The sequence below is a fragment of the Salmo trutta genome, unplaced genomic scaffold, assembly GCF_901001165.1.
Source record: "Salmo trutta unplaced genomic scaffold, fSalTru1.1, whole genome shotgun sequence".
NCBI classification, from domain to species: domain Eukaryota; kingdom Metazoa; phylum Chordata; class Actinopteri; order Salmoniformes; family Salmonidae; genus Salmo; species Salmo trutta.
In genome coordinates this window covers 16,185,210-16,257,298 of record NW_021822911.1, presented here as the reverse complement: position 1 = coordinate 16,257,298, position 72,089 = coordinate 16,185,210, and the positions used below count along the sequence as shown (strand labels likewise).

The 72,089-nt window shown below is 40.4% G+C and overlaps 2 protein-coding genes across 2 annotated transcripts; one reads left to right on the top strand and one right to left on the bottom strand.

Moving 5' to 3' along the window:
- The first annotated feature begins 17,209 nt into the window (after nt 1-17,209).
- On the top strand, nt 17,210-54,445 carry LOC115186517 (zinc finger protein 436-like). Its single transcript, XM_029746136.1, has 2 exons — nt 17,210-17,775; nt 53,910-54,445. Exons 1-2 carry the CDS (start codon nt 17,346-17,348, stop codon nt 54,443-54,445), a joined length of 966 nt encoding a protein of 321 aa, XP_029601996.1. The 5' UTR covers nt 17,210-17,345.
- On the bottom strand, nt 35,512-36,243 carry LOC115186733 (zinc finger protein 135-like; the record flags this gene model as incomplete). The annotated part of the gene is made up of 2 exons (XM_029746256.1): nt 35,512-35,874; nt 35,959-36,243. Coding segments are annotated over 2 exons (648 nt in total), but the record flags the coding sequence as incomplete, so codon positions are not given.
- Nucleotides 54,446-72,089: the final 17,644 nt, after the last annotated feature.

The window sequence follows — 72,089 nt, the reverse complement described above, 5'->3', positions numbered from 1 at the left end:
AACTCTTCTTTCAACAGCAACAACAGTTATTCAGCCTCCTCGGTAGCTTGCTAGACAAAATAGCCGAACCGATAAAGCTCTTTAGACGCTTTAGTATATATTAGCCACTGTGTTTTAAACCCACTTTTGTCGTCTAGTTAGTTATCAGATTTAATTTCATATTTACGGTGTTGTTGTTATTATTCAGCTAGTGGGCTGGTTAAGTTAGCATTAGCCTAGCTAGCTAACATTCCCGACCATGAGTTCACTAATCTACTCTCCTCCTGCTAAAGAAGAGGTCTGCTGGACGGAGAAAGAGGGTCTCGTCAAAGACGAGGAGGAGGATGTTACAATACAAAAACAAGTAGAGGGTGAGGCTGTTACAGTGAAAGAAGAAGAGAAAGACGTTTCAGTTAAACAAGAGGAAGACGCGTTCAGAGTGAAGGAGGAGGAAGATGTTACAGTAAAAGAAGAGGAGGAAGAGAAAGAGGAGGAGGGGGAGATGACTGTTACATCGAAGAAGGAAGAAGAGGAGGTAACTGGATATCTGGGTCCGGTTTTCCAAACGCATCTTAAGGCGTCCAATGGTTCTAACGGTGAACTTTGCCGTAAGATGGGTTTGAGAAACCGTTCCCTGATTAACACTAGTAAGTACTGCCTTAAAAAACAGAGGCACAAACTCTGCAGTTGTTGAACTGATGTGTGGTGTTAAAGGGGAAATCTGCAATTGCTACATTCATATTGTGACTTTTAAATTATTTATTTATAACCATTGATTGTTGAAGAATATAACACATGCCTCATGAGCTTAGTTCAACTGTTGTACCCCATCAGAACCACAAATAAGCTTTTTTTACTCCAATGTTTAGAAACAATGTAAACCAACACTGTATAGCCTCAACATGGTTAAAACTATAATGTTGATATCATGGATGGTCAGTCCTTGCATTTATAGGTCTGTCTATGCATTTGAATATAGTTACATTTCTCCAGACCCATCCGTCATCTTATTACCAAAACAGTGTTTTAACTGCAGATTGGTTGATTTATTGTTTTTTTTAAACAGCAACAAAATGGCTGCCCAGAGACTTGGCGTAACTGTTATAAGGTGTTGGCTTGACAGTTGCTGGACCCAGGTTTGAGTCCAGCTCAGGTTTGAGTCCAGCTCAGGTTTGAGTCCAGCTCAGGTTTGAGTCCAGCTCAGGTTTGAGTCCAACCCCTTGAATTCACTACGCTATGAATACAAGGACTGGCCATCCATGATGTCATAATGATAGTTTAACCAGGTTTCTAGGCTATATAGTATATTCTAGAATTCATCCCTGATGTCATAATGATTGTTTAACCAGGTTTCTAGGCGGGGGGATATATATATATATATATATATGTATGTATGTATGTATGTATATATATATGTATATATATATATATATATATATATATATATATATATATATATATATATATTCTATAACTGCCAGTGAAGGTTTCCGGGCCATTAATCAGGAATTAACCATTAATCACGTTATTAGAGCTGTTGATAAAAATTGGCTGAATATTACACAATGACTTTTCATGCCATTACATTAAATTCATAGAGAAAGCTATTGTAGAAACCGTAACTCAACACCTAGCGACCTCGTCAAGAAGTTCAGACATCTTGGTGTAACAGTTATAAGGTGTTGGCTTGACAGTCACTGGACCCAGATTTGAGTTCAGCTCAGGGCAACCCCCTGAATTCACTGCACTATGAATACAAAGACTGGCCATCCATGATGTCATAATGATAGTTTAACCAGGTTTCTAGGCTATATAGTATATTCTAGAATTCATCCATGATGTCATAATGATAGTTTAACCAGGTTTCTAGCATATATAGTATATTCTAGAATTCATCCATGATGTCATAATGATAGTTTAACCAGGTTTCTAGGCTATATAGTATATTCTAGAATTCATCTATGATGTCATAATGATAGTTTAACCAGGTTTCTAGGCTAGATAGTGTATTCTAGAATTCATCCATGATGTCATAATGATTAGTTTAACCAGGTTTCTAGGCTATATAGTATATTCTAGAATTCATCCATGATGTCATAATGATAGTTTAACCAGATTTCTAGGATATATAGTATATTCTATAACTGCCAGTGTAGATTTCCTGTGGAGGCACATTGTTAGAGCTGTTGATAAGTCATTGTATAATATTCAGCCAATTTTTTTTTTCATGCCATTACATTAAAGGCAAGACATACCTAGATTCAATTACATTCATGAATTGGTTTGAAACCTTCGTTTTAAACCCTTCTCAAAGTTGGTGCCTTGACGGATTTGTAAAAAACGATTTGTCATAAAACACTTTTTTATTTATTTAAATGTAACCTTTATTTAACTAGGCAAGTCAGTTTTAAGAACAAATTCTTATTTACAATGACTGCCTACCCCGGACAACGCTGGGCCAATTGTGCGCCGCCCTATGGGACTCCCAATCACGGCCGGTTGTGATACAGCCTGGATTTGAACCAGGGCGCCTCAAGCATGCAGTGTCTTAGACCGCTGCGCCACTCGGGAGCCCCAAAATCATGTTCTAGTGCTGTCCCCAACTAAAATAAATCTTGGTCAACCAAGAGTCATCTGTTCTTTCTACCAATCGCCCCATGTGTTTTAATAAAATCAACTATATGTACGTAACTTTTTTGATTAAATAATTAAGACACACAAGTTACTTGAGGGAGCCAGTCATCAATATAACCTGACCAGAAGAAGAAAAAACTCTAACCGACTGCCGTTTTGCTCCTGACGTTTTCAGTAATAGACTACACCAGCGGTCATCAAACTTTTTCCAGTTGCAGTGCCAATGTATCTTAACCATTTCTAACGATCTGTGTGCCAGTTATGATTTTCATATGCACATTTTTGTGGAAGAGTTTCATTTAATTTATAATATAGTATCTCAAAATCATTGTCTGATTAACCTATATTCTATCTAAATGAAAGTTATACAAATCTACAAGTAACTATTATTGCCAACTATGTAAAAATAGCCTACATAAAGCCAACAAATAAAAACATTGCAGCCTGCAGGTAGAAAATATCCTGATAAAAATAAATATCCTAGAAATCACCTATAAATCAGATCAGAGTTTCCCGCTCAAGTGAGTTCGGGACAGACACAGCTGTCGGCTATTTGTGCAAAGGATAAGAAGTAATCAGGTATTTTGACATTTCTACTGGATCAGAGAATTACATTTTTCCCTTTCATGCCGAGTGGAAATATTTTACGAAAATACTTTGAGGAACTATTGTCGTACGCAATTGATTTTGATTAGACTTTGTTTACTTGCTGTTTGAGGTGAAGAAAAAAATAAATTGAGAAGCTCCACAGCTCATTAGTGGTGGTGCATTAAGACAATCAGAAATACTATCAGACATCCCCAAATGGGCACATTTATAGACCTACATTTGCACACAGGCCAGGTAGACTAGTCCTACTTCTATATGTGTAACCAGGTAGACTAGTCCTACTTCTATATGTGTAACCAGGTAGACTAGTCCTACTTCTATATGTGTAACCAGGTAGACTAGTCCTACTTCTATATGTGTAACCAGGTAGACTAGTCCTACTTCTATATGTGTAACCAGGTAGACTAGTCCTACTTCTATATGTGTAACCAGGTAGACTAGTCCTACTTCTATATGTGTAACCAGGTAGACTAGTCCTACTTCTATATGTGTAATCAGGTAGACTAGTCCTACTTCTATATGGGTAACCAGGTAGACTAGTCCTACTTCTATATGGGTAACCAGGTAGACTAGTCCTACTTCTATTTGGGTAACCAGGTAGACTAGTCCTAGTTCTATATGGGTAACCAGGTAGAGTAGTCCTACTTCTATATGTGTAACCAGGTAGACTAGTCCTACTTCTATATGTGTAACCAGGTAGACTAGTCCTACTTCTATATGGGTAACCAGGTAGACTAGTCCTACTTCTATATGTGTAACCAGGTAGACTAGTCCTACTTCTATATGTGTAACCAGGTAGACTAGTCCTACTTCTATATGTGTAACCAGGTAGACTAGTCCTACTTCTATATGGGTAATCAGGTAGACTAGTCCTACTTCTATATGCGTAACCAGGTAGACTAGTCCTACTTCTATATGTGTAACCAGGTAGACTAGTCCTACTTCTATATGTGTAACCAGGTAGACTAGTCCTACTTCTATATGTGTAACCAGGTAGACTAGTCCTACTTCTATATGGGTAACCAGGTAGACTAGTCCTACTTCTATATGGGTAACCAGGTAGACTAATCCTACTTCTATATGGGTAACCAGGTAGACTAGTCCTACTTCTATATGGGTAACCAGGTAGACTAGTCCTACTTCTATATGTGTAATCAGGTAGACTAGTCCTACTTCTATATGTGTAACCAGGTAGACTAGTCCTACTTCTATATGTGTAACCAGGTAGACTAGTCCTACTTCTATATGTGTAACCAGGTAGACTAGTCCTACTTCTATATGCGTATACAGGTGTGCGTCTTTACTCAACATTGACAGGAGTGTTTCAAACAAAAGACAATTAATAAATTGACAACAATCTTGCGGGGTCAGGTCTGGGTGGTCTGCCAGGGGCCGTTTCATTTAGGGGCCGTTTGGGTCAGTTGGGGAAGGATTGTATTTTCCCATAGTATGTTGTACCGAAGTTGACCGACTGAAAGGGAGTGTAACTTTATGACTATAATTACTGTTCCCTGAAGGAGGGAAACGAGGTACAACACCTTCCTGGGTCGGTGAAGAGCGGTATTACATTTAAGGAATAAATCCAAGCCTCACTCTCATCACCTGTGGAAGGCGGGGCTTCCAGCGAGGCGTGGATTTGATAGTATGTTGTACCTAGTTTCCCTCCTGTTTCATATATTGCTGTTCACTGAACCCTATGATCACTTGGCTACATAGCTGATGCCTGCTGGACTGTTCATTAATCACGGTACTCCATTTTGTTTGTTTTGGTTATCTGTCGGCCCCAGCCTCGAATTCAGGCCCTGTGTGTATTTAACTGACCCTCTCTGCCCATTCATCGACATTTTACCAGTTGTTGTTGTCTTAGCTGATGAACTGTTGTTGTCTTACCCGTTGTTGTCTTTGCTAGCTATCCCAATCAACACCTGTGATTGCTTTATGCCTCGCTTTATGTCTCTCTAATGTCAATATGCCTTGTATACTGTTGTTTAGGGTAGTTATCATTGTTTTATTTTACTGCAGAGCCCCTAGTCCCACTCAGCATGCCTCAGAGAACTCTTTTGTCCCACCTCCCACACATGCGGTGACCTCACCTAGCATAACTGGTGCCTCCGGAGATGGAACCTCTCTTATCGTCACTCAATGCCTAGGCTTACCTCCACTGTACCCGCACCCTACCATACCCCTGTCTGTACCTTATGCCTTGAATCTATCCTACCACGCCCAGAAATCTGCTCCTTTTATTCTCTGTTCCCAACGCACTATACGACCAGTTCTGATAGCCTTTAGCCGTAGCCTTATCCTACTCCTCCTCTGTTCCTCTGGTGATGTAGAGGTTAACCCAGGCCCTGCAGCCCCCTGCACCGCTCCCATTCCCCAGGTTCTTATAGCCTTTAGCTGTACCCTTATCCTACTCCTCCTCTGGTGATGTAGAGGTTAACCCAGGCCCTGCACCACTCCCATTCCCCAGGTTCTGATAGCCTTTAGCCGTACCCTCATCCTACTCCTCTGTTCCTCGGGTGATGTAGAGGTTAACCCAGGCCCTGTGTGATGTCCTGGCCGTGTCTGAATCCTGGCTTAGGAAGGCAATAATATATTGGTCATATATTTTGATACATTGAATGTTGATATTGTGAACCTATGTTATATATTTGTACCTCATGTTTAATGAAGTGATGTCACTAAGTACTTCCCCAATATATACAGTGCAGTCGGAAAGTATTCAGACCCCTTCACTTTTTCTACATTTTGTTACGTTACAGCCTTATTCTAAAATGGATTAAATCATTTTTTCCCTCATCAATCTACACACAATACCCCATAAGACATCACAATACCCCATAAGACATCACGTTGCCCCATAATGACATCACAATACCCTATAATGACATCACAATACCCCATAATGACAAAGCAAAAACAGGTAAATAAATGAAACATTTTGATTTTCTTTCAAAAACAAGGACATTTCTAAGTGACCCCAAACTTTTTGTATAGACCTAGGCTGTTCATTATATACATCTACATGATGTATTGTTACACAATGTAGGAGCAGTATAGACTTAGTCTGTTCATTATATACATCTACATGATGTATTGTTACACCATGTAGGAGCAGTATAGACCTAGTCTGTTCATTATATACATCTACATGATGTATTGTTACACCATGTAGGAGCAGTATAGACCTAGTCTGTTCATTATATACATCTACATGATGTATTGTTACACCATGTAGCAGCAGTATAGACCTAGTCTGTTCATTATATACATCTACATGATGTATTGTTACACCATGTAGGAGCAGTATAGACCTAGTCTGTTCATTATATACATCTACATGATGTATTGTTACACCATGTAGGAGCAGTATATACCTAGTCTGTTCATTATATACATCTACATGATGTATTGTTACACCATGTAGGAGCAGTATAGACCTAGTCTGTTCATTATATACATCTACATGATGTATTGTTACAAACTAACAGGTATAAATGATGGGTTATGAATTAACAGGTATAAATGATGGGTTATGAATTAACAGGTATAAATGATGGGATATGAATTAACAGATATAAATGATGGGTTATGAACTAACATGTATAAATGATGGGATATGAACTAACAGGTATAAATGATGGGTTATGAACTAACAGGTATAAATGATGGGTTATGAACTAACAGGTATAAATGATGGGTTATGAATTAACAGGTATAAATGATGGGTTATAAATGATGGGTTATGAATTAACAGGTATAAATGATGGGTTATGAAGTAACAGGTATAAATGATGGGTTATGAATTAACAGGTATAAATGATGGGTTATGAACTAACAGGTATAAATGATGGGTTATGAACTAACAGGTATAAATGATGGGTTATGAATTAACAGGTATAAATGATGGGTTATGAATTAACAGGTATAAATGATGGATTATGAATTAACAGGTATAAATGATGGGTTATGAATTAACAGGTATAAATGATGGGTTATAAATGATGGGTTATGAACTAACAGGTATAAATGATGGGTTATGAACTAACAGGTATAAATGATGGGTTATGAACTAACAGGTATAAACGATGGGTTATGAACTAACAGGTATAAATGATGGGTTATGAATTAACAGGTATAAAAGATGGGTTATGAATTAACAGGTATAAATGATGGGTTATGAATTAACAGGTATAAATTATGGGTTATAAATGATGGGTTATGAACTAACAGGTATAAATGATGGGTTATGAATTAACAGGTATAAATGATGGGTTATGAATTAACAGGTATAAATGATGGGTTATGAACTAACAGGTATAAATGATGGGTTATGAATTAACAGGTATAAATGATGGGTTATGAACTAACAGGTATAAATGATGGGATATGAATTAACAGGTATAAATGATGGGTTATGAATTAACACATCCCCTCCAGGCATTAAAATACATTCAGGACTTCTTATAGTGAGCATAACATGACAATATATGACATCTAAGTAGCTGAATATGATTATGGACTAACAGTTTGAAGGTCACAACTCATGTTAATCTGGTTAAACAGTGGGAGACTAGTTGATTAAGGAATGGGGATATTTTTACAATTAAGAAATAATATGTCATGTTTTACTCGTACCTCAGCCAGCATTGTGAATGGTTAGGAAATAATATGTCATGTTTTACTCGTACCTCAGCCAGCATTGTGAATGGTTAGGAAATAATATGTCATGTTTTACTCGTACCTCAGCCGGCATTGTGAATGGTTAGGAAATAATATGTCATGTTTTACCAGTACCTCAGCCAGCATTGTGAATGGTTAGGAAATAATATGTCATGTTTTACTCGTACCTCAGCCAGCATTGTGAATGGTTAGGAAATAATATGTCATGTTTTACTCGTACCTCAGCCAGCATTGTGAATGGTTAGGAAATAATATGTCATGTTTTACTCGTACCTCAGCCAGCATTGTGAATGGTGTCTGATGCAGTGACATACTAGACCATGGCAGTAAATCTAATACTTAGGTGTTTTTAGTCAGGCATGAAAGGTGGTTCTGTGGTTATAAGTTACTGACCTTGGAATAAATTTCTGGCCATGCTGGCAGGGTCTGAATCAAACCCAATGTCCACCTGGTACACTGACAGGGTCTGAATCAAACCCAATGTCCACCTGGTACACTGACAGGGTCTGAATCAAACCCAATGTCCAGCTGATACACTGACAGGGTCTGAATCAAACCCAATGTCCACCTGGTACACTGACAGGGTCTGAATCAAACCTAATGTCCTCCTGGTACACTGACAGGGTCTGAATCAAACCCAATGTCCACCTGGTACACTGGCAGGGTCTGAATCAAACCCAATGTCCACCTGGTACACTGACAGGGTCTGAATCAACCCAATGTCCACCTGGCACACTGGCAGGGTCTGAATCAAACCGAATGTCCACCTGGCACACTGGCAGGGTCTGAATCAAACCGAATGTCCACCTGGCACACTGGCAGGGCCATTTACAACATTAACAATGTCTACACTGTATTACTGATCAATTTGATGTTATTTTAATGGACAAAAAATGTGATTTTCTTTCAAAAACAAGGACATTTCTAAGTGACCCCAAACTTTTGTACAGTAGTGTACATCTACATGATGTATTGTTACACCATGTAGGAGCAGTATAGACCTAGTCTGTTCATTATATACATCTACATGATGTATTGTTACACCATGTAGGAGCAGTATACACCTAGTCTGTTCATTATATACATCTACATGATGTATTGTTACACCATGTAGGAGCAGTATAGACCTAGTCTGTTCATTATATACATCTACATGATGTATTGTTACACCATGTAGGAGCAGTATAGACCTAGTCTGTTCATTATATACATCTACATGATGTATTGTTACACCATGTAGGAGCAGTATAGACCTAGTCTGTTCATTATATACATCTACATGATGTATTGTTAAACCATGTAGGAGCAGTATAGACCTAGTCTGTTCATTATATACATCTACATGATGTATTGTTACACCATGTAGGAGCAGTATAGACCTAGTCTGTTCATTATATACATCTACATGATGTATTGTTACACCATGTAGGAGCAGTATAGACCTAGTCTGTTCATTATATACATCTACATGATGTATTGTTACATAGATATAGATCTACAGTAGATGGCTACTTATTTATATGTTGTTTGACTGAATGAAACTGCCTTAAATGAAGTAAACATGTTTTATTCGCACTAATCAATCACCACATTCCTGTCTTTGTATGTCTCAATTGTATTATTTAATTAAATCCATGTAAAATAATCTTAGTCTGAAAATAAAATGTGATCCTCAACTGCGTTTACCTCCAGTCAGCAGACGGCGATGTGCGTCTTTCAGGCGATGCTGCAGCGTGACGTATAATCTAGTGGACGGTTCTTCATAAACAGCTCGTCAACCACCTCGGTAGCTTGCTAGCCAACATAGCCGAAAGATTCAAGCTATTTATACGCTTTCGGTCTATATTAGCTACTGTGTTTTAGACACACTTCTGTCGTATCTACTTGTTAACCTATTTAATTTAATATTACGTTATTTTTTATTAGTCAGCTATAGTAGCGGGCTGGTTAAGTTAGCATTAGCCTAGTCGCTAATGATAGCTAGCTAGCTAACATCCCCGAACATGAGCTCCCTAAACTACTCCCCTCCTGTTAAAGAAGAGGAGGTCTGCTGGACGGAGAAAGAAGCTCTGGGGCTGAATATTGTCGTGAAAGAGGAGAAGGAAGAGGAGGATGTTACAGTAAAACAAGAAGTAGAGGGTGAGGCTGTTACAGTGAAAGAAGAAGAGAAAGACGTTTCAGTTAAACAAGAGGAAGAAGAGGATGATGCTGTGTTTGGAGTGAAGAAGGAAGGAGAGATTACTGTCACATTGAAAGATGAAGAGGAGGAGACAGGAGATCTGAGTAACACCAGTAAGTACCACCTTCAATTAGTTTTTAACTTTGGATATTCGGAGTTGGCTCGTCAATACCTCTTCAACGGAGGGCCCTGGGATGATGACTGATATGTCTAGAATCAGACGACGTAGAGAACAAGCTACCCCTTGTTTTCTCCGTTCCGATTCCAAAAAGTGACTTAACATATATATTTGAGGAGGGTCTATCTGCTGACCGCAGACTGGGGGGCACGGCATGTAGTGATTTTAATGTAGTGATGTTTTACTACACACCGTGACCCCCAATAGAGCCATGTGAGAGTTGGGTTGGCTACACCAAAGATTATGGATATACTGACAAGATGTCTCTCTGTCCTAACAAGGGGAGTCGTTGTCCACAAAGCTGCACTGTGGGTTGTCTATCTCCCGCCTATCCTGTCTTTGGATTGGTGGATACATGTTATTATTGTAATCTATTATTTATATTCTATGAGGGTTGTTGACGTCAACCTCCTGTATTCAATGGAGAGAGATGCTAAGCTACTAGCATGAATATGCATAGCGATCTGGAGACAAATCCTATAGTGTTTTATCAAAGTTGGCGGTATGTCACGTGTCCACATAACTACTTAATCATTACGAAACTTCTGTTGGATCAAGTAAACCTCACGTAGCAAATAAGCCATTCATTTTGTTGTTGACCAAATTCAACACTTTCCACATTGGGTTGATAATTGTTTCCACTTGGATACAACCTACTGTAACCTACTGGCATGACCTAGAGAGATACAACCTACTGTAACCTACTGGCATAAACTAGAGAGATACAACCTACTGTAACCTACTGACATGACCTAGAGAGACACAACCAACTGTAGCCTACTGGCATGACCTAGAGAGTTACAACCTACTGTAACCTACTGGCATGTCCTAGAGAGTTACAACCTACTGTAGCCTACTGGCATGACCTAGAGAGTTACAACCTACTGACCTACTGGCATGACCTAGAGAGATACAAACTACTGTAGCCTACTGGCATGACCTAGAGAGATACAACCTACTGTAACCTACTGGCATGACCTAGAGAGATACAACCTACTGTAACCTACTGGCATGACCTAGAGAGTTACAACCTACTGTAACCTACTGGCATGACCTAGAGAGATACAACCTACTGTAACCTACTGGCATGACCTAGAGAGATACAACCTACTGTAACCTACTGGCATGACCTAGAGAGATACAACCTACTGTAACCAACTGGCATGACCTAGAGAGATGTAACCTACTGGCATGACCTAGAGAGTTACAACTTACTGTAACCTACTGGCATGACCTAGAGAGATACAACCTACTGTAACCTACTGGCATGACCTAGAGAGATACAACCTACTGTAACCTACTGGCATGACCTAGAGAGATACAACCTACTGTAGCCTACTGGCATGACCTAGAGAGATACAACCTACTGTAACCTACTGGCATGACCTAGAGAGATACAACCTACTGTAGCCTACTGGCATGACCTAGAGAGTTACAACCTACTGTAGTCTACTGGCATGACCTAGAGAGTTACAACCTACTGTAGTCTACTGGCATGACTTAGAGAGTTACAACCTACTGGCATGACCTAGAGAGATGTAACCTACTGGCATGACCTAGAGAGATACAACCTACTGTAACCTACTGGCATGACCTAGAGAGATACAACCTACTGTAGTCTACTGGCATGACCTAGAGAGATACAACCTACTGTAACCTACTGGCATGACCTAGAGTTACAACCTACTGTAACCTACTGGCATGACCTAGAAAGTTACAGCCTACTGTAGTCTACTGGCATGACCTAGAGAGTTACAACCTACTGTAACCTACTGGCATGACCTAGAGAGATACAACCTACTGTAGCCTACTGGCATGACCTAGAGAGTTACAGCCTACTGTAGCCTACTGGCATGACCTAGAGAGTTACAACCTACTGTAACCTACTGGCATGACCTAGAGAGTTACAGCCTACTGTAGCCTACTGGCATGACCTAGAGAGATACAACCTACTGTAGCCTACTGACATGACCTAGAGAGTTATAACCTACTGTAACCCTACTGGCATGACCTAGAGAGATACAACCTACTGTAACCTACTGGCATGACCTAGAGAGATACAACCTACTGGCATGACCTAGAGAGTTACAACCTACTGTAACCTACTGGCATGACCTAGAGACACAACCTACTGTAGCCTACTGGCATGACCTAGAGAGATACAACCTACTGGCATGACCTAGAGAGTTACAACCTACTGTAGTCTACTCGCATGACCTAGAGAGATACAACCTACTGGCATGACCTATAGAGATACAACCTACTGTAACCTACTGGCATGACCTAGAGAGATACAACCTACTTTAACCTACTGGCATGACCTGGAGAGATACAACCTTCTGTAACCTACTGGCATGACCTAGAGATACAACCTTCTGTAACCTACTGGCATGACCTAGAGAGATACAACCTACTGTAACCTACTGGCATGACCTAGAGAGATACAACCTACTATAACCTACTGGCATGACCTAGAGAGATACAACCTACTGTAACCTACTGGCATGACCTAGAGAGATACAACCTACTGGCATGACCTAGAGAGGTACAACCTACTGGCATGACCTAGAGAGTTACAACCTACTGTAACCTACTGGCATGACCTAGAGAGATACAACCTACTGTAACCTACTGGCATGACCTAGAGAGATACAACCTACTGTAACCTACTGGCATGACCTAGAGAGATAAAACCTACTGGCATGACCTAGAGAGTTACAACCTACTGTAGTGTACTGGCATGACCTAGAGAGATACAACCTACTGGCATGACCTAGAGAGATACAACCTACTGTAACCTACTGGCATGACCTAGAGAGATACAACCTACTTTAACCTACTGGCATGACCTGGAGAGATACAACCTTCTGTAACCTACTGGCATGACCTAGAGAGATACAACCTACTGTAACCTACTGGCATGACCTAGAGAGATACAACCTACTGTAACCTACTGGCATGACCTAGAGAGATACAACCTACTGTAACCTACTGGCATGACCTAGAGAGTTACAACCTACTGGCATGACCTAGAGCGGTACAACCTACTGGCATGACCTAGAGAGTTACAACCTACTGTAACCTACTGGCATGACCTAGAGAGATACAACCTACTGTAACCTACTGGCATGACCTAGAGAGATACAACCTACTGGCATGACCTAGAGAGTTACAACCTACTGTAACCTACTGGCATGACCTAGAGACACAACCTACTTTAGCCTACTGGCATGACCTAGAGAGTTACAACCTACTGTAGCCTACTGGCATGACCTAGAGAGATACAACCTACTGGCATGACCTAGAGAGTTACAACCTACTGTAACCTACTGACATGACCTAGAGAGATACAACCTACTGTAACCTACTGGCATGTCCTAGAGAGTTACAACCTACTGTAACCTACTGGCATGACCTAGAGAGTTACAACCTACTGTTACCTACTGGCATGACCTAGAGAGATACAACCTACTGTATTCTTTCTACCAATTGATTGGTTGAAATTTTATGACGTGTATTTGTTCATATAGATACACCCCGTGTGTTTAATAAAATCAACTGTATGTGCAGAACTTGAACTGAACTGATACTTCAAGCGTTTGATTAAATAATTAACACACACAAATGACTTGAGGAAGCCAGAGGTCAATATAACCAGAAGAAAATAACCAATTCCCCACCTGCTGCTGGGCATCGTTTATTCTGACATTATGCTCCTGAAGTTTCCGGTAAAATCAGCAAACTTTTTCCATTTCCGTTTGAAGTGCCAATTTATCTTACCATTTCTACCAATCTGCGTGCCAGTTATGAACGAGTTACAACACCTGTTTGGCTCCGCCACTTCCTGGGTTGGTGAAGTGAGGTATTAAATTTAAGGATTAAATCATTTAAGGAATATATCCGAGTCTCACGCTCATCACCTGTGGAAGGCGGGGCTTCCAGCGAGGTGTGGATTTAATAGTATGTTGTACCTAGTTTCCCTCCTTCAGGGAACAGTAGTTATAGTCATAACGTGTGGATTTAATAGTATGTTGTACCTAGTTTCCCTCCTTCAGGGAACAGTAGTTATAGTCATAACGTTAAGCTTGTCATATGATGAACTTTAACTTAAATACTGGATCTTGCTGTCGGACAGTTTTTTTGTATTCAGATCTCTGAAATGCTCTCTAACTACGTAACATTTAGTGTCTCCTTATGTTACGCTGGGAAAACAGTTTTCATGGGCACAGAAATCCTAAATCATTTCAGTTTACTAAATCCAATGGTTCTAACCGAGAGTCACCTTAACTTTATTGACACCCAAATGGATACTGTCATTAATGCAGTTCTTAAATAATTACACATAATTCTTAATACTGTAGCTGTTTAGTTACAGTCACATGTTCAACTATCATCAGCTGATCCAGGAAATCATTTTCTGCTTGCCAGTCAAATGTAGTTCTTCATTCATTACTCTGGTAAAGACAGTTATGCTGTTCTCCATGTTGGATCCAACATTCCTAACAAATTGATGTTCATAATGTTATTGTCTACTTGATTTACAGTGGGGTCTCGTTAGTCCGTTTGAAAACGGAGATACTTAGTTCATAATGTGTAGAGAACTGTTCCTTGGTGGATAGGCTATTGTACAACACACAGAGCTATTTTCCTTTATTCAGGACATTTAGAATGACAACACATTACAGAGTAGCCTAGTGGGATTATTCACAAAATTATCTGGTGATCAGGTTATGAATTGTCATGACAAAGACATTTTAGTCTCCTTGTTTCACCTAAAATATGAAATGATTTATAGTCCTAGGTCTATGTTGTTGTTAGGTGAAGTTATGGGTCCTACAGTATGTCTATGTTGTTGTTAGGTGAAGTTATGTGTCCTACAGTAGGTCTATGTTGTTGTTAGGTGAAGTTATGGGTCCTACAGTAGGTCTATGTTGTTGTTAGGTGAAGTTATGGGTCCTACAGTAGGTCTATGTTGTTGTTAGGTGAAGTTATGGGTCCTACAGTAGGTCTATGTTATTGTTAGGTGAGATTATAGACCACATACACTTAGTGGACAAAATCTCATTGTCAGGCTGATGGAAAACTAGCCAATGATCATTTTACTGGTTGAAGTCGTTTTTAAATATAAAGTAGTACATTTTCGACAATAACACAAACATTATATTAAATCAGGACATTCAAACGAGCCTTACAGTTATAATCAAAAGTAATGTGAAATGCAGTCATAAGTAACCTGTAAATGGAGGCTATATTTGCTGTCAGCCTATGAGAACTCCCCTGAATTTTCCCCCACGGTGGTGAATTAGTGAATAGACACAGAGCTTAATGTGAGTTTCCTTGAGTAGCACTCCTGATCTAGTGCTGTAATATTCAGAATACATTGTGAAAACTAATCTTTGCTCACCATTTTTTAAATATATATTTTTTTTTTCACCCCTTTTTTCTCCCCAATTGGTACTTACAGTCTTGTCTCATCGCTGCAACTCCCATACGGACTCTGGAGAGGCGAAGGTCGAGAGCCATGCGTCCTCCGAAACACAACCCAACCTAGCCGCGCTGCTTCTTGACACAATGCCCATCCAACCCGGAAACCAACAGCACCAATGTGTCGGAGGAAACACCGTAAACCTGGTGACTTGGTCAGTGTGCACTGCGCCCGCCCCGCCACATGAGTCGCTAGTGCGCGATGAGACAAGGATATCCCTGCCGGCCAAACCCTCCCCTAACCCGGACGACGGTGGGCCAATTGTGCGTCGCCCCATGGGCCTCCCGGTCGCGGCCGGCTGCAACAGAGCTTGGACTCGAACCCAGAATCTCTAATGGCACAGCTTAGGCCACTTGCTCACCATTTTTGCTCCAGGCAGATATACTACATCCATAACTAGTGGTTTCTGCATTAGCAGGGAGGTGTTTCTGCAATCAAATTGTGTGTGCATCGCCCTTGTCGCAATTTTAGCAAACACAGAAAGGTGCCTATATTTGAGAACAAAAGTCGCCTGGCACACTGCTTAGGAGTTCAACACCTTTTACTTATTTCTAGTTACTACTAATGTGAAAACAAGACTAAATATGACTATTGTTGCTCACTTGACTGTCTTAAGACAATTGTCAAGTAATTTTAACATTCATTACAGACGTCAATTGTTGTACAGTATCATGGCTACGCTGTTGGCATCACCTTTTTCAGTGGATTTCTGCTGTTGTGAGCCTTTAACTATCTGTCTGACTTGTTCACACAGGAGAGAGACGTGACTATCATGGATCCTCTGGGGAGCCTCAACATCATGATGCTGAAGAGGCAGAGAAGAGTCTGTCCAGATTCTATCACCTCAAGAAACACCAGCAGAGACCCACAGGGAAGAAATCTATCTGCTGCTCTGACTGTGGAAAACATTGCAAATCTTCATCAGAACTTAAAATACACCAGCGAGTACACACAAGAGAGAAATCTCACCACTGTTTTGATTTTGGGAAGAGTTACTTAAGATTAAAAGCACTAAAAGTACACCTGAGAATTCACACTGGAGAGAAACCTTATAGCTGTGATCAATGTGGGAGGAGTTTTACTACATCTTTCTCTCTGACTCTACACCAGAGAATACACACAGGAGAGAAATCTCACCACTGTTTTGATTGTGGGAAGAGTTACTTAAGTTTAACAGCACTAAAAGTACACCTGAGAATTCACACTGGAGAGAAACCGTACAGCTGTACTCAATGTGGGAAGAGTTTTACTCAGTCAAGCAACCTGTTATCACACCAGAGAACACACACAGGAGAGAAACCTTATAGCTGTGATCAATGTGGGAAGACTTATATTTCATCTTGCCATCTGACTAGACACCAGCGAGTACACACAGGAGAGAAACCTTTAGCTGTAATCAATGTGGGAAGAGTTTTACTCGGCCAGACAGCCTGATATTACACCAGAGAACACACACAGGAGAGAAACAATATAGCTGTGATCAATGTGGGAAGAGTTTTGCTGCATCTGGCTTTCTGACTCTACACCAGAAAACACACACAGGAGAGAAATCTTTCCACTGTTCAGATTGTGGAAAAATATTCTCAACTTTACAGAATATGAAGAAGCACCAGAAAACACACACAGGAGAGAAACCTTATAGCTGTAATCAATGTGGGAAGAGTTTTACTCGGTCAGACGGCCTGATATTACACCAGAGAACACACACAGGAGAGAAACCGTACAGCTGTACTCAATGTGGGAAGAGTTTTACTCAGTCAAGCAACCTGTTATCACACCAGAGAACACACACAGGAGAGAAACCTTATAGCTGTAACCAATGTGGGAATAGTTTTTCTACATCTAGCTATCTCACTAAACACCAGACAACTCATACAGGAGAGAAACCATATAGCTGTACTCAATGTGTGAAGAGTTTTTCTACGTCTAGCTATCTCACTATACACCAGAGAACACACACAGGAGAGAAACCATATAGCTGTAGTCAATGTGGGACAAGATTTTCTTGGCTAACCAGCCTAGTATCACATCAGAGAACACACACAGGAGAGAAATCTCCTAGCTGTGATCAATGTGGGAAGAGAGACTCTGATAAAAGATCTCTGATTAAACATCAGAAAATACATGAAGGAGTTGTTTCATGATATCAATGAATTAATGTCACAATGTAGAATGTTTTAATATTGTAGTAGGAGTATTTTAATGATGTCACAATGTAGAACCCTAAACGTTTGTCCCCTGTTCTATTGATTTCAACATGATATGGATATTAGCTTCAGGGGGAAAATCCAGGCTCTGAAATGGAAGAGTTACTATTTATGAGATTTAACAAAAAGTGACTAACAAAAAAAGAGTTTAGATACACTTACCACGTTGGTGACGCACTTGAATCAAAATGCAACACTTCAAAATGTAGCTAGCTGTGTTCTACAAGTTGTTCTCTAACCAGTGATGTACACATTATTCCCAGATTCCGTGTGCTTTTTGAGCTGTTCGTTTTAACAGGACGTGCAACTTCATCTCCCTCCTGTCACACAAATGATTTTAGCATGATATCGATGAAGAAGTGTTGCATTCCTTTGTTTAGCGACCCGTTCCTTTGTCCCTACATTTAAATGCATCACTCCAAAATGTAGCTGACTGTCTTCTGCAGGTTGTCCTCTAACCAGTGAGGTGAAATATATCTCCCATTTCCATGTGTTTTTGTTTAGTTGTTAGTTTCAACATCCCGTACAACCTGATTTCCCCCCTAATCGATATCAGTGATTTATTGCTACTTGTCAAAACAACAGCGTTTTTGGTGCTTGTGCAGTTTATAAGGTGCTTGTTTTAAAAAATACAAGTAATATGATTATTGTGGCAGATGTTTGTGTATATAGCACATGTTATGTTTAGGTTTTCAATATATCCCAAACTGTTTCTGCATATTGGTTATTGATTAGGACACGTTAAAACTGTGTTTTGACATTGGGGATATCCCATCTAGCAACATGTCATTGAAAAGACGTTGAAAATATGACTATGCAACCAAATATTTCATATTTACATTTCATGATCAGATTTAGTAATCGATTTATTGATGATATTTATTCATGCAACCAACTGACAATTTTTTGGGTACAATTATATTGACATTGTTGCCCTGCTTTTAGAATATCTGGGTTCATTCTCAGATTTCCCAAAACAAATGTACTAGAGCATGACATTGGGAACTGGGCCCCAATCCAACAACATATCTAGTGAACCCTGAAATGAGAGAGAAGCTCTGCCGTGAGGTGGAAAGTTACTACGGATATTGCAGGAGTTTCCTCTTGAAACCAGACATGTCTGTGGTGAGGACAACTTGGTTGCTGATTGTCTCAAGGGTGGGCAGTTAAAAAGTTTTGTGTTTAGCCAGTGCGTTGCCATGGATCACAATTTATTATGACTGCATGTTTTTCCGTATTGGAGATGAGTTTTGTTTGGGCTCGTTCCAAGGGGACGAGAGTTCTAGAAGCTAGTGAGTTTTAGGAAGAGGAGAGTTCTAGAAGCTAGTGGGATTTAGGAAGAGGAGAGTTCTAGAAGCTAGTGGGATTTAGGAAGACGAGTGTTCTAGAAGCTAGTGAATTTTAGGAAGACGAGTGTTCTAGAAGCTAGTGAGTTTTAGGAAGACGAGAGTTCTAGAAGCTAGTGGGGGAAAAAAATGTTTCTTGTTTTTAATTGTTGACAGCCAGTAGACGCCATGTTTATATTGGTAAAGGTGAAGCATTGTAAATGATTATAATGTGAAATGGAAGTTGTTTTCTGTTGATGGTGAGCAAACTTTTAAGGTGTTAGTCTTTTTGGTTTTTCCATCTTATGTTTTGAGGTTGGACTTTAGCAGTACAGCTCGTTAGCACGTCTAGCTCGTTAGCACGTCTAGCTCGTTAGCACGTCTAGCTCGTTAGCACGTCTAGCTCGTTAGCAGGTAGGACGCACTGATTGGTGTCACCTCGTTAGTCAGTATGTGTTACACCTGTGCTGGCTTGTCCATCTCGTTAGTGGGAAGGTGTTTCACCTGAGCTGGTCCAGGTTCTATTTAAGAGTGTCTGGCCCAGTGCTCCAGTTGTCTTGATACATGTGGAGAGTCAACACCTTTAGTTGCTCCACTTCCTGTCTTTAAGTTTGGTGTGGGTTTTTCTTTTGTTTTCCTCTTCTTGGGCAGATTTAGTGGGTCTCATGGTGGGTGTCTTTTAGGTCCCAGTTGTTGTTACTGGTCAACTTCCAGTGGACACTGAGAGCAAAACTGCAAGATTATGTTATAATACTTTTATTGCATCAAATGGTTGTCTATGCAACAGAATAGAGGGTTCTTAGAACTATTGTGTCTGTGTGTTCTACTGAGGATGGGCCTCTGGGAGAAAACACTGACAGGAGATTTACAATGTCTTTTGGGTGATAAAACGTAAAGAGACCGCATTCCAGAGCATGAGTTAATGTTTCTGTTCTATATGGTACCAGGGAGAGATGACCCCAGGGCCAGACCCTGGTCTCTACACAAAGAGTACTGTTTTTACAGCAGATACTTATAATTCTCAGCAGACAGTATCTTCCATACAAATCTTAACCTTGTGACCCGTTCTATACATCTGTTGTTCGTCATGTAGGTTGAAAGGGGTGTATCTTGGCTTTAAAAGACCTTTGTACTTTTGTCCCGTGGCTCCACCAGACATTATCGTAGAGCACTCAATTGATTCACTTTATATGTGTACGTTGTATTGACCTGCTCCCTTATTCTTAAACTAAATCTTTATTTACTTATAACTGACTTGTGTGATAAGTTTGTCTCAATTGATATTAAAGAAATTTACCACCACATCTGGCGATGGGGATGTGACTTCACTTGGTGACTGCTCCTGGTGACCTGGGTAAATGGTGCACGAGGGAGAGTCCTTGAAAAAGCAAATTAAATGGTTCTTGTGACTACCTGAGAATTTCTTACGTTTTCTATGGATTCTGTGAATATATGAAAATATGATGTATTGTATGTGTGTATAATGATTACTAGAGATTTGATGAAGTAATACTGGGAATATAATTAGATACAATTTAAACAACCCATATGTAGACTAACATAGGTTTTGAGTTGGTATCTTTAATTGATAATTTGATAAAGATGAGGTTTAAGCATTGTTAAACAGTCTACAAAGTCTGGGCAGTTTTCTCAGAAACTGATGGGAGTGTGTCCACTTTAGGGTAAGTTACCCTAACGATGTAACTATAAAACGCTTATTGGACTTTCTCCATCCGGCTACTACATTTGAAATAAAAACTGCCCTTAAGGCCTGTGGGGGGGGGGGGGGGGTTCTTCCCAGTATGAGAGGAGTTGCTGGATTTATTGAATAAACCTTTTTCCATAAAGTTAGAGTGAACCAAGGTGGCTGACTAGCTGTTGATGTTGAAGAAGCGTCTCGTCCACTAGATTATACATCACAGTGGCAGAATCACCTGAAAGACGCACATCGCCATCTGCTGACTGGAGTTGGTATCGCAGTTGAGAAAATACTTTAAAACGCTCAAAAGCGACTGCCCCTAAAAACCAACGACTCCCTTTGAAAACGGGCGATGTGGCATCAGAAACATATATTATAGTGTTAAAATGTACTACAAAGTGTAGCTAAATAGAATATCTTTGGTCATACCCACTCAGCACGTGACGTCCAAGGACGTCGAATTATGGTCGATATCAGGTCTGTCTGTTGTGGCCGCTATTTCGCCCTAAAATAGTTATCCCAAAATGGGCTGTGTATAACTATGTAAATGTCTCTCGGACAAGGTGACTTTTATCAATATACACTCTAAAAAGTAAAGGTTCCTGGAGTATCCTTTAGGGGTTCTTCAAATTGAAACTGTGGGGGAACCCCTAAAAGTTATTTGAAGAACATTTTGTGGGAACCCCTATAAGTTCTTTGAAGAACCTTTTGTGGGAACCCCTATATGTTCTCCAAAGAACACCTTATCATGGTTCCTCAAAGAACCTTTTGGGGTTCATTTTTTAACTCCCTGTCCACCCTCCCTCCTTATAAAAAAAATATTTTAATAACAATATTGACAATATTGATTTAAATAATTCATTGTTTATTTTTAGTGGCACCACAAATGTGAATTAATATTTACAAAACCATTTACCAAACAAAACACATTACAAAATTGCAACATTTCTGCAGACATGTCAGACCATAATAAATAATACCTTTACTTAGTATAGTGCTTTTCATGACATTTAAAGTATATAAATAATAATGATGTACAATAAAAACAACATTAAAAATGAATCATAGGAAAACTAACAATATTGTAGACTTGATGCTAAATACAGATTTTTCAGCTTTAGTTTGTATATCATATCCACTTAGTTATGTTAGGAAGTTTTTCATCTTTATGACCGGCCCTGGTAACTTCACCCCACTTCTCTGATCCCCAGAACACAGTAACTTAACAACATAAGTGTTTTTCTGACATTTTGGGGAAATTTTACAGAAAATAAAAATCCAGTCGTAGCAGAGCCCCAAGTCCCACGGGGACGTCCTCGAGGGCCTGGATGTTCTCCCCATCAAAGGCCAGCAGGAATTCACTCTCATGGTGAAATGGATTTCCACCGATGTGCAGTAAAGGAGTGAAGAGCGGTGAAATCTGTGTCAACAAAAGTAAGAAAAGATTAATACACATACAATTAACAAAGAACAAAACAAATGTTCAGCTGTAGTTTTATATAAGTATGCACACCTATGTTTATGAAGAAACAGATTAATTGTGCAGAGGCATACCTTGTCACGGACATAAAGGCCACTCGGGTCCTCATTGAAGAGGTAGGGCAAGAGCAGAATCGCTGCTGTCGTCTCCAGTCCTAGTAAAGTAAAGCAATGATCTTACTACACTTGCTAATTTCATTACAAAATACATTAGAGAAAGGGAAGGAATAAGAGCAAATCCCTCTTCTGTATTGTCCTTCAGGGACTGTCAAAATAGCAGGATGATGTCCTCACCCCTGCCTCGCCTCTCTACCTCTGATAGTCCTTGGATTATCTTTTTGTCTATATCCATTCCATGGACTTGATTCATTTCTGAGAAGATCTGAAAAGATCATTTGTATGCTAATAGATTTCAGTTTGTATTGACTGCTATGTAGGTTAAATGTACACTTCAAATGCAGCTGTCCTACAACATATCTGTACATTCTTCTTGATCCCAATTGCATTGTGTCCATGTTCTGTCCTATAAGAATTTCAAAGGAAGAGAAAATGTGTCAAAGAACAGTCTTACAAGCATTAAAACATATATATATATATATATATATATATTAAATAAATATTGAAAGATAAATGGCATCGACATACAATGCAATGTAAAATAGAAGAACATATTGGAGAAAGCACTAGCCAATACAGTACTGCCATACAGTAACAGTACTCTCATACAGGCCTAATATCACATTTCAAGATATCTTTGTACACAAATTGTTCAATATTTTATCAGGCTGACTTGAAAGATTATACGCAACATTTTGCAATACTGTGTTTGGATTCTGAAGGGGATTTATACAAAAGAGGTAGTCTAGACACTGTATTAATACCATTATGCATTTGAATCCCATCTACAGCTACCATCTAAGATATTATTTCCCTCCACAAGGGGGCGGACATGTAACGTTTCCAAAATGGTATAGTATTGTACATGTAACGTTTCCAAAATGGGATAGAATTGTACATGTAACGTTTCCAAAATGGGATAGTATTGTCCATGTAACGTTTCCAAAATGGGATAGTATTGTACATGTAACGTTTCCAAAATGGGATAGTATTGTACATGTAACGTTTCCAAAATGGGGTAGTATTGTACATGTAACGTTTCCAAAATGGGATAGTATTGTACATGTAACGTTTCCAAAATGGGATAGTATTGTCCATGTAACGTTTCCAAAATGGGATAGTATTGTACATGTAACGTTTCCAAAATGGGATAGTATTGTACATGTAACGTTTCCAAAATGGGGTAGTATTGTACATGTAACGTTTCCTAAATGGGATAGTATTGTACATGTAACGTTTCCAAAATGGGATAGAATTGTCCATGTAACGTTGTGAGTTAATAGTATTGCATGCTGTAGCAGGCTATATAAAGAGGAAGACCTCCATTGACGATTCAGTTCGTTGTAACATCTCGTCTGGACAGGTCACCGTCCTTAGTTAGTTAGTTAGTTAGTTAACGAAGCTAACTAACTAACTAACGTTAGCTAGTTCATTATCACAAAAGCGAGAACTGCTCTAGATTGGAAACTTACGTTAATGAGTGTAAAGCCATGTTGGCTTTATGGAAACGATATACAATATATGGGAAAGAATATAGTTGAGGAAATAATCCAAACCTAGTTGTGCCTAGTTAGGACATAACGTTAGCTAGCTAGCTAACGGTACTGTACTGTAGCTCATACAACGCCGACGGTCAAACCCGGCTTTCTAATATTTACGTTCATTAACTATAGTAACGTTATGGAAGATATTCACAGAAAACCATCATTGTCTTCGTTATTCATTATTAGTATGTTATATTATTATAATAAATGACTTCGAGACATATTCAGAGCCAAACATCAACCCAACTTAACCCTTTTAACTGTTGTCGCATCCAAACTTGTCACCATCGTTTTCAGTTGTAATTGCGAAGTTCCCGGAAGAAGTCCAGCAACAACAGAGGTTCCTCGATGAACCCACCTTCTAACAAGTTCTTTGAAGAAACTTTTGGGGCTGTTTTTCATTGACCAAGAACCCTACGGTTCTTAGGGGATCTCAGAACAACTCCAGTTGAACCCTTCATTTTTAGAGTGTAGTCGGCTCTATTTACTCTCAGATTCAAACATGATGATTAGTATCAACGATTAGGTCAGCTGCTGCTGCTCCAATACAGTATGAGGTGAGACGGTGAACTGATGTTGAACTGGGCAGTCAGCTGCTGCTGCTCCAATACAGTATGAGGTGAGACGGTGAACTGATGTTGAACTGGGCAGTCAGCTGCTGTTGCTCCAATACAGTATGAGGTGAGACGGTGAACTGATGTTGAACCGAGCAGTCAGCTGCTGCTGCATGTTTTAAACCTGTACTTATTCTAAACCTGTAATTATTTTAAACCTGGACACCATTTTAGAAGTATTGAAAGATGTAAATGTATGAGTTTCATTATCCTAGGAACTAATCATGAGATAGAAATGTGAAAATATTCCTGCAGGTTAAAATATTGTTGAAAAACAACTAATTGATTAGTTATGTTTGAGAATAGCATTGTGTGACAGGCTGACTTGAAAGATTATACTCAACATTTTGCTGCGTGGCAATATGTGTTTGGATTCTGAAGGGAATTTATACAAAAGAGGTAGTCTAGACACTGTATTAATACCATTATGCATTTGAATCCCATCTACAGCTACCATCTAAGATATTAATTTCCCTCCACAAGGGGGCAGACATGTAACGTTTCCAAAATGGGATAATATTGTCCATGTAACGTTTCCAAAATGGGATAGTATTGTACATGTAACGTTTCCAAAATGGGATAGTATTGTCCATGTAACGTTTCCAAAATGGGATAGTATTGTACATGTAACGTTACCAAAATGGGGTAGTATTGTACATGTAACGTTTCCAAAATGGGATAATATTGTACATGTAACGTTTCCAAAATGGGATAGTATTGTACATGTAACGTTTCCAAAATGGGATAGTATTGTCCATGTAACGTTTCCAAAATGGGATAGTATTGTACATGTAACGTTTCCAAAATGGGATAGTATTGTACATGTAACGTTTCCAAAATGGGATAGTATTGTACATGTAACGTTTCCAAAATGGGATAGTATTGTACATGTAACGTTTCCAAAATGGGATAGTATTGTCCATGTAACGTTTCCTAAATGGGATAGTATTGTCCATGTAACGTTTCCAAAATGGGATAGTATTGTCCATGTAACGTTTCCAAAATGTGATAGTATTGTACATGTAACGTTTCCAAAATGGGATAGTATTGTCCATGTAACGTTTCCTAAATGGGATAGTATTGTCCATGTAATGTTTCCTAAATGGGATAGTATTGTCCGTGTAACGTTTCCTAAATGGGATAGTATTGTACATGTAACGTTTCCTAAATGGGAAAGTATTGTACATGTAATGTTTCCAAAATGGGATAGTATTGTACATGTAACGTTTCCAAAATGGGATGAGAGGTGAGACGGTGAACTGACTTTGAACCGGGCAGTCAGCTGTTGCTGCTCCAATACAGTATGAGTAACTTTCCACCTCACTGCAGAGTTTCTCTCTTTTCAGGGTTCACTAGATAGGCATGTTGTTGGATCGGGGCCCAGTCCCCAATGTCATGCTCTAGTACATTTGGATTGGCACATCTGAGAATGAACCCTGATATTATAAAAGCAGGGCAACAATGTCAATATAATTGGACCCAAAAAATTGTCAATTGCTTACATTAATAATAATAGTCAGTTGGTTGCATAAATAATTATTACTAAATGTTACATGAATTGTAAAAATGAAATATTTGATTGCATAGTCTTATTTTCAACGTCTTTTCAATTACTTTTTGCTAGGTGGGATATACCCAATGTCAAAACACAGTTTTAACGTGTCTAAATCAATAACCAATATGCAGAAACAGTTTGGGATAAATTGAAAACCTAAACATAACATGTGGTATTTACACACAAACATCTGCCACAATAATCATATATTACTTGTATTTTTTTAAACAAGCAGCTTATAAACTGTACAAGCACCAAAAACGCTGTAGTTTTGACAAGTAGCAATAAATCACTGATATCAATTAGGGGGGAAATAAGGCTGTACGTGATGTTGAAACTAACACAACTAAAAAAACACATGGAAATGGGAGATATCTTTTACCTCACTGGTTAGAGGACAACCTGCAGAAGACAGTCAGCTACATTTTGGAGTGATGCATTTAAATGTAGGGGTCACTAAACAAAGGAACGCAACACTTATTTGTCATAACTCATCGATATCATGTGGATTTTTTTTCTCTTTTTTTTTACTGTTGTTTTACCAGGTAAGTTGACTGAGAATACATTCTCATTTACAGCAACGACCTGGGGAATAGTTACAGGGGAGAGGAGGGGGATGAATGAGCCAATTGTAAGCTGGGGATGATTAGATGGCCGTGATGGTATGAGGGCCAGATTGGGAATTTAGTTAACACCCCTACTCTTGCGATAAGTGCAATGGGATCTTTAATGACCTCAGAGAGTCAGGACACCCGTTTAACGTCCCATCCGAAAGACGGCACCCTACACAGGGCAGTGCCCTGGGGCAATGGGATATTGTTTAGACCAGAGGAAAGAGTACCTCCGACTGGCCCTCCAACACCACTTCCAGCAGCATATGGTCTCCCATCCAGGGACTGACCAGGACCAACCCTGCTTAGCTTCAGAAGCAAGCAAGCAAGCAGTGGGATGCAGGGTGGTATGCTGCTGGCAACAATTGTGCGAAAGGAGGAAGATTAGTTTACACATCCTGTTAAAACGAACAGCTCAAAAAACCACACGGAATCTGGGAATAATGTGTACATCACTGGTTAGAGGACAATTTGTAGAAAACAGCTAGCTACATTTTGAAAAGTGTTGCATTTTGATTCAAGTGGGTCACCAACATGGTAAGTGTAACACAACTCTTTTTGTGTTAGTCACTTTTTGTTAAATCTCATAAATAGTAACTCTTTCATTTCAGAGCCTGTATTTTCCCAGTGGAAAGGCAGACACAGTGGATTCATTTGTCTTTAATAAGATCAAACTGAACTAACTGCTATCTTGAAATGTTGAAAAAGTGTTTTTAAATAGGCATCCTATCATTTGAAAATTAGTTGAAAGGCTAAGTGTTTCTCCTCCTGAGAAGAAGCTGACAGCCTTCAAACATAGCAAAAAAAGTGGTCCCAAACAATATGTCAAAATGAATAAAAAAATGATACAGCTGTCTTTAATAAGATCAAACTGAACTAACTGCTATCTTGAAATGTTGAAAAAGTGTTTTTAAATAGGCATCCTATCATTTGAAAATTAGTTGAAAGGCTAAGTGATTCTCCTCCTGACAAGAAGTTGACAGCCTTCAAACATAGTGCAAAAAAAGTGGGCGTGAACATAGAATATTTTTGGGTCAAAAAAAAAAATATACAGCTGTCTTTAATAAGATCAAACTGAACTAACTGCTATCTTGAAATGTTGAAAAAGTGTTTTTAAATAGCTCAATCTTATCACTCAATATGAGTCAAAATCTGTCACTTCCAGGACTGCTCATTTTGTCAAAAATGAAAAAATTAACAACACACAGCTGTGTTAATAGACCCAACTCAAACATCTGCTATCTTGAAATGTCCAAAAAAGGTATTTAAATGGGCCTACCAGACATCTTCTTGAGAGAAGATAAGGTCAGGGACTCCTGACTGACTCTGTCATGTTGAAATAGGTTCTCCTGTCTTACTTTCTGTCATGTTGAGATTGGTTTCCCTGTCTTACTTTCTGTCATGTTGAGATTGGTTAGTTCTTCTTGAGAGAACTAACCCAAAATTAGTCCAACTAACCCAAAATTAGTCGAAAGGCTAAGGGATTTTCTAAATAGCTCAGTCTTATCACTCAATATGAGTCAAAATCTGTCACTTCCAGGACTGCTCATTTTGTCAAAAATGAAAAAATGAAAAAAATAACAACTCACAGCTGTGTTAATAGACCCAACTCAAACATCTGCTATCTTGAAATGTCCAAAAAAGGTATTTAAATGGGCCTACCAGACATCTTCTTGAGAGAAGACAAGGTCAGGGACTCCTGACTGACTTTACTCTCCGTCATGTTGAAATATGACAAAAGCTCTAGGCTGTTTTTAACCACTTCCGGTTGTCACAGGAAGTTCTTACTCAACACACGTTGTCTTTGGGGTAGACATAAACAGAATCCTGAATAAGAAGTCTCTACCTTAATAATTGACTGAATGACACATGGTTGAGTTGCGTAATTTTCACTATCTGCAGGTGGCTATATGACAATAGCTCTAGGCTGTTTTTAACAACTTCCGGTTGTCACAGGAAGCTCTTGCTTCACACACGTTGTCTTTGGGGTAGTCTCAGTCCTGTCTGATGCTGTCTGGTCAGTGAAATAATCTGTCTCAGTCCTGTCTGATAAGTGAAACAGTTTGTCTCAGTCCTGTCTGGTCAGTGAAACAGTCTGTCTCAGTCCTGTCTGATGCTGTCCGGTCAGTGAAACAGTCTGTCTCAGTCCTGTCTGATGCTGTCCGGTCAGTGAAACAGTCTGTCTCAGTCCTGTCTGATGCTGTCTGGACAGTGAAACAGTCTGTCTCAGTCCTGTGTGATGCTGTCTGGTCATAAAGAGTATAACATTGTTGCTGCCCGTAGCGTTGAAGGCAAGGGAAGCCAGTGAGCAATTGGCTTCCTTTGATTGTGTTGGCTGTGCTAGCTGTGTTAGCTGTGCTAGCTGTGTTAGCTGTGTTAGCTGTGCTAGCTGTGTTAGCTGTGTTAGCTGTGCTAGCTGCGTTAGCTGTGCTAGCTGTGCTAGCTGTGTTAGCTGTGCTAGCTGTGTTAGCTGTGCTAATCCAAATTTATGGTTTTAAAAAAGGGCAAAATTAAAGACAGATCGTAACTGTAGGTGCTGAACTCTCTGTGTCGTTTTAAAGCAATAGTCGTTTTGTCGTACCTAAAACGTCTGAAACATATATTTTGCTTTGACCGTGCTGCAGGTCACCTAACTGTTTGGTTACATGCAATACGCTTTGTGTGGACTTCACCGGACAGCGGTTGCTCTCTGGTTTTGAGATGAAAACAAATGTCTAGTTTAATTTATTCTGCCGCTGTGTCTAGTAGTAGTACCATCAACAGACAGCAGGGGGCAGTAGAACCTGTCTTCACAGTGGAAAGGCAGACACAGTGGATTCATTTGTTTTTAATAAGATCAAACTGAATTAACTGCTATCTTGAAATGTTGAAAAGGTGTTTTTAAATAGGCATCCTACCATTTGAAAATTAGTTGAAAGGCTAAGTGATTCTCATCCTGAGAAGAAGCTGACAGCCTTCAAACATAGCAAAAAAAGTGGTCCCAAACAATATGTCAAAATGAATAAAAAAATGATACAGCTGTCTTTAATAAGATCAAACTGAACTAACTGCTATCTTGAAATGTTGAAAAAGTGTTTTTAAATAGGCATCCTATCATTTGAAAATTAGTTGAAAGGCTAAGTGATTCTCCTCCTGACAAGAAGTTGACAGCCTTCAAACATAGTGCAAAAAAAGTGGGCGTGAACATAGAATATTTTTGGGTCAAAAAAAATAATATACAGCTGTCTTTAATAAGATCAAACTGAACTAACTGCTATCTTGAAATGTTGAAAAAGTGTTTTTAAATAGCTCAATCTTATCACTCAATATGAGTCAAAATCTGTCACTTCCAGGACTGCTCATTTTGTCAAAATGAAAAAATGAAAAAAATAACAACTCACAGCTGTGTTAATAGACCCAACTCAAACATCTGCTATCTTGAAATGTCCAAAAAAGGTATTTAAATGGGCCTACCAGACATCTTCTTGAGAGAAGACAAGGTCAGGGACTCCTGACTGACTTTACTCTCCGTAATGTTGAAATATGACAAAAGCTCTAGGCTGTTTTTAACCACTTCCGGTTGTCACAGGAAGTTCTTACTCAACACACGTTGTCTTTGGGGTAGACATAAACAGAATCCTGAATAAGAAGTCTCTACCTTAATAATTGACTGAATGACACATGGTTGAGTTGCGTAATTTTCACTATCTGCAGGTGGCCATATGACAATAGCTCTAGGCTGTTTTTAACAACTTCCGGTTGTCACAGGAAGCTCTTGCTTCACACACGTTGTCTTTGGGGTAGTCTCAGTCCTGTCTGATAAGTGAAACAGTTTGTCTCAGTCCTGTCTGGTCAGTGAAACAGTCTGTCTCAGTCCTGTCTGATGCTGTCCGGTCAGTGAAACAGTCTGTCTCAGTCCTGTCTGATGCTGTCCGGTCAGTGAAACAGTCTGTCTCAGTCCTGTCTGATGCTGTCTGGACAGTGAAACAGTCTGTCTCAGTCCTGTCTGATGCTGTCTGGTCATAAAGAGTATAACATTGTTGCTGCCCGTAGCGTTGAAGGCAAGGGAAGCCAGTGAGCATTTGGCTTCCTTTGATTGTGTTGGCTGTGCTAGCTGTGCTAGCTGTGTTAGCTGTGCTAGCTGTGTTAGCTGCGTTAGCTGTGCTAGCTGCGTTAGCTGTGCTAGCTGTGTTAGCTGTGCTAATCCAAATTTATGGTTTTAAAAAAGGGCAAAATTAAAGACAGATCGTAACTGTAGGTGCTGAACTCTCTGTGTCGTTTTAAAGCAATAGTCGTTTTGTCGTCCCTAAAACGTCTGAAACATATATTTTGCTTTGACCGTGCTGCAGGTCACCTAACTGTTTGGTTACATGCAATACGCTTTGTGTGGACTTCACCGGACAGCGGTTGCTCTCTGGTTTTGAGATGAAAACAAATGTCTAGTTTAATTTATTCTGCCGCTGTGTCTAGTAGTAGTACCATCAACAGACAGCAGGGGGCAGTAGAACCTGTCTTCACAGTGGAAAGGCAGACACAGTGGATTCATTTGTCTTTAATAAGATCAAACTGAACTAACTGCTATCTTGAAATGTTGAAAAAGTGTTTATAAATAGCTCAGTCTTATCACTCAATATGAGTCAAAATCTGTCACTTCCAGGAGTGCTCATTTTGTTAAAAAATTAACAACTCACAGCTGTGTTAATAGACCCAACTCAAACATCTGCTATCTTGAAATGTCCAAAAAAGGTATTTAAATGGGCCTACCAGACATCTTCTTGAGAGAAGATAAGTGCACCGGAGAGAATACACACTTTATAAAAACTCCACTTGTTTCGCTCACCTCATTATTTTTAAACTACGTTCAAGATGTCTTGATGTCTCTCTATGAGGAACTATAGATCTCTGTGAGGAACCACAGATCTCTGTTACTATCCAAACATCAGATTAAGACAGTCACACAACTCTCATATCACAGTCACACAATGCTATTCATTAACATACCTAATCAATTAGTTTTTCAACAATATTTTAACCTGCAGGAATATTTTCTAATTTGTATCTCATAGTTAGTTCCTAGGATAATGAATCAAATACATTTACATCTTTCAATACTTCTAAAATGGGGTCCAGGTTTAAAACAATTACAGGTTTACCTTACTATCTTATACTATATCACAAATGGTCTTAACTAGTAAACACAGATTCCAGTTTGCACAGATAGCTGACTCAGCCTCAGATTCTGACTGGGCCCTGTTTACACCTCCACAAAGAAATACACACTCAGAGCCTACGAGAATTTTCTAAAAACTCCACTTTGCGTGCTTCGCTCACCTCTTTCTTTTTAAACTAGGTTTGAGATGTGGTATCCACTCAGCTCGCTGCCTCTCAGATCAAAGGTGGGTCCATTTGCTCCGTTCCCAAAGTGTGGTCTCTCTGAGATCCCAAGTTAGAGGGATCCCTGGTGCACCATTTACCCAGGTCACCAGGAGCGGTCACCAAGTGAAGATTCACATCGCCATCGCCAAATGTGGTTGTTAATTTCTTTAATATCAAATGAGAAGAGAAACTTATCACACAAGTCAGAGTTATTCTGAAACTAAACCTTTATTCACTTATTAATAAGGGAGCAGGTCAATACAACACATACACAAAATTAATCAATTGGGTGCTCTACGATAATGATGGCCGGTCGACGAATCACCCCCAGATGACTCGTTGAGAGCCACGAAACAAAAGTACAAAGGTATTTTACAGCCAAGATACACCCCTTTTAACCTACATGACCAACAACAGATGTATAGAACGGGTCGCAAGGTTAAGATTTGTATGAAAGATACTTATAATTCTCAGCAGACAGTATCTGCTGTAAAAACAGTACTCTTTGTGTAGAGACCAGGGTCTGGCCCTGAGGTCATCTCTCCCTGGTACCATATAGAACAGAAACATTAACTCATGCTCTGGAATGTGGTCTCTTTAGGTTTTATCACCCAAAAGACATTGTAAATCTCCTGTCAGTGTTTTCTCCCAGAGGCCCTTCCTCAGTAGAACACACCGACACAATAGTTCTAAGAACCCTCTATTCTGTTGCATAAAACCACCGTTTGATGCAATACAAGTATAATATCATAATCTTGCAATTTTGCTCTCACAGTGTCCACTGAAAGTTGACTAGTAACAACAACTGGGAGCTAAAAGACACCCACCATGAGACCCACTAAATCTGCTCAAGAAGAGGCAAACAAAAGAAAAACCCACACCAAACTGAAAGACAGGAAGCAAACCAAAAAGGTGGAGCAACTAAAGGTGTTGACTCTCCACATGTATCAAGACAACTGGAGCACTGGGCCAGACACTCTTAAATAGAACCTGGACCAGCTCAGGTGAAACACCTTCCCACTAACGAGATGGACAAGCCAGCACAGGTGTAACACATACTGACTAACGAGGTGACACCAATCAGTGCACCGAAGACACATTTCAGTTGAATGCATTCAGTTGTACAACTGACTAGGCATCCCCCTTTCCCACGTGGTAAAGTCCAACCTCAAAACATAAATGGAAAAACCAAAGCCTGTAACACCTTCCCCCTTATGACAACAAATATATCCTATATTTTTGTTGGACTAGTTTGCTCACCACCAACAGAAAACAACTTCCATTTCACACTACAATCAACTTCAATGCTTCACCTTCACCAATATAAACATGGTGTCTACTGGCTGTCAACAATTAAAAACAAGAAAAAACATTTCTAGAACCTTATATTTTTCCTAGCTCTCGTCTTCCTAAAACTCACTAGCTTCTAGAACTCTCGTCTTCCTAAAACTCACTAGCTTCTAGAACTCTCGTCTTCCTAAAACTCACTAGCTTCTAGAACTCTCGTCTTCCTAAAACTCACTAGCTTCTAGAACTCGCGTCCCCTTGGAACGAGCCCAAACAAAACTCATCTCCAATACGGAAAAACATGCAGTCAAAATAAATTGTGATCCATGGTAAAGCACTGGCTAAACGCAAAACACAAATCTTTTTGACTGCCCAGCCTTGGGACAATCAGCAACCAAGTTGTACTTACCACGGACATGTCTGATTTCAAGAGGAAACTCCTGCAATATCCGTAGTAACTTTCCACCTCACTGCAGAGCTTCTCTCTCTTTCAGGGTTCACTAGATAGGCATGTTGTTGGATCGGGGTCCAGTCCCCAATGTCATGCTCTAGTACATTTGGGTTGGCACATCTGAGAATGAACCCTGATATTCTAAAAGCAGGCCAACAATGTCAATATAATCGTACCAAAAATTGTCAGTTGGTTACATGAAATGTAAATATGAAATATTTGATTGCATAGTCATATTTTCAACGTCTTTTCAATGACATTTTGCTAGGTGGGATAGCCCCAATGTCAAAACACAGTTTTAACTTGTGTAAATCAATAACCAATATGCAGAAACAGTTTGTGATATATTGAAAACCTAAACATAAAATGGACTATCTACATTTTACAATTACATTTTAGTCATTTAGCAGACGCTCTTATCCAGAGCGACTTACAGTAGTGAATGCATACATTTCAATCATTTTTTTTCATTTTTTTTTCATACTGGCCCCCGTGGGAATCGAACCCACAACCCTGGCGTTGCAAACACCATGTGTTGCAAACACCATGCTATACCAACTGAGCCACAAACATCTGCCACAATAATCTTATTACATACGTTTTTTAAAACAAGCACCTTGTAAATTGCACAAGCACCAAAAATGCTGTTGTTTTGACAAGTAGCAATAAATCACTGATATCGATTAGGGGGGAAATCAGGTTGTACGAGCTGTTGAAACTAACACAACTAAAAAACACATGGAAATGGGAGATATATTTCACCTCACTGGTTAGAGGACAACCTGCAGAAGACAGTCAGCTACATTTTGGAGTGATGAATTTAAATTTAGGCGTCGCTAAACAAAGGAACACAACACTTATTTGTCATAACTCATTGATATCATGTTGAAATCAATTGCAGGAGAGGGGAGATGAGGTTGCATGTCCTGTTAAAAGTAACAGCTCAAAAAACACACAGAATCTGGGAATAATGTGTACATCACTGGTTACAGGACAATTTGTAGAAAACAGCAAGATACATTTTGAAGTGTTGCATTTTGATTCCAGTGGGTCACCAACATGGTAAGTGGAACACAACTCTTTTTTTGTTAGTCACTTTTTGTTAAATCTCATAAATAGTAACTCTTCCATTTCAGAGCCTGGATTTTCCCCCTGAGGCTAATATCCATATCATGTTGAAACCAATAGAACAGGGGACAAAAGTTAAGTGTTCTACATTGTGACATCATTAAAATACTGCTACTACAATGTTAAAACATTCTACATTGTGACATTAATTCATTGATATCATGAAACAACTCGTTCATGTATGAACTTTTATCAGATTATCTCTAGTCACAGCTATGAGGTTTCTCTCCTGTGTGTGTTCTCTGGTGTAGAGTTAGATAGCTAGATGCAGCAAAACTCTTTCCACATTGATCACTGCTATAAGATTTCTCTCCTGTGTGTGTTCTCTGGTGCAATGTCAGCTGGCCAGATTGAACAAAACTCTTCCCACATTGAGTACAGCTGTAGGGTTTCTCTCCTGTGTGTATTCTCTGGTGCACGGTCAGATCTGTAGATTGAACAAAACTCTTCCCACATTGACCACAGCTATAAGGTTTATCGCCCGTGTGTATTCTCTGGTGTTTAGTCAGACCACTAGAGTCAGTAAAACTCTTCCCAAATTGATCACAGCTATAGGATTTCTCTCCTGTGTGTGTTCTCTGGTGCAATGTCAGATGGCCAGATTTAACAAAAGTCTTCCAACATTGATCACAGCCATAAGATTTCTCTCCTGTGTGTGTTCTCTGGTGTCGAGTCAGCTGGCCAGATTGAACAAAACTCTTCCCACATTGACCACAGCTATAAGGTTTCTCTCCTGTGTGTGTTATCTGGTGTAACTTCAGCTGGCCAGATTGAACAAAACTCTTCCCACATTGACCACAGCTATAAGGTTTCTCTCCTGTGTGTATTCTCTGGTGTACTGTCAGATCTGAAGATTGAACAAAACTCTTCCCACATTGCCCACAGCTATAAGGTTTATCGCCCGTGTGTATTCTCTGGTGTTTAGTCAGACCACTAGAGTCAGTAAAACTCTTCCCACATTGATCACAGCTATATGGTTTCTCTCCTGTGTGTATTCTCTGGTGTAGAGTCAGATGGCAAGATCGACCAAAACTCTTCCCACATTGACCACAGCTATAAGGTTTCTCTTCTGTGTGTCTTCTCTGGTGTCGAGTCAGATGGCTAGATGAAGTAAAACTCTTCCCACATTGAGTACAGCTTAAAGATTTCTCTCCTGTGTGTGTTCTCTGATGAATTTTAATGCCTGCTGAGGAGGTGAATCTCTTCCCACAGTCAGAGCAGCAGTGAGTTCTCTTCCCTGTGGATCTCTGCTGGTGTTTCTTGAGGTATTCTGATCTGGAGAGACTCTTCTCTGCCTCGTCAGCATCATGAGGTTGTTGAGGCTCCCCAGAGGATCCACGACGGTCCCGCCTCTCTCCTGTGTGAACGACAAAGTCAGACAGATGGTTAAAGGCCCACAACAGCAGAAATCCATTGTTTATTTGAGGTAAAAGGTGATGCCCAGATCATACCCATGAAGTTGTACAACAATTGACGTCTTAAGTTATTTGACCATTAAGACAGTCAACTTAGCAACAATCAAATTTTGTCTTGTTTTCACAATAGTGGTAACTAGAAATAAGTTATTCATGTTGTTGAAATCCTAAGCAGTGTGCCAGACGACTTTTGGTCTCCAATACAGGCCCCTTTCTGTGTTTCGACTATAAGGGCGATGCGCACACAATTTGATTGTAGAAACTCCTCCATGCTAATGAGGAAACCACTAGTTATGGATGTAGTATATCTGGTAATGAAACCACTAGTTATGGATGTATTATATCTGCTAATGAGGAAACCACTAGTTATGGATGTAGTATATCTGGTAATGAGGAAACCACTAGTTATGAATGTAGTATATCTGCTAATGAGGAAACCACTAGTTATGGATGTAGTATATCTGGTAATGAGGAAACCACTAGTTATGGATATAGTATATCTGGTAATGAGGAAACCGCTAGTTATGGATGTAGTATATCTGGTAATGAGGAAACCACTAGTTATGGATGTAGTATATCTGGTAATGAGGAAACCACTAGTTATGGATGTAGTATATCTGGTAATGAGGAAACCACTAGTTATGGATGTAGTATATCTGGTAATGAGGAAACCACTAGTTATGGATGTAGTATATCTGGTAATGAGGAAACCACTAGTTATGGATGTAGTATATCTGGTAATGAGGAAACCACTAGTTATGGATGTAGTATATCTGGTAATGAGGAAACCACTAGTTATGGATGTAGTATATCTGGTAATGAGGAAACCACTAGTTATGGATGTAGTATATCTGCTAATGAGGAAACCACTAGTTATGGATGTAGTATATCTGGTAATGAGGAAACCACTAGTTATGGATGTAGTATTTCTGGTAATGAGGAAACCACTAGTTATGGATGTAGTATATCTAGTAATGAGGAAACCACTAGTTATGGATGTAGTATATCTAGTAATGAGGAAACCACTAGTTATGGATGTAGTATATCTGGTAATGAGGAAACCACTAGTTATGGATGTAGTATATCTGGTAATGAGGAAACCACTAGTTATGGATGTAGTATATCTGGTAATGAGGAAACCGCTAGTTATGGATGTAGTATATCTGGTAATGAGGAAACCACTAGTTATGGATGTACTATATCTGGCTGGAGCAAAAATGGTGAGCAAAGATTTTAGTTTTTCACAATGTATTCTGAATGTGAATGGGGGAAAACTCAGGGGAGTAACCTCCATTTCCAGGTTGCTTATGAGTTCATTTCACACTACTTTGGAGTATAATTGTAAGGCTCGTTTGAATGTCCTGCTTAATATAATGGTTGTGTCATCATCGCAAATCAACCGCTTTATACTTAAAAAACACTTCAAACAGTAAAATGTTTTTTGGCTAGCTTTTCCATCAGCCTGACAATGAGGGGATTGTACACTAAGTGTTTGCCAAATTGGCCCATAACTTCACCTAACAATAACATAGACCTACTGTAGTACCCAAACCTCACAAATGTCGTGATGTTTGTCATTTGACTGGCATTCAGAAAATGATTTCCTGGATCAGCAAATGATAGTTGAACATGTGACTATTATTCACCTTTATCTAACCAGGCGGCCAGTTGAGAACAAGTTCTCATTTACAACTGCGACCTGGCCAAGATAAAGCAAAGCAGTGCGACACATAGTTAGAAACACATAGTTAGAAATACTGGTGTGAGCAAGAAAAGCATATAAAAACATGGGGATGAGGTAGGCAGTTGGATGGGCTATTTACAGATGGGCTGTGTACAGCTGCAGCAATTGGTAAGCTGCTCAGATAGCTGATGCTTAAAGTTAGTGAGGGAGATATAAGTCTCCAACTTCAGCGATTTTGCAATTCGTTCCAGTGATTGGCAGCAGAGAACTGGAAGGAAAGGCGGCCAATGTAGGTGTTGGCTTTGGGGATGACCAGTGAGATATACCTCCTGGAGCGCGTGCTATGGGTGGGTGTTGCTATGGTGACCAGTGAGTGAAGGCGGCCTAGCAAAGACTTATAGATGACCTGGAGCCAGTGGGTTTGGCGACGAATATGTAGCGAGGGCCAGCCGATGAGAGCATACAGGTCACAGTGGTGGGTGGTATATGGAGCTTTGGTGACAAAACGGATGGAACTGTGATAGACTGCATCCAGTTTGCTGAGTCGAGTGTTGGAGGCTATTTTGAAAATGACATCGCCGAAGTCAAGGATCGGTAGGATAGTCAGTTTTACGAGAGTATGTTTGGCAGCGTGAGTGAAAGAGGCTTTGTTTGCGAAATAGGAAGCCGATTCTAGATGTAATTTTGGATTGGAGATGCTTAATATTAGTCTGGAAGGAGAGTTTACAGTCTAACCAGACACCTAGGTATTTATAGTTGTCCACATATTCTAAGTCAGTACCGTCCAGAGTAGTGATGCTGGACGGGCGGGTGCGGGCAGCGATCGGTTGAAGAGCATACATTTAGTTATACTAGCGTTTAAGAGCAGTTGGAGGCCACGGATGGAGTGTTGTATGGCATTGAAGCTCGTTTGGAGGTTTGTTAACACAGTGTCCAAAGAAGGGCCAGATGTATACAGGATTGTGTCGTCTGCATAGAAGTGGATCAAGGAATCACCCGCAGCAAGAGCAACATCTTTAGTATTTTCAGAGGTCAGAGTCAGTCCGAGAATTTAACCCTGTGGTAGCTCCACAGAGACTGCCAGAGGTCCGGACAACAGGCCCTCCGATTTGACACATTGAACTCTATCTAAGAAGTAGTTGGTGAACCAGGCGAGTCAGTCATTTGAGAAACCAAGGCTATTGAGTCTTCCAATAAGAATATGGTGATTGACAGAGTCGAAAGCCTTGGCCAGGTTGATTAAGACGGCTGCACAGTACTGTCATTTATTGATGGCGGTTATGATACGTTTAGTACCTTGAGCGTGGCTGAGGTGCACCCGTGACCAGCTCGGAAACCAGATTGCACAGCGGAGAAGGTACAGTGGGATTCAAAAAATGGTCAGTGACCTGTTTGTTAACTTGACTTTCGAATACTTTAGAAAGGCAGGGCAGGATGGATATAGGTCTGTTACAGTTTGGGTCTAGAGTGTCACCCCCTTTGAAAAGGGGGATGACCGCGGAAGCGTTCCAATCTTTAGGAATCTCGGAAGATACGAAAGAGAGGTTGAACAGACTAGTAATAGGGGTTGCCACAATGGCGGCGGATAATTTTAGAAAGAGAGGGTCCAGATTGTCAAGCACAGCTGATTTGTACGGGTCCAAGTTTTGCAACTCTTTCAGAACATCAGCTATCTGGATTTGGGTGAAGGAGAAGCTGCTTGGGGGGTGGGGAGCTGTTAGTGCAGTACGCCACAGGATATTTTTGTGCTGGTCGAGGGCAGTCAGGTCTGGAGTGAACCAAGGGCTTTATCTGTTCTTAGTTCTACATTTTTTGAAAGGGTCATGCTTATTTAAGGTGGTGAGGAAATTATAATTACAGAACAACCAGGCATCCTCTACTGACGGGATGAGGTCAATATCCTTCCAGGAGACCCAGGCCAGGTCGATTAGAAAGGCCTGCTTGCAGAAGTGTTTTAGGGAGCATTTGACAGTGATGAGGGGTGGTAGTTTGACCGCGGACCCATAACGGATGCAGGCAATGAGGCAGTGATCGCTGAGATCCTGATTGAAAACAGCAGAGGTGTATTTGGAGGGCAAGTTGGTCAGGATAATATCTATGAGGGTGCCCATGTTTACGGATTTAGGGTTGTACCTGGTGGGTTCCTTGATAATTTGAGGGCATCTAGCTTGGATTGTAGGACGGCCGGGGTGTTAAGCATATCCCAGTTTAGGTCACCTATCAGAATGAACTCTGAAGATATATGAATTGATTGCCCCCCATCTATGGTGTCCAGGGCACAGCTGGGAGCTGGGGGGGGGGGGGGGGGGGGGCTGTAACAGGCGGCAATAGTGAGAGACATTTCTGGAGAGATGATTTTTTTAAATTAGAAGCTCGAACTGTTTGGGCATAGACCTGGAAAGTATGACAGAACTATGCAGGCTATCTCTGCAGTAGATTGTAACTCCTCCCCCTTTGGCAGTTCTATCTTGACTGAAAATGTTGTAGTTGGGGATGGAAATTTCAGAATTTTTGGTGGCCTACCAAAGCCAGGATTCAGACACGGCAAAGACATCAAGGTTGGCGGAGTGTGCTGAAGCAGTGAGTAAAACAAACTTAGGGAGGAGGCTTCTGATGTTAACATGCATGTAACCAAGGCTTTTACGGTTACAGAAGTCAACAAATGAGAGCGCCTGGGGACACAGGGCCTGGGTTAACCTCTACATTAGCCAAGGAACAGAGGAGTAGGATGAGGGTTTGGCTAAAGGCTATCAGAACCTGGGGAATGGGAGCGGTGCAGGGCCTGGGTTAACCTCTACATCACCCGAGGAACAGAGGAGTAGGATGAGGGTACGGCTAAAGGCTATCAGAACTGGTCATCTAGTGCGTTGTGAACAGAGAATAAAAGGAGCAGAATTCTGGGGGTGGTAGGATAGATTCAAGGGATAACGTACAGACAGGGGTATGGTAGGGTGCGGGTACAGTGGAGGTAAACCTAGGCATTGAGTGATAAAAGAGGTTGCATCTTTGGAGGCACTAGTTATGCATGGTGAGGTCACCGCATGTGTGGGAGTTGGGACAAAAGAGTTCTCTGAGGCATGCTGAGTGGGACTAGGGGCTCTGCAGTAAAATAAAACAATGATAACTACCCTAAACAACAGTATACAAGGCATATTGACATTAGAGAGACATAAAACGAGGCATAAAGCAATCACAGGTGTTGATTGGGAGAGCTAGCTAAGACAACATCGGGTAAGACAACAGTTAATCAGCTAAGACAACAACAACAGGTAAAATGGTGATGAATGGGCAGAGAGGGTCAGTTAACTACACACAGGGCCTGAGTTCGAGGCTGGGGCCGACAGATAAACAAAATGGAGTACCGTGATTAATGATCAGTCCAGCAGGCATCAGCTATGTAGCCAAGTGATCATAGGGTCCAGTGAACAGCAATATATGAACCAGGGTAGCCGTTAGGTAGTCATTACTATGCTAGCCGGGAGATGCGCCTGGCTCGAGGCTAACTGGTGCTAGCTTCGGGACAAGGGCGTTAGCCACTATAGCCAATCCGGTGCAAAGGTCCAGAGCTTACGGCAGGAATACGGTGATGTAGTGGAGAAAAACAGTCCGTTATGCTCAGGGCTGATATCGGGCTGTGCAGACTGGCAGGTATTTTCCAGGCTAAAAGCGGCTGGTGTCTGAGCTGAAATGGTAAAGGCCGCTAGCAGTGGTTAACAATGACTAAATAGCTAGTAGCTAATTAGCTGGTTAGCTTCTGAAGGCTAGCTTCTGATGGAGGTTCTAGCTATAAGGTCTAAAAAAAATAGCAGATCCGTATCACATTGGGTGAGGCGGGTTGCCAGAAGGAATATTTAAGTTAAAAATGGAAAAAGAGATTGAAATATATTGCAATATACAGTTGAAGTTGGAAGTTTTCATACACCTTAGCTAAATACATTTAAACTACATTTTTCACAATTCCGGACATTTAATCCTAGTAAAAATTCCCTGTCTTAGCTCAGTTACGATCACCACTTTATTTTAAGAATGTGTAATGTCAGAATAATAGTAGAGAATGATTTATTTCAGCTTTTATTTCTTTCATCACATTCCCAGTGGATCAGAAGTTTACATACACTCAATTAGTATTTGGTAGCATTGCCTTTAAATTGTTTAACTTGGGTCAAACGTTTTGGGTAGCCTTCCACAAGCTTCCCAAAATAAGTCGGGTGAATTTTGGCCCATTCCTCCTGACAGAGCAGGTGTAACTGAGTCAGGTTTGTAGGCCTCCTTGCTCGCACACACTTTTTCAGTTCTGCCCACAAATGTTCTATAGGATTGAGGTCAGGACTTTGTGATGGTCACTCCAATACCTTGACTTTGTTGTCCTTAAGCCATTTTGCCACAACTTTGGAAGTATGCTTGGGGTCACTGTCCATCTGGATGAATCATTTTCGACCAAGATTTAACTTCCTGACTGATGACTTGAGATGTTGCTTCAATATATCCACATCATTTTTCTCCCTCATGATGCCATCTATTTTGTGAAGTGCAACAGTCCCTCGTGCAGCAAAGCACCCCCACAACATGCTGCTGCCACCCCAGTGCTTCACGGTTGGGATGGTGTTCTTCGGCTTGCAAGCTTCCCCCTTTTTCCCCCAAACATAACGATGGTCATTATGGACAAACAGTTCTATTTTTGTTTCATCAGACCAGAGGACATTTCTCCAAAAAGTACGATCTTTGTCGCCATGTGCAGTTGCAAACCGTAGTCTGGCTTTTTTATGGCGGTTTTGGAGCAGTGGCTTCTTCCTTGCTGAGCGGCCTTTCAGGTTATGTCGATATAGAACTCGTTTTACTGTGGATATAGATTACTTTTGTACCCGTTTCCTCCAGCATCTTCACAAGGTCCTTTGCTGTTGTTCTGGGATCGATTTGCACTTTTCGCACCAAAAAAGGAGACTGAACGTGTCTCCATCCTGAGCGGTATGATGGCTGTATGGTCCCATGGTGTTTATACTTGCGTACTATTGTTTGTACAGTGGAACGTGGTACGTTTAGGCGTTTGGAAATTGCTCCCAAGAATGAACCAGACTTGTGGAGGTCTACAATTTTTTTCTGACGTCTTGGCTGATTTCTTTTGATTTTCCCATGATGTCAAGCAGAGGCACTGAGTTTGAAGGTAGGCCTTCAAATACATCCACAGGTACACCTCCAATTGACTCAAATGATGTCAATCAGCCTATCAGAAGCTTCTAAAGCCATGATGACATTTTCTGGAATTTTCCAAGCTGTTTAAAGACACAGTCAACTTTGTGTATGTAAACTAATGACCCACTGGAATTGTGATACAGCGAATTATAAGTGAAATAATCTCTCTAAACAATTGTTGGAAAAAGTACTTGTGTCATGCACAAAGTAGATGTCCTAACCGACTTGCCAAAACTATAGTTTGTTAACAAGAAATTTGTGGAGTGGTTGAAAAACTAGTTTTAATGACGCCAACATAAGAGTATGTAAACTTCCGACTTCAACTGTATACAAAAAAAGACTAAAAAACATTTACAACAACAAACACGTCTTACTGCTACGCCATCTTGGATTACAAGATGACTCAGTTAAAAACCATTGGATTTAGATTTTATAACTCTGAAATGTTACGCTGGAAAAACAGTTTTCGTGGGCACAGAAATACTAAATAATTTCAGAGTTTGCTAAATCCAATGGTTTTTAACTGAGTTTAGTATTTCTGTGCCCACGAAAACTGTTTTTCCAGTGTAACATAAGGAGCCACTAAATTATACATAGTTGAGTGCATTTCAGAATACAAAAAAACTGTCCAACAGCAAGATCACGTATTTAAGTTGAAGTTCATCATATGACAAGCGTAACGTTATGACTATAACTACTGTTCCCTGAAGGAGGGAAACTGGGTACAACATACTATTAAATCCACATGTTATGACTATAAATACTGTTCCCTGAAGGAGGGAAACTAGGTACAACATACTATTAAATCCACATGTTATGACTATAACTACTGTTCCCTGAAGGAGGGAAACTATGTACAACATACTATTAAATCCTCGCCGGAAGCCCCGCCTTCCACAGGTGATGAGCGCGAGGCTCGGATTTATTCCTTAAATTTAATACCGCTCTTCACCGACCCAGGAAGGGGTGGGGTCAAACAGGTGTTGCACCTCGTTTCCCTCCTTCAGGGAACAGTAATTATAGTGTTAGGTTCTAATCTTTCAGACTAAATAACTCACGGACACTAGAGAAGCTTAACCAAGTTTAATTCTTCCCAAATGGTCGTTTGGGAAGAATTCAGACAAAAACATGTTCTCACCATCACAAGTATATATACCCCACTTTGGACACTCCTCCTTCTCTCCAATCCTTACATCTTCTGGTTCAACAGAAAGAGGGTAACAGGATACTAAACTCTTATTACTCCCTTCAGGGGATCTGACCTGACCTCCTTGACCTCAACCCCTCCTTCGCCTAATCCACAGCAATCCTGTGATCTCCTCCCGTCCACCCAGCACATTCCACAGCCACTCTGTCTTTCTACAGATCTCACTCCTTTATATACTCTGTGTCTGATCTATCATGTCTTTAATATGTTCAAAGTTTAGAATCCAACAATAGTCATTCCTTTCAGTCGGTCAACTTCGGTACAACATACTATGGGGTAATACAATCATTCCCCAACTGACCCAAACGGACACTAAATGAAACGGCCCCTGGCAGACCACCCAGACCTGACTTCTTCAAGACGTGTCAGTTTTGTCAATTTATTCATTTTATTTTGTTTGAAACACTCCTGTCAATGTTGAGTAAGGAAGCACACCTAATTACCCATATAGAAGTAGGACTAGTCTACCTTGCCTATGTGCAAATGTAGGCCTATTAAATGTGCCCATTTGGGGATGTCTGATAGTATTTCTGATTGTCTTAATGCACCACCACTAATGAGTTGTGGAGGTTCTCAAAGCAAATGTTTCTTCACCTCAAACAGCAAGTGCACCTCAGCCACGCTCAAGGTCCTAAACGATATCTTAACCGCCATCGATAAGAAACAATACTGTGCAGCCGTATTCATTGACCTGGCCAAGGCTTTCGACTCTGTCAATCACCACATCCTCATCGGCAGACTCAATAGCCTTGGTTTCTCAAATGATTGCCTCGCCTGGTTCACCAACTACTTCTCTGATAGAGTTCAGTGTGTCAAATCGGAGGGCCTGTTGTCCCGACCTCTGGCAGTCTCTATGGGGGTGCCATAGGGTTCAATTCTTGGGCCGACTCTCTTCTCTGTATACATAAATGATGTCGCTCTTGCTGCTGGTGAATCTCTGATCCACCTCTACGCAGACGACACCATTCTGTATACTTCTGGCCCTTCTTTGGACACTGTGTTAACAACCCTCCAGACGAGCTTCAATGCCATACAACTCTCCTTCCGTGGCCACCAACTGCTCTTAAATACAAGTAAAACTAAATGCATGCTCTTCAACCGATCGCTGCCTGCACCTGCCCTCCCGTCCAGCATCACTACTCTGGACGGTTCTGACTTAGAATATGTGGACAACTACAATACCTAGGTGTCTGGTTAGACTGTCAAACATCTCCAATCCAAAGTTAAATCTAGAACTGGCTTCCTATTTCGCAACAAAGCATCTTTCACTCATGCTGCCAAACATACCCTCATAAAACTGACCATCCTACCGGTCCTCGACTTCGGCGATGTCATTTACAAAATAGCCTCCAATACCCTACTCAATAAATTGCAGACTATCACAGTGCCATCCGTTTTGTCACCAAAGCCCCATATACAGTGGGGGAAAAAAGTATTTGATCCCCTGCTGATTTTGTACATTTGCCCACTGACAAAGAAAGGATCAGTCTATAATTTTAATGGTAGGTTTATTTGAACAGTGAGAGACAGAATAACAACAAAAACATCCAGAAAAACTCATGTCAGAAATGTTATAAATTGATTTGCATTTTAAGTATTTGACCCCCTCTCAATCAGAAAGATTTCTGGCTCCCAGTGTCTTTTCTACAGGTAACGAGCTGAGATTAGGAGCACACTCTTAAAGGGAGAACCAATGCCCCATATACCACCCACCACTGTGACCTGTACACTCTCGTTGGCTGGCCCTCGCTTCATACTCGTCGCCAAACCCACTGGCTCCAGGTCATCTACAAGACCCTGCTAGGTAAAGTCCCCCCTTATCTCAGCTCGCTGGTCACCATAGCAGCACCCATCTGTAGCACGCGCTCCAGCAGGTATATCTCTGGTCATCCCCAAAGCCAATTCCTCCTTCGGCCGCCTCTTCTTCCAGTTCTCTGCTGCCAATGACTGGAACGAACTACAAAAATCTCTGAAACTGGAAACACTTATCTCCCTCACTAGCTTTAAGCAGCAGCTGTCAGAGCAGCTCACAGATCACTGCACCTGTACATAGCCCATCTATAATTTAGCCCAAACAACTACCTCTTCCCCTACTGTATTTATTTATTTAGCTCCTTTGCACCCCATTATTTCCATTTCTACTTTGCACTTTCGTCTACTTCAAATCTACCATTCCAGTGTTTTACTTGCTATATTGTATATTATATATAGACTTATTTTTCTACTGTATTATTGACTGTATGTTTGTTTACTCCATGTGTAACTCTGTGTTGTTGTATGTTGTCGAACTGCTTTGCTTTATCTTGGCCAGGTCGCAATTGTAAATGACAACTTGTTCTCAACTTGCCTACCTGGTTAAATAAAGGTGAAATAAAGAAAAAATTAAATAAAAGATCAATGTCCCTGTTTTATTAGATAGTACTCACTGTATTTACTGGTGTTAATCAGATCAATGTCCCTGTTTTATTAGATAGTACTCACTGTATTTACTGGTGTTAATCAGATCAATGTCCCTATTTTATAAGATAGTACTCACTGTATTTACTAGTGTTAATCAGATCAATGTCCCTGTTTTATAAGATAGTACTCACTGTATTTACTGGTGTTAATCAGTTCTCCAGTCTTCTCTTCTTCGTCCTCCTCTAATGTGACAGTAATCTCCCCCTCTTCATCCTTCATTCCAAAAACGTCTTCATCTTCTTTCACTTCATCCTCCACTCCAAAAACTGCATCTTCCTCCTCCTCTTTCACTCTGAAGGCGTCTTCCTCGTCTGTCACTGTAACGTCTTTCTCTTCTTCTTTCACGGTAACAGACTCACCTTCTACTTGTCTTTGTAATGTGACATCCTCCTCTTCCTCTTTCACGACAATGCCCCAGAGCTTCTTTCTCCGTCCAGCAAACCTCTTCTTTAGCAGGAGGAGAGTAGCTTAGTGAGCGCATGGTCGGGGATGTTAGCTAGCTAGGCTAGTGCTAACTTAACCAGCCAGATAGTTGACTTACAACGTAAATATGGAATTAAATGGGGTAGCTAGTTGTTTACACATAAGTATGTTTAAATCATAGTGGCAAATAAACCACGAAATTGTCTAAAGAACTTGAATGGTGCGACTTTGTCGGCTAGCGAGCTACCGAGGTGGCTGCAGTTGTTGAAGAAGCGTTCCGTCCACTAGATTATACGTCACACTAGAAACATCGCCTGAAAGACACATATCGCCATCTGCTGTCTGGAGGGAGGAAACGCAGTTGAGGAGGGACAACTTTTTTCTTCTTAATTGAATTATAATATTATAAAGCAGTTTAGGGAAACGTTTTTTTCTCTCTATTAAATATTAATATTATATCAACACGTACAAAGAGCAACAAGTGTTGTTTGATTAGTTCAGATTTTTTATGAAAATTTAAAACAAACTTAACCTCTACTTCACATCTGTATTTCTGATTCAGTCAAATAACTATATATCAAAATAAGCACCTAGTTATTGATACCCTTGATAAAGATGAGCAAAAATTACTGTATGAAATAAATAAATTAACTTTACCAGGATATTTTAGCCCAAAACCTGGTTACCTCTCTGCTAGGAGGCTGAAACTTGGCCATAAGTGGATCTTCCAGCAAGACACATCAACATCCATGAAGAAATGGTTAATTGGGCACAAAAACAACATTTTCAATGGCTTTCTCAGACTTCGGACTTGAACTCCATTAAAAACCTGTGGTTTGAATTGAACAGGGCAGTACATAAGCGCAGACTAAATCAATCAAGGACCTGGAGAGATTCTGTATGTGTTCTCTAATCTCATAAAACATTTCAGTGTCATTATCCTCCCAAGGGGAGAGAGAGTGCTGGAGAATTAAAAACATGGGTGGCAATAATTCAGACCCCTACATTTTGAGAATTACATGTTAAACTAAATCTCTTTCTCTGAGCAATTGTATTAGTATAAAATGATATAATTTCCCTTTATTTTGGTGACACAATACATCATATAGATGTCTATAATGAACAGACTAGGTCTATACTGCTCCTACATGGTGTAACTATACTACATGGTGTAACAATACATAATGTAGATGTATATAATGAGCAGACTAGGTCTATACTGCTCCTACATGGTGTAACAATACATCATGTAGATGTATATAATGAACAGACTAGGTCTATACTGCTCCTACATGGTGTAACAATACATCATGTAGATGTATATAATGAACAGACTAGGTCTATACTGATCCAACATGGTGTAACAATATATAATGTAGATGTATATAATGAACAGATTAGGTCTATACTGCTCCTACATGGTGTAACAATACATCATGTAGATGTATATAATGAACAGACTAGGTCCATACTGCTCCTACATGGTGTAATAACACATCATGTAGATGTATATAATGAACAGACTAGGTCTATACTGCTCCTACATGGTGTAACAATACATCATGTAGATATATACTACTGTTCAAAAGTTTGGGATCACTTAGAAATGTCCTTAGTTTTTTAAAGAAAGCACATTTTTCATCCATTAAAATAATAATAAAATTGATCAGAAATACAGTGTAGACATTGTTAATGTTGTATAAAATATATATATATATTTTTTAACAAATTCACCTTTATCTAACCAGGTGGCCAGTTGAGAACAAGTTCTCATTTACATCTGCGACCTGGCCAAGATAAAGCAAAGCAGTGCGACACAAACAACAACTTGTTCTTTAACAAAGCTTTTGTAAACAGTGTTGTTGCATAACAATCAGGCAGTAGAACAACAATAATCATCACCCTCTTGACCAATCTTCCCTCCCCTTAACATTGGGTTTGATTCAGACCCTGCCAGTGTACCAGGTGGACATTGGGTTTGATTCAGACCCTGCCAGTGTACCAGGTGGACATTGGGTTTGATTCAGACCCTGCCAGTGTACCAGATGGACATTGGGTTTGATTCAGCATGGCCAGAAATGTATTCCAAGGTCAGTAACTTATAACCACAGAACCACCCCAGACCTTTCATACATCACTAAAAACACCTAAGTATTAGATTTACTGCCATGGTCTAGTATGTCACTGCATCAGACACCAGTCACAATGCTGGCTGAGGTACGAGTAAAACATGACATATTATTTCCTAACCATTCACAATGCTGGCTGGGGTACAAGTAAAACATGACATATTATTTCCTAACCATTCACAATGCTGGCTGAGGTACGAGTAAAACATGACATATTAGTTCTTAATTGTAAAAATATCCCCACTCCTTAATCAACTAGTCTCCCACTGTTTAACCAGAATAACATGAGTTGTGTCCTTCAAACTGTTAGTCCATAATCATAATCAGCTACTTAGATGTTATGTATTGTCATGTTATGCTCACTATAAGAAGTCCTGAATGTATTGAAATGCCTGGAGGGGATGTATTAATTTATAACCCATCATTTATACCTGTTAATTCATAACCCATCATTTATACCTGTTAATTCATAACCCATCATTTATACCTGTTAATTCATAACCCATCATTTATACCTGTTAATTCATAACCCATTATTTATACCTTTTGCTTGAAAGGGGTGGTTCAGGCAGGCTGGCACACTCCCTAACCTTACTTCTTACTTGACAGGAACTAATGGGGATCCATAATAAACCCCAGAAAGAGTAGCTGCTGCCTTGGCAGGAACTAATGGGGATCCATAATCAATACAAATACTTGTATCAATATATTTGTGTCTCTTTACTCTCGGATTCGAAAAAGCTAATTAGCATCAAAGTAGACGACATGCAATACTACAAATCCCTGCAAGCTCCTGCATGTCATCTCTAGCCAACACCTTTCACAGAACAGTTCACTGAATTGTCCATTGAAATAAATGTTGACAATTTAGTCATTGCTACATTAAGGCCTGATTGCTGGAGTGCTGCAGAGATGGTTGTCCTTCTGGAAGGTTCTCCCATCTCCACAGAGGAACTCTGGAGCTCTGTCAGAGTGAACATCGGGTTCTTGTTCACCTCCCTGACCAAGGCCCTTCTCCCCCGATATCTCAGTTTGGCCGGGTGGCCAGCTCTACAAAGAGTCTTGGTGGTTCCAGACTTCTTCCATATAATAATGATGGAGGCCACTGTGTTCTTGGGGACCTTCAATGCTGAAGACATTTTTTGGTACCCTTCCCCAGATCTGTGCCTCAACACAATCCTGTCTCAGAGCAATATGGACAATTCCTTTGACCTCATGGCTCGGTTTTTGTTCTGTCATGCACTGTAAACTGTGGGACCTTATATAGACAGTTGTGTGCCTTTCCTAATCATGTCTAATCAATTGATTTTACCACAAGTGGACTCCAATCAAGTTGTAGAAACATTTCAAGGAAGATCAATTGAATCAGGATGCATCTGAGCTCAATTTCGAGTCTCATAGCAAAGGGTCTGAATACTTAAGTAAATACATTTGGAAAAATGTTTTTAAAAAATGATTTTGTTTTCTCATTATGGGTTATTGTGATGTCATTATGGGGTATTGATTATTCAATTATAAAATTATTCAACTTTAGAATAAGGCTGTAATGTAACTAAATGTTTAAAAAGTGAAGGGGTCTGAATACTTAATGAATGCACTGTATACCCCTTGCAGTTTTCTACACAGTCATGTGATACGTGGTATAGAAGAGTCCAATCTTAGGAGAGTACATGGGAGGCACTATAATGTGTGTCTGCAGGTGTCTATCTGGTTAAAACCACTGTTACAGGAGCCCCTCCGCCCTCTGGTGGGATGGATCATGTCTACAGAGAAACCTAGATTCAAATACTTAGATTTGTGTGTATTGGGTATATGTCGTGAATTTGTTAGATATTACTTATTAGATATTACTGCACTGTCGGAGCTAGAAACACAAGCATTTCACTACACCCACAATAACATCTGCTAAACACGTGTATGTGACCAATAAAATGTGATTTTGATTTGAAAAAAACATCCTATTTATCAAAGATGCTTTTGGCTGGAGTCAAAATGACTCCAAAGGATTTGAATTTGTTAAAAGTCCATATTGATACAGAAACACTAAACCATGATATAGATTTCTTAAGAACAAGTTGATTGACAAAGTCATGAAAATTTTGAAGAATTGAATAAACCACATTTTGGCTATGATAAAAGATATGCCTCTGGGGTCAAAATGATCCATGTCAGAAGTATGGTTCAACGCAAATATGTAGTGGGTGTAAAGTTTGTTTTCAATTCTCACTTATTAAACACAAATCAATCAACACATGCTTCTCTTTGAACGACTTAATATAATATAAAACCTTTTCTGAAATAAATGAAAAATAAACGTTTGGTTCCTCAACTGCGTTGCCCCCTCCAGTCAGCAGATGGCGATGTGCGTCGTTTAGGTTCAGGCGATGCTGCCAGTGTGACGTATAATCTAGTGGACGGGACGCTCCTTCAACAACAACAGCTAGTCAGACACCTCGGTAGCTTTCTAGCAAACATAGCTACAACATTCACGCTCTTTACACTGGTTTGGTGTATATTAGTCGCTGTGTATTAAACACACTTCTGTTGTATGTACTTGTTGACCTATTTAATTATATATTTACGTTGTTTGTCAGCTAGCCGGTTTGCTAAGTTAGCTTAGAACTAGGCTAGTCGCTAATGCTAGCTAGCTAACATCTCCGACCATGAGTTCACTAAGCTACTCTCCTCCTGCTAAAGAAGATGTCTGCTGGACGGAGAAAGAAACTCTAGTGAAAGAGGAGGAGGAAGAGAAAGATGTTACAATACAAAAACAAGTAGAGGGTGAGGTTATTACAGTGAAAGAAGAAGAGAAAGACGTTTCAGTGAAAGAGGAAGAAGACGCGTTCAGAGTGAAAGAGGAGGATGTTACTGTGAAAGAAGAGGAGGCTGAGAAAGAGGAGGATGCTGTTTTTGGAGTGAAAGAGGAGGAGGGGGAGATGACTGTCACGTCGAAAAGGGAAGAGGAGGAAACTGGATATCTGGGCTCGGTTTCCCAAACACATCTTAAGGCGTCCAATGGTTCTAACGATGAACTTAGCCATAAGATGGTTTTGAGAAACCGTTCCCTGATTAACACTAGTAAGTACTGTCTTAAAAACAGAGGCACAAACTCTGCAGTTGTTGAAATCTGCATTTGCTACATCCATATTTGGACTTTAAATTATTAATTTATAGCCATTGATTCTTGAAGAATATAACACATGCCTCATGAGCTTAGTTCAACTGTTGTACCCCATCAGAACCCCAAGTAAGCTTTTTTTACTCCAATGTTTAGAAACAATGTAAATCAACACTGTATAGCCTCAACATGGTTAAAACTATAATGTTGATATCATGCTCCAGGCAGATATACTACATCCATAACTAGTGGTTTCCTCATTACCAGATATACTACATCCATAACTAGTGGTTTCCTCATTACCAGATATACTACATCCATAACTAGTGGTTTCCTCATTACCAGATATACTACATCCATAACTAGTGGTTTCCTCATTACCAGATATACTACATCCATAACTAGTGGTTTCCTCATTACCAGATATACTACATCCATAACTAGTGCTTTCCTCATTACCAGATATACTACATCCATAACTAGTGCTTTCCTCATTACCAGATATACTACATCCATAACTAGTGGTTTCCTCATTAGCAGGGAGGTGTTTCTTCAACCAAATTGTGTGTGCTTTGCCTTCGTGACGCAATTTTAGCAAACACAGAAAGGGGCCTATTTTGGAGACCAAAAGTCATCTGGCACACTGCTTAGGGTTTCAAAAACTTTAATAAATTATTTGTAGCCTACAATCATTGATGTTACTACTAATGTGAAAACAAGACAAAATATGATTGTTGCTCACTTGACTGTCTTAATTGTCAAATCATTTAACAGACGTCAATTGTTGTACAACTTCATGGGTACGCTCTGGGCATCACCTTTTACCTCAAATAAACAGTGGATTTCTGCTGTTGTGGGACTTTAACCATCTCTCTGACTTTGTCGTTCACACAGGAGAGAGACGTGACTATTGTGGGTCCTCTGGGGAGCCTCAACAACATCATGATGCTGACGAGGCAGAGAAAAGTCTCTCCAGATCAGAACATCTCAAGAAACACCAGCAAGAACACACAGGAAAGAAACCTCACCACTGTTTTGAGTGTGGGAAGAGTTACTTAAGATCAAATTCACTGAAAGTACACCTGAGAATACACACTGGAGAGAAACCGCACTGCTGCTCTGACTGTGGGAAGAGATTCACCTCTTCAGTAGACCTTACAATACATCAGAGAATTCACACTGGAGAGAAACCTTATGGCTGTGATCAATGTGGGAAAAGTTTTACTCAGCCAAGCAACCTGAAATCACACCAGAGAATACACACAGGAGAGAAACCATATAGCTGTAATCAATGTGGGAAGAGTTTTATTCAGTCAAGCAGCCTGATAGTACACCGGAGAACACACACAGGAGAGAAGTTGTATAGCTGTAATCAGTGTGGGAAGAGTTTCACTCAGTCAAGCAGCCTGATAGTGCACCAGAGAACACACACAGGAGAGAAGCCATATAGCTGTACTCAATGTGGGAAGAGTTTTGTTACATCTGGCTGTCTGAAGACACACCAGAGAACACACACAGGAGAGAAATCTTATAGTTGTGATCAATGTGGGAAGAGTTTTACTCAGCCAAACAGCCTGATAGTACATCTGAGAACACACACTGGAGAGAAATCTTATAGCTGTGATCAATGTGACAAGAGATTCTCCGATAAAAGATTTCTGATCAAACATCAGAAAACACATGAAGGAGTTGTTTCATGAAATCAATGATATGTCACAATGTAGAATGTTTTAACATTGTAGTAGCAGTATATTAATGATGTCACAATGTAGAATTTTTAACATTGTAGAAGGAGTATTTAATGATGTCACAATGTAGAATGTTTTAACATTGTAGTAGGAGTATTTTAATGATGTCACAATGTAGAACCCTAAACGTTTGTCCCCTGTTCTATTGATTTCAACATGATATGGATATTAGCCTCAGGGGGAAAATCCAGGCTCTGAAATGGAAGAGTTACTATTTATGAGATTTAACAAAAAGTGTTGTGTAAGACTTACCACGTTGGCAAAATCAAAATGTAACACTTCAAAATGTAGCTAGCTGTCTTCTTCAGGTTTTCCTCTAACCAGTGAGGTAAAAGATATCTCCCTTTTCCATGTGTTTTTTTTGTTGTTGTGTTAGTTTCAACAGCACGTACAACCTGATTTCCCCCCTAATCGATATCAGTGATTTATTGCTACTTGTCAAAACAACAGTTTTGGTGCTTGTGCAGTTTATAAGGAGCTTGTTTAAAAAAATACAAGTAATATGATTATTGTGGCAGATGTTTGTGTACATAGCACATTTTATGTTTAGGTTTTTAATTTATCCCAAACTGTTTCTGCATATTGGTTATTGATTTGGACACTTAAAACTGTGTTTTGACACTGGGGCTATTTCATATTTACATTTCATGTAACATTTAGTAATGATAATTATTTATGTAACCAACTGACAATTTTTATGTACAATTATATTGACATTGTTGCCCTGCTTTTAGAATATCAGGATTCATTCCCAGATGTGCCAACCCAAATGTACTAGAGCATGACATTGGGGACTGGGCCCCGATCCAACAACATGCCTATCAAGTTGGTTTCTGATTGTCTCAAGGGTGGGCAGTCAAAAAGTTTAGTGTTTTGTGTTTAGCCAGTGCGTTGCCATGGATCACAATTTATTTTTGACTGCACCTTTTTCCTGTATTGGAGATGAGTTTTGTTTGGGCGCGTTCCGGAAGCTAGTGAGTTTTAGGAAGACGAAAGTTCTTGAAGCTAGTGAGTTTTAGGAAGACAAGAGTTCTAGAAGCTAGTGGGGAAAAAATACGTCTAGCTCGTTAGCACGTCTAGCTCGTCAGCACGTCTAGCTCGTTAGCACGTCTAGCCCGTTAACACGTAGGACGCACTGATTGGTGTCACCTCGTTAGTCAGTATGTGTTACACCTGTGCTGGCTTGTCCATCTCGTCATGGTTGAATATTGCATCCAATTGTTAATATTTTAAATCAATGGATTTTCCTTAGGATGCTCATTAGTCTTTCTGTTGTTGATCTTCAGTTTTTATCCTCTTATGTTTGTTCTGTAGTAAATATTTCTGTTTATTTTCATAGTTTTTTATTCGTTTTTTCCTGTGAAGTCATTGTGTTGCATCCATGTCTGAAATGTGCTGTATAAATAAAGCTTGATTTGATTTGAACATATTGCAAAACAAATGAACCTCATGACTGACAGTCAACAGACTTAATTTGTATTTGTATTTTATTTAACCTTTATTTAACTAGGCAAGTCAGTTAAGAACAAATTCTTATTTACAATGACAGCCTACCAGGGAACAGTGGGTTAACTGCCTTGTTCAGGGGCAGGACAACATATTTTTACCTTGTCAGCTCTAACCACTAGGCTACCTGCCGCCCTCTTGCATAACCAATGAACACATATTTTAGTCCATCTTAGTAGGAAAAACAGTATCAATTCAGTGTATCTTCCACTATGTCAAAACAGTATCACTTTTCAACCAACCCAGTGCATTTGTTGAAACTGAAACATTTTAAAATCAACAATACATCAAAATCAGACGTTTCATTCAGACCCTGCAGGGCTTAGATTAAGCCAGGACTTGATAAACTAGGACAATTAAGTAGCTTTCCTGAACTTGGCTTAAATTTGGCTTAGTTAGTCGGAGACTGGAGTCCTGGAGTCAGGTAAGTAAGCCTAAATGAGAACACCTGGGTTAATCCTGATTAGGTTCAGTATGAACACCTGGGTTAATCCTGATTAGGTTCAATATGAACACCTGGGTTAATCCTGACTAGGTTCAGTATGAACACCTGGGTTAATCCTGATTAGGTTCAGTATGAACACCTGGGTTAATCCTGACTAGGTTCAGTATGAACACCTGGGTTAATCCTGACTAGGTTCAGTATGAACACCTGGGTTAATCCTGATTAGGTTCAGTATGAACACCTGGGTTAATCCTGATTAGGTTCAGTATGAACACCTGGGTTAATCCTGATTAGGTTCAGTATGAACACCTGGGTTAAGCCTGATTAGGTTCAGTATGAACACCTGGGTTAATCCTGATTAGGTTCAGTATGAACACCTGGGTTAATCCTGATTAGGTTCAGTATGAACACCTGGGTTAATCCTGATTAGGTTCAGTATGAACACCTGGGTTAATCCTGATTAGGTTCAGTATGAACACCTGGGTTAAACCTGATTAGGTTCAGTATGAACACCTGGGTTAATCCTGATTAGGTTCAGTATGAACACCTGGGTTAATCCTGATTAGGTTCAGTATGAACACCTGGGTTAAGCCTGATTAGGTGCAGTATGAACACCTGGGTTAATCCTGACTAGGTTCAGTATGAACACCTGGGTTAATCCTGATTAGGTTCAGTATGAACACCTGGGTTAATCCTGATTAGGTTCAGTATGAACACCTGGGTTAATCCTGATTAGGTTCAGTATGAACACCTGGGTTAATCCTGATTAGGTTCAGTATGAACACCTGGGTTAATCCTGATTAGGTTCAGTATGAACACCTGGGTTAATCCTGATTAGGTTCAGTATGAACACCTGGGTTAATCCTGATTAGGTTCAGTATGAACACCTGGGTTAATCCTGATTAGGTTCAGCATGAACACATGGGTTAATCCTAATTAGGTTCAGTATGAACACCTGGGTTAATCCTGATTAGGTTCAGTATGAACACCTGGGTTAATCCTGATTAGGTTCAGTATGAACACCTGGGTTAATCCTGATTAGTTTCAGTATGAACACCTGGGTTAATCCTGATTAGGTTCAGTATGAACACCTGGGTTAAGCCTGATTAGGTTCAGTGTGAACACCTGGGTTAAGCCTGATTAGTTTCAGTATGAACACCTGGGTTAATCCTGATTAGGTTCAGTATGAACACCTGGGTTAATCCTGATTAGGTTCAGTATGAACACCTGGGTTAATCCTGATTAGGTTCAGTATGAACACCTGGGTTAATCCTGATTAGGTTCAGTATGAACACCTGGGTTAATCCTGACTAGGTTCAGTATGAACACCTGGGTTAATCCTGATTAGGTTCAGTATGAACACCTGGGTTAATCCTGATTAGGTTCAGTATGAACACCTGGGTTAATCCTGATTAGGTTCAGTATGAACACCTGGGTTAATCCTGATTAGGTTCAGTATGACCACCTGGGTTAATCCTGATTAGGTTCAGTATGAACACCTGGGTTAAGCCTGATTAGGTTCAGTATTAACACCTGGGTTAAGCCTGATTAGGTTCAGTATGAACACCTGGGTTAATCCTGATTAGGTTCAGTATGAACACCTGGGTTAAGCCTGATTTAGGTTCAGTATGAACACCTGGGTTAATCCTGATTAGGTTCAGTATGAACAACTGGGTTAATCCTGACTAGGTTCAGTATGAACACCTGGGTTAATCCTGACTAGGTTCAGTATGAACACCTGGGTTAATCCTGACTAGGTTCAGTATGAACACCTGGGTTAATCCTGATTAGGTTCAGTATGAACACCTGGGTTAATCCTGATTAGGTTCAGTATGAACACCTGGGTTAATCCTGATTAGGTTCAGTATGAACACCTGGGTTAATCCTGATTAGGTTCAGTATGAAAACCTGGGTTAATCCTGATTAGGTTCAGTATGAACACCTGGATTAATGCTGATTAGGTTCAGTATGAACACCTGGGTTAATCCTGATTAGGTTCAGTATGAACACCTGGGTTAATCCTGATTAGGTTCAGTATGAACACCTGGGTTAATCCTGATTAGGTTCAGTATGAACACATGCTGTTGGTCTAGTGGTGCTCATTAAAACCCGGAATAGAAAACACCAATACTGGTGTGAATCTTGAGACGAAACAATGGCAGAGGCAAAAATAATTTAGTGTGCATGAAAAAACGCTCCAAAACAAACGTTGTCAAACCATCCAGTTATTGAAGGTAAAAACCACACTGCTGCTACTGAGCAGTAGAACAAGCGGGTTGGGCTGCAATTTGCTGTGAATTCAATGGAAATGTAACCACAAGAAGAGTACAACAACTAGAGGTGAGATATCTGCATTATTATCAGGATTACAAGAAGAAACAACAACTAGAGGTGAGATATCTGCATTATTATCAGGATTACAAGAAGAAACAACAACTAGAGGTGAGATATCTGCATTATTATCAGGATTACAGGAAGAAACAACAACTAGAGGTGAGATATCTGCATTATTATCAGGATTACAAGAAGAAACAACAACTAGAGGTGAGATATCTGCATTATTATCAGGATTACAAGAAGAAACAACAACTAGAGGTGAGATATCTGCATTATTATCAGGATTACAAGAAGAAACAACAACTAGAGGTGAGATATCTGCATTATTATCAGTATTTCACATTTCTCATATTCATATTTTTGTGACATCACTTTTATTATTAAATGATGTCTGCCTTTTATAGACTCTGTGGAAGAACCTTAAACTGACTTTAAAAAGAGAGAAAGCAGAGATCAGAAGAGAGAGATTTACTACTGGTGGTGGACCACCAAAACAAGACAACACTGATGAACTGAGTGACTTCCTGTCAGGAAAAATAGAGCAGCAGCAACCTCTGGATGGTATACCAGATGATGACCAACCTCTGGATGGTATACCAGACGATGACCAACCTCTGGATGGTATACCAGATGATGACCAACCTCTGGATGGTATACCAGACGATGACCAACCTCTGGATGGTATACCAGATGATGACCAACCTCTGGATGGTATACCAGACGATGACCAACCTCTGGATGGTATACCAGATGATGACCAACCTCTGGATGGTATACCAGATGATGACCAACCTCTGGATGGTATACCAGACGATGACCAACCTCTGGATGGTATACCAGATGATGACCTACCTCTGGACGGTATACCAGATGATGACCAACAGGTTTGAAGAGCCAGCACACAGTGAGGGTGGAATGTGAACAGGTTGGAAGAGCCAGTACACAGTGAGGGTGTAATATGAACAGGTTGGAAGAGCCAGTACACAGTGAGGGTGTAATGTGAACAGGTTTGAAGAGCCAGCACACAGTGAGGGTGTAATGTGAACAGGTTGGAAGAGCCAGTACACAGTGAGGGTGGAATGTGAACAGGTTGGAAGAGCCAGTACACAGTGAGGGTGGAATGTGAACAGGTTGGAAGAGCCAGTACACAGTGAGGGTGGAATGTGAACAGGTTGGAAGAGCCAGTACACAGTGAGGGTGGAATATGAACAGGTTGGAAGAGCCAGTACACAGTGAGGGTGGAATGTGAACAGGTTGGAAGAGCCAGTACACAGTGAGTGTGTAATGTGAACAGATTGGAAGAGCCAGTACACAGTGAGGGTGTAATGTGAACAGGTTGGAAGAGCCAGTACACAGTGAGGGTGGAATGTGAACAGGTTGGAAGAGCCAGTACACAGTGAGTGTGAACCCTCCACATCTGCTATAACATCCCTGAGAGAAGATGCTGCCACCACCTTTCAGCAGAGAACAAAGAAGATGACCATGCATGAAACGTTAACCAGAGAATTTCATGAGCATAAAATGAAATATCTGAAGGAAGAACATGAGATGAGAATTGTCCAGGTTGAATTGGATATGAAGTTGGAAGAGAGAGGTATGATCCTAAAAAGAGACAGTAATGAGCCAATAGTGATGACCAGCCATGGTGAACAATATGATATGTAAAACTATACATGTTTTGGCATTTGGATATTCATGAGAGAGTATTTTAATCACCACAAACTACATTTTAAACCAGCCTTGGTTTAGTCACTCATTTCATTTTGCTGCACACTATTTGAATTTTGTACAGAACACACATTATCAAAGCAAAAATAATCCATAATGAATACATTCCATATTTAAATGCATCTCATCTAGTTGAAATGCTGCAATGTGAAGCAACTGTGCAAGTCCTCGTTGGTCATTGCGTGCCTCAGTCATGGACACATCTGCCTCAATCACATCTGCCTCAGTCATGGGAACATCTGCCTCAGTCATGGACACATCTGCCTCAATCACATCTGCCTCAGTCATGGGAACATCTGCCTCAGTCATGGACACATCTGCCTCAGTCATGGACACATCTGCCTCAGTCACATCTGCCTCAGTCATGGGAACATCTGCCTCAGTCATGGACACATCTGCCTCAATCACATCTGCCTCAGTCATGGGAACATCTGCCTCAGTCATGGACACATCTGCCTCAGTCATGGACACATCTGCCTCAGTCACATCTGCCTCAGTCATGGGAACATCTGCCTCAGTCATGGACACATCTGCCTCAGTCACATCTGCCTCAGTCATGGGAACATCTGCCTCAGTCATGGGAACATCTGCCTCAGTCATGGACACATCTGCCTCAGTCACATCTGCCTCAGTCATGGGAACATCTGCCTCAGTCAAGGACACATCTGCCTCAATCACATCTGCCTCAGTCATGGGAACATCTGCCTCAGTCAAGGACACATCTGCCTCAATCACATCTGCCTCAGTCATGGACACATCTGCCTCAATCACATCTGCCTCAGTCATGGGAACATCTGCCTCAGTCAAGGACACATCTGCCTAAATCACATCTGCCTCAGTCATGGGAACATCTGCCTCAGTCAAGGACACATCTGCCTCAATCACATCTGCCTCAGTCATGGGAACATCTGCCTCAGTCAAGTACACATCTGCCTCAATCACATCTGCCTCAGTCATGGGAACATCTGCCTCAGTCAAGGACACATCTGCCTCAATCACATCTGCATCAGTCATGGACACATCTGCCTCAATCACATCTGCCTCAGTCATGGGAACATCTGCCTCAGTCAAGGACACATCTGCCTCAATCACATCTGCCTCAGTCATGGACACATCTGCCTCAGTCACATCTGCCTCAGTCATGGGAACATCTGCCTCAGTCAAGGACACATCTGCCTCAATCACATCTGCCTCAGTCATGGGAACATCTGCCTCAGTCAAGGACACATCTGCCTCAATCACATCTGCCTCAGTCATGGACACATCTGCCTCAGTCACATCTGCCTCAGTCATGGGAACATCTGCCTCAGTCAAGGACACATCTGCCTCAATCACATCTGCCTCAGTCATGGGAACATCTGCCTCAGTCAAGGACACATCTGCCTCAATCACATCTGCCTCAGTCATGGACACATCTGCCTCAATCACATCTGCCTCAGTCATGGACACATCTGCCTCAGTCACATCTGCCTCAGTCATGGGAACATCTGCCTCAGTCAAGGACACATCTGCCTCAATCACATCTGCCTCAGTCATGGGAACATCTGCCTCAGTCAAGGACACATCTGACTCAATCACATCTGCCTCAGTCGTGGGAACATCTACCTCAGTCAAGGACACATCTGCCTCAATCACATCTGCCTCAGTCATGGACACATCTGCCTCAATCACATCTGCCTCAGTCATGGACACATCTGCCTCAATCACATCTGCCTCAGTCATGGACACATCTGCCTCAATCACATCTGCCTCAGTCACGGACACATCTGCCTCAGTCACATCTGCCTCAGTCATGGGAACATCTGCCTCAGTCAAGGACACATCTGCCTCAATCACATCTGCCTCAGTCATGGGAACATCTGCCTCAGTCAAGGACACATCTGCCTCAATCACATCTGCCTCAGTCATGGGAACATCTGCCTCAGTCAAGGACACATCTGCCTCAATCACATCTGCCTCAGTCATGGACACATCTGCCTCAATCACATCTGCCTCAGTCATGGGAACATCTGCCTCAGTCAAGGACACATCTGCCTCAATCACATCTGCCTCAGTCATGGGAACATCTGCCTCAGTCAAGGACACATCTGCCTCAATCACATCTGCCTCAGTCATGGGAACATCTGCCTCAGTCAAGGACACATCTGCCTCAATCACATCTGCCTCAGTCATGGACACATCTGCCTCAATCACATCTGCCTCAGTCATGGACACATCTGCCTCAATCACATATGCCTCAGTCATGGACACATCTGCCTCAATCACATCTGCCTCAGTCATGGACACATCTGCCTCAATCACATCTGCCTCAGTCATGGACACATCTGCCTCAATCACATCTGCCTCAGTCATGGACACATCTGCCTCAATCACATCTGCCTCAGTCATGGGAACATCTGCTTGATGCTGATCATGGGAGGATCAGGACAGTCATGGGAACATCTGCTTGATGCTGATCATGGGAGGATCAGGACAGTCATGGGAACATCTGCTTGATGCTGATCATGGGAGGATCAGGACAGTCATGGGAACATCTGCTTGATGCTGATCATGGGAGGATCAGGACAGTCATGGGAACATCTGCTTGATGCTGATCATGGGAAGATCAGGAAAGTCATGGGTACATCTGCTTGATGCTGATCATGGGAGGATCAGGACAGCCATGGGAACATCTGCTTGATGCTGATCATGGGAAGATCAGGACAGTCATGGGAACATCTGCTTGATGCTGATCATGGGAGGATCATGACAGTCATGCTGCTTCAGGTAGTTGTGCAGCACAGCTGTAGCAATGATCACCTTGCAGCAACTTCTTGGCTTGAAACCAAGTGTATTGCGAAAACACTGGAATCGATTTTTCCATTCTCCAAACATACGCTGGACCATCCCTCTCGTGTGGATATGAGGTCTGTTGTATCTTTGCTGCTCAGCTGTTGTGGGATTTATGTCTGGAGTGAATAAAAAGTTACTCTAGTAGTCCACTATGTTGTCCTCTCTGAAACTGAGACCAATGAAGAGTTGAGGGAAATCCTTCAATGGTGAGTTGCACCTTTCCAACAGGCAACAATGTTTGAGAACTCTAAATGAGGATTAGCATCCACCCTGAACATTGATGGAGAACCAGTTGTTATGGTTACGATACTCCTCAGCATCAGGAGTTGATGGGAAACCAGTTGTTATGGTTACGGTACTCCTCAGCATCAGGAGTTGATGATAAACCAGTTGTTTTGGTTACGGTACTCCTCAGCATCAGGAGTTGATGGTAAACCAGTTGTTATGGTTACGATACTCCTCAGCATCAGGAGTTGATGTGAAACCAGTTGTTATGGTTACGGTACTCCTCAGCATCAGGAGTTGATGGTAAACCAGTTGTTTTGGTTACGGTACTCCTCAGCATCAGGAGTTGATGGTAAACCAGTTGTTATGGTTACGGTACTCCTCAGCATCAGGAGTTGATGGACACTTGATGGGAACATGACATCCATCTAACCAGCCAATCACTCCTGGGAACTGCCCATATTCAGAGAATTGCACTTTATAGTTGGCTTGACCAGCAGCATCAGGAAACTAGATGTAAAGACTCCTCCTGCAGACTTTATAGTTGGCTTGACCAGCAGCATCAGGAAACTAGATGTAAAGACTCCTCCTGCAGACTTTATAGTTGGCTTGGCCAGCAGCATCAGGAAACTAGATGTAAAGACTCCTCCTGCAGACTTTATAGTTGGCTTGACCAGCAGCATCAGGAAACTAGATGTAAAGACTCCTCCTGCAGACTTTATAGTTGGCTTGACCAGCAGCATCAGGAAACTAGATGTAAAGACTCCTCCTGCAGACTTTATAGTTGGCTTGACCAGCAGCATCAGGAAACTAGATGTAATGACTCCTCCTGCAGACTTTATAGTTGGCTTGACCAGCAGCATCAGGAAACTAGATGTAAAGACTCCTCCTGCAGACTTTATAGTTGGCTTGACCAGCAGCATCAGGAAACTAGATGTAAAGACTCCTCCTGCAGACTTTATATTTGGCTTGACCAGCAGCATCAGGAAACTAGATGTAAAGACTCCTACTGCAGACTTTGTGAACTATTAAAACACACAGTTGCTTCACTGGCACCACACAAATCACCAGTGTCACAATGAAAGATTCCAGATGCCAAAAACCTCAGTGATCAGAACTTGGAGAGAATTGGGTGAAGGCCTTCCTCTTTGAGACAGAGAGGAAAGTCTAGGCTCAAGCAGAGATATTATCGCCAATTAATTTTCTTTGTACAGACGAAAGCGGTCTGAAAGTAATGTAATGGATTACTCCTATCCACAAGTACTGGTCTGGCCTCTGTAGTGCATGTTGGTCTTCATTTAGACATTCCACATAGTCCAGGCTCCCTCACAAACAGCACTAAGCAGAAGTTAAACCTGCCTCTTTGAAAGATTCATTTAATCTTCCATTTAGTCCTGGAGTAGCTCTAATCCTCCCTCTTGCAATCGGCTTTGATTAGTCCAGAACAGGCTAAACCTACCACTATTTTAACATAACTCAAAGCAACTTAAGACAGCTCAAACAAGCATTTTAGTCTGGGACTAAGCTTAAGCCTTGTCTGTGAAACCGGCCCTGAGTGTTTTATATAATATTACTAAATGTGTTTATTTCTGTGTTGCAGTCAAGAAATGGAACAGCAAGGCCACAGAACATGACATAAGCAGAGCTGTGGGAGACCACCTCAAGCCCCTAGTAGAGCCGGGGGTGGTGTTTACCACTCCACCACGCCTTCAGCAGGCTGGAAAAGTGGGATTGATACTGTTTTCATACTAAGATGGACCAAGAATTTGTTGATTGGTCAGTCATTGGGTAAATTTGTTGATCTGTTTGATCCATTTGTTTGTTTTAGTTTTCAGTATTTGAATCCTTTTACCTATTGTTGATTTCAACATATTTCATTTTCAACAAATGAACTGGGTTGGTTGAAAAGTGATACTAAACTAAATACCAGCACTATTATGACACAGAGGAAGACACACTGAATTTATATTATTTTTCATTTATTTGTTCATTGATTTAGCAAGAGTATGTTGATTGGGTTAATTTGTTTTACAATATGTTCAAACCAAAACAAGCTTTATTTATACAGCAGATTTCAGACATGGATGCAATGCAATGGATTCACAGGAAAAAACGAAAATAACAATTATTTACCACAACAAACATAAGTGGATAAAAAACAGAAGGTTAACAACTGAAAGACTAATGAGCATCCTATGGAAATGCCATCGATTAAAATACTACGAATTGGATGCAATATCCAACCCAAAATATAAGCTTGTTTTACTACATTGTTTGTTGTTACATTCCCCAGCAGGAAAACCAGAAATGTCCCTTAAACAGAAGAGGAACTAACAAAGAGTCATTGACAGCAACCACAACTAAACAGGTGGGGTTTTAGGAGGGGCTCTGAAAGACACTATGGGGGTGTCCACTGAAAGTTGACTAGTAACAACAACTGGGACCTAAAAGACACCCACCATGAGACCCACTAAATCTGCCCAAGAAGAGACAAACAAAAGAAAAACCCACACCAAACTTAAAGACAGGAAACAAACCAAAAAGGTGGAGCAACTAAAGGTGTTGACTCTCCACATGTATCAAGACAACTGGAGCACTGGGCCAGACACTCTTAAATAGAACCTGGACCAGCTCAGGTGAAACACCTTCCCACTAACGAGATGGACAAGCCAGCACAGGTGTAACACATACTGACTAACGAGGTGACACCAATCAGTGCGTCCTACGTGCTAACGAGCTAGACGTGCTGACGGGCTAGACGTGCTAACGAGCTAGACGTGCTAATGAGCTAGACGTGCTAACGAGCTAGACGTGCTAACGAGCTAGACGTGCTAACGAGCTAGACGTGCTAACGAGCTAGACGTGCTAACGAGCTAGACGTGCTAAAGTCCAACCTCAAAACATAAATGGAAAAACCAAAGCCTGTAACACCTTCCCCTTCAAGACAACAAATATATCCTATATTTTTGTTGGACAAGTTTGCTCACCACCAACAGAAAACAACTTCCATTTCACATTATAATCAACTACAATGATTCACCTTCACCAATATAAACATGGTGTCTACTGGCTGTCAACAATTAAAAACAACAAAAAACACGTACTTCTAAATAATAATATACAATCATATAATTTTTCTCCTTTTTCTTCTATAGAATCCTAAAACTCACTAGCTTCTAGAACTCTCGTCTTCCTAAAACTCACTAGCTTCTAGAACTCTCGTCTTCCTAAAACTCACTAGCTTCTAGAACTCTCGTCCCCTTGGAACGAGCCCAAACGAAACTCAAATGAAATTGTATAAGTCATGTCTGATTTCAAGAGCAAACTCCTGCAATATCTCGATAGGCATGTTGTTGGATCGGGGCCCAGTCCCCAATGTCATGCTCTCGTACATTTGGTTTGGCACATCTGAGAATGAACCCTGATATTTTAAAAGCAGGGCAACAATGTCAATATAATTGTACCCAAAAATTGTCAGTTGGTTGCATAAATAATTCTGATTACTAAATGTTACATGAATTGTAAATATTAAATATCAAACCAAATGTATACCCCTTTGTTAATATGTATTGGCAATAATTAACTTAAGGGTGAGGCATGAAATAATAAAACGTATCTCTTGTCAGGCTGGATGTTTGAAATATGAGGTGATTTGAGTCATGCTTCTTCAGTAGTGGAATAAAGACAATTAGCATTTGAATGTTGCAAAGAAATACTGGAGTGAAGTAGGATTGTTAATAAAATTGATTATAGACCAATTTATTATACTGCGTCCATGTGTATAGGCTGCAAGTACCTTGAAATTAAGTTGTTTTCAAGTCATTGACAAAATGACCAGAAAAGACATCTTCTCAACTTTCACTTTCAACTACAACCGAACATATATTGGACATCTGTGGGTCACCAACGTGGTAAGTGTAACACAAGTCTTTTTTTGTTAGTCACTTTTTGTTAAATCATAAAAATAGTAACTCTTCCATTTCAGAGCCTGGATTTTCCCCCTGAGTCTAATATCCATATCATGTTGAAATCAATAGAACAGGGGACAAACGCTTAGGGTTCTACATTGTGACATCATTAATATACTCCTTCTACAATGTTAAAACATGCTACATTGTGACATTAATTCATTGAAATCATGAAACAACTCCTTCATGTATTTTCTGATGTTTAATCAGAGGTATTTTACTAGAGTATCTCTTCCCACATTGATCACAGCTATAAGGTTTCTCTCCTGTGTGTGTTCTTTGGTGTACAATAAGATGGTTAGATTTACCAAAACTTTTCCCACATTGATCACAGCTATAAGGTGTCTCTCCTGTGTGTTTTCTCTGGTGTATAGTCAGCTGGCCAGATGTAGTAAAACTCTTCCCACATTGATCACAGCTGTAAGATTTCTCTCCTGTGTGTGTTCTCTGATGAATTTTAATGCCTGATGAGGTGAATCTCTTCCCACAGTCAGAGAGGTGAATTATCTTCCCTGTGGGTCTCTGCAGGTGTTTCTTGAGGTGTTCTGATCTGGAGAGACTCTTCGCTGCCTCTTCAGCATCATGAGGTTGTTGAGGCTCCCCAGAGGATCCACGGTAGTCCCGTCTCTCTCCTGTGTGAACAACAAAGTCATACAGATGGTTAAATGCCCACAACAGCAGAAATCCACTGTTTATTTGAGGTAAAAAGGGATGACCAGAGAGTACCCATGAAGTTGTACAACATTTGACAAGACTATCTTAAGACAGTCAAGACCTAAGCAGTGTGCCAGACAACTTTTGGCCTCCAATATAGGCCCCTTTCTGTGTTTGCTAAAATTGCAGCGATGCACACGCAATTTGGTTGTAGAAACTCCTCCATTCTAATGAGGAAACCACTAGTTATGGATGTAGTATATCTGGTAATGAGGAAACCACTAGTTATGGATGTAGTATATCTTGTAATGAGGAAACCACTAGTTATGGATGTAGTATATCTGGTAATGAGGAAACCACTAGTTATGGATGTAGTATATCTGGTAATGAGGAATCCACTAGTTATGGATGTAGTGTATCTGGTAATGAGGAAAGCACTAGTTATGGATGTAGTATATCTGGTAATGAGGAAAGCACTAGTTATGGATGTAGTATATCTGGTAATGAGGAAACCACTAGTTATGGATGTAGTATATCTGGTAATGAGGAAAGCACTAGTTATATAGGATGAACCAGGACTAGAATACAGTATATACATATGAAGTAGACAGCAGTAGTTATATAGAATACAGTATATACATATGAAGTGGACAGCAGTAGTTATATAGGATGAACCAGGACTAGAATACAGTATATACATATGAAGTAGACAGCAGTAGTTATATAGGATGAACCAGGACTAGAATACAGTATATACATATGAAGTAGACAGCAGTAGTTATATAGGATGAACCATGACTAGAATACAGTATATACATATGAAGTGGACAGCAGTAGTTATATAGGATGAACCAGGACTAGAATACAGTATATACATATGAAGTGGACAGCAGTAGTTATATAGAATACAGTATATACATATGAAGTAGACAGCAGTAGTTATATAGAATACAGTATATACATATGAAGTGGACAGCAGTAGTTATATAGAATACAGTATATACATATGAAGTGGACAGCAGTAGTTATATAGGATGAACCAGGACTAGAATACAGTATATACATATGAAGTAGACAGCAGTAGTTATATAGAATACAGTATATACATATGAAGTGGACAGCAGTAGTTATATGGGATGAACCAGGACTAGAATACAGTATATACATATGAAGTGGACAGCAGTAGTTATATAGAATACAGTATATACATATGAAGTGGACAGCAGTAGTTATATAGAATACAGTATATACATATGAAGTGGACAGCAGTAGTTATATAGAATACAGTATATACATATGAAGTAGACAGCAGTAGTTATATAGAATACAGTATATACATATGAAGTGGACAGCAGTAGTTATATAGAATACAGTATATACATATGAAGTGGACAGCAGTAGTTATATAGGATGAACCAGGACTAGAATACAGTATATACATATGAAGTGGACAGCAGTAGTTATATAGAATACAGTATATACATATGAAGTGGACAGCAGTAGTTATATAGGATGAACCAGGACTGGAATACAGTATATACATATGAAGTGGACAGCAGTAGTTATATAGGATGAACCAGGACTAGAATACAGTATATACATATGAAGTGGACAGCAGTAGTTATATAGAATACAGTATATTCATATGAAGTGGACAGCAGTAGTTATATAGGATGAACCAGGACTAGAATACAGTATATACATATGAAGTGGGTAAAACAGTAAACATTATTAAAGTGACCAGCGGCTGAGGTCCTCTGGTGGCTGAGGTCCTCTGGTGGCTGAGGTCCTCTGGGTGGCTGAGGTCCTCTGGTGGCTGAGGTCCTCTGGGTGGCTGAGGTCCTCTGGTGGCTGAGGTCCTCTGGTGGCTGAGGTCCTCTGGTGGCTGAGGTCCTCTGGTGGCTGAGGTCCTCTGGGTGGCTGAGGTCCTCTGGGTGGCTGAGGTCCTCTGGGTGGCTGAGGTCCTCTGGGTGGCTGAGGTCCTCTGGGTGGCTGAGGTCCTTTGGGTGGCTGAGGTCCTCTGGGTGGCTGAGGTCCTTGATGATCTTCTTGACCTTCCTGTGACACCAGGTGCTGTAGATGTCCTGGAGGGCAGGCACTTTGCCCCCGGTGATATGTTGGGCAGAACGCACCACCCTCTGGAGAGCCCTGTGGTTGCGACACTGTGGTTTCAGCCTCCGGAGGTTGAAGAGGTGCTGTTCTGATTTCTTCACCACAAGGTCTGTGTGGGTGGACCATTTGTCTGGTCTTCTCTACCTGACCGTCTCATTATCTTCTCTCAAGAAGAACTATCTTATGGTATGAAGATTGTCCTTCTTGAGAGAAGATCGAGCCTTCTTCTCTCCAGAAGATGTCTGGTAGGCCCATTTAAATACCTTTTTTGGACATTTCAAGGTAGCAGATGTTTGAGTTGGGTCTATTAACACAGCTGTGAGTTGTTATTTTTTTCATTTTTTCATTTTTGACAAAATGAGCACTGCTGGAAGTGACAGATTTTGACTCATATTGAGTGATAAGACTGAGCTATTTAAAAACACTTTTTCAACATTTCAAGATAGCAGTTAGTTCAGTTTGATCTTACTAAAGACAGCTGTATATTATTTTTTTTGACCCAAAAATATTCTATGTTCATGCCCACTTTTTTTTGCACTATGTTTGAAGACTGTCAACTTCTTGTCAGGAGGAGAATCACTTAGCCTTTCGACTAATTTTCAAATGATAGGATGCCTATTTAAAAACACTTTTTCAACATTTCAAGATAGCAGTTAGTTCAGTTTGATCTTATGAAAGACAGCTGTATCATTTTTTATAGCCGAAAGGAGCAAGTGCGACACTCACGTGTCCAAAATCAGTACTCTAAGTACTCAAGTGGACTCTGCCATGCAGCAGAATACCACCCTTAGGTACCATCTGGAGGAAGTCCAGAATGGTCACGCTCTACAGCATGACTATCCATCCAAGCAACCGGAGTCCGGTACTCAAAGGAGTGAAGACGATAGGTTTCAGACATTGCCTCCATCATGTGTCCCTCAGTCTTCTCCTCTTGGCCATTCGGCACCGCATTGCCAGATTTAAAAATAACTTTACTGGGAAATCACACTTTGCAATAAACGACGTGATATGCTCAGAAAAATAGGCTAGACGATACAGGTTAGCGCCATCTTGGAACCATCTAAAATCAAATATACTATTGTAAATATTCCCTTACCTTTTGATTATCTTCATCAGAAGGCACTTCCAGGAATACCAGGTCCACAACAAATGTAGTTTTGTTCGAAAAAGTTTATAATTTATGTCCCAATAGTTCCTTCTTGTTAGCGCGTTCCAAAGGCTACTCATAATGTACTGAAGCGCGCGGGACATGTCGTCACGAATGTGCAAAAAATATATATTTACGTTCGTTCAAACATGTCAAACGTTGTATAACATAAATCTTTAGGGCCTTTTTCAACCAGAGCTTCAATAATATTCAAGGCGGACGATTGCATTGTCTTACTAAGCGTTTCGGAACAAAAGGGTTCCCATGGGCGCCCGCGTCATAGTAGTAATGAACCTCCCCCTGTGACCAACTTCCCAAGCCTCTCTTTGGGTCAGTTTCTACCATAGAAGACTCAAACCACTTTGTAAAGACTGTTGACATCTAGTGGAAGCCTTAGGAAGTGCTAAATGATTAATAAGTCCCTGTGAGTTTCAATGGCAAAGGCTTGAAAGTGATTCCACACATCAGATTTCCACTTCCTGTTAGGATTTGTCTCAGGGTTTTGACTGCCATATGAGTTTTGTTATACTCACAGACACCAAGTTTTAGAAACTTTAGAGTGTTTTCTATCCAAATCTAATTATATGCATATTCTAGTTACTGTGCAGGAGTAGTAACCAAATTAAATCGGGTATGTTTTTT

Bases quoted from the DNA above. Each gene is read 5' to 3' on its own strand.
- LOC115186517 (XM_029746136.1), top strand. From the start codon at position 17,346: ATGAAGAAGCACCAGAAAACACACACAGGAGAGAAACCTTATAGCTGT. The intron at 17,776-53,909 runs ATCAGAGAACAC...ACCTTACAATAC, and splicing joins GCTAACCAGCCTAGTATCAC to ATCAGAGAATTCACACTGGA.